This window comes from Pseudophryne corroboree, unplaced genomic scaffold (genome assembly GCF_028390025.1).
Source record: "Pseudophryne corroboree isolate aPseCor3 unplaced genomic scaffold, aPseCor3.hap2 scaffold_650, whole genome shotgun sequence".
NCBI classification, from domain to species: Eukaryota; Metazoa; Chordata; class Amphibia; order Anura; family Myobatrachidae; genus Pseudophryne; species Pseudophryne corroboree.
In genome coordinates this window covers 176154-246249 of record NW_026970239.1, presented here as the reverse complement: position 1 = coordinate 246249, position 70096 = coordinate 176154, and the positions used below count along the sequence as shown (strand labels likewise).

General features: G+C 45.7%; 23 non-coding genes and 2 pseudogenes across 23 annotated transcripts; all 25 read right to left on the bottom strand.

Moving 5' to 3' along the window:
• Window positions 1-19405: 19405 nt before the first annotated feature.
• TRNAS-ACU (transfer RNA serine (anticodon ACU)) lies at window positions 19406-19479 on the bottom strand. Its single transcript has one exon. It is a non-coding gene; the product is annotated as a tRNA-Ser (tRNA).
• Window positions 19480-23557: 4078 nt separating this feature from the next.
• LOC135036567 (U1 spliceosomal RNA) lies at window positions 23558-23721 on the bottom strand. Its single transcript, XR_010231282.1, has one exon. It is a non-coding gene; the product is annotated as a U1 spliceosomal RNA (small nuclear RNA).
• Window positions 23722-24392: 671 nt separating this feature from the next.
• On the bottom strand, window positions 24393-24555 carry LOC135036579 (U1 spliceosomal RNA). The gene has a single exon (XR_010231295.1). It is a non-coding gene; the product is annotated as a U1 spliceosomal RNA (small nuclear RNA).
• A 152-nt stretch (window positions 24556-24707) lies between these two features.
• LOC135036570 (U1 spliceosomal RNA) lies at window positions 24708-24871 on the bottom strand. The gene has a single exon (XR_010231285.1). It is a non-coding gene; the product is annotated as a U1 spliceosomal RNA (small nuclear RNA).
• Window positions 24872-25542: 671 nt separating this feature from the next.
• Window positions 25543-25705, bottom strand: LOC135036575 (U1 spliceosomal RNA). The gene has a single exon (XR_010231290.1). It is a non-coding gene; the product is annotated as a U1 spliceosomal RNA (small nuclear RNA).
• Window positions 25706-25857: 152 nt separating this feature from the next.
• LOC135036572 (U1 spliceosomal RNA) lies at window positions 25858-26021 on the bottom strand. Its single transcript, XR_010231287.1, has one exon. It is a non-coding gene; the product is annotated as a U1 spliceosomal RNA (small nuclear RNA).
• Window positions 26022-26692: 671 nt separating this feature from the next.
• Window positions 26693-26855, bottom strand: LOC135036578 (U1 spliceosomal RNA). The gene has a single exon (XR_010231293.1). It is a non-coding gene; the product is annotated as a U1 spliceosomal RNA (small nuclear RNA).
• Window positions 26856-27007: 152 nt separating this feature from the next.
• Window positions 27008-27171, bottom strand: LOC135036569 (U1 spliceosomal RNA). Its single transcript, XR_010231284.1, has one exon. It is a non-coding gene; the product is annotated as a U1 spliceosomal RNA (small nuclear RNA).
• A 671-nt stretch (window positions 27172-27842) lies between these two features.
• LOC135036574 (U1 spliceosomal RNA) lies at window positions 27843-28005 on the bottom strand. Its single transcript, XR_010231289.1, has one exon. It is a non-coding gene; the product is annotated as a U1 spliceosomal RNA (small nuclear RNA).
• Window positions 28006-28157: 152 nt separating this feature from the next.
• Window positions 28158-28321, bottom strand: LOC135036571 (U1 spliceosomal RNA). The gene has a single exon (XR_010231286.1). It is a non-coding gene; the product is annotated as a U1 spliceosomal RNA (small nuclear RNA).
• Window positions 28322-28992: 671 nt separating this feature from the next.
• LOC135036577 (U1 spliceosomal RNA) lies at window positions 28993-29155 on the bottom strand. Its single transcript, XR_010231292.1, has one exon. It is a non-coding gene; the product is annotated as a U1 spliceosomal RNA (small nuclear RNA).
• Window positions 29156-29307: 152 nt separating this feature from the next.
• On the bottom strand, window positions 29308-29471 carry LOC135036568 (U1 spliceosomal RNA). The gene has a single exon (XR_010231283.1). It is a non-coding gene; the product is annotated as a U1 spliceosomal RNA (small nuclear RNA).
• A 671-nt stretch (window positions 29472-30142) lies between these two features.
• LOC135036582 (U1 spliceosomal RNA) lies at window positions 30143-30305 on the bottom strand. The gene has a single exon (XR_010231298.1). It is a non-coding gene; the product is annotated as a U1 spliceosomal RNA (small nuclear RNA).
• Window positions 30306-30457: 152 nt separating this feature from the next.
• On the bottom strand, window positions 30458-30621 carry LOC135036566 (U1 spliceosomal RNA). Its single transcript, XR_010231281.1, has one exon. It is a non-coding gene; the product is annotated as a U1 spliceosomal RNA (small nuclear RNA).
• A 671-nt stretch (window positions 30622-31292) lies between these two features.
• Window positions 31293-31455, bottom strand: LOC135036583 (U1 spliceosomal RNA). The gene has a single exon (XR_010231299.1). It is a non-coding gene; the product is annotated as a U1 spliceosomal RNA (small nuclear RNA).
• A 152-nt stretch (window positions 31456-31607) lies between these two features.
• On the bottom strand, window positions 31608-31771 carry LOC135036576 (U1 spliceosomal RNA). Its single transcript, XR_010231291.1, has one exon. It is a non-coding gene; the product is annotated as a U1 spliceosomal RNA (small nuclear RNA).
• Window positions 31772-32442: 671 nt separating this feature from the next.
• On the bottom strand, window positions 32443-32605 carry LOC135036581 (U1 spliceosomal RNA). The gene has a single exon (XR_010231297.1). It is a non-coding gene; the product is annotated as a U1 spliceosomal RNA (small nuclear RNA).
• Window positions 32606-32757: 152 nt separating this feature from the next.
• On the bottom strand, window positions 32758-32921 carry LOC135036588 (U1 spliceosomal RNA). Its single transcript, XR_010231301.1, has one exon. It is a non-coding gene; the product is annotated as a U1 spliceosomal RNA (small nuclear RNA).
• A 672-nt stretch (window positions 32922-33593) lies between these two features.
• On the bottom strand, window positions 33594-33756 carry LOC135036580 (U1 spliceosomal RNA). Its single transcript, XR_010231296.1, has one exon. It is a non-coding gene; the product is annotated as a U1 spliceosomal RNA (small nuclear RNA).
• Window positions 33757-33908: 152 nt separating this feature from the next.
• On the bottom strand, window positions 33909-34072 carry LOC135036565 (U1 spliceosomal RNA). The gene has a single exon (XR_010231280.1). It is a non-coding gene; the product is annotated as a U1 spliceosomal RNA (small nuclear RNA).
• Window positions 34073-34743: 671 nt separating this feature from the next.
• On the bottom strand, window positions 34744-34906 carry LOC135036573 (U1 spliceosomal RNA). Its single transcript, XR_010231288.1, has one exon. It is a non-coding gene; the product is annotated as a U1 spliceosomal RNA (small nuclear RNA).
• Window positions 34907-35058: 152 nt separating this feature from the next.
• Window positions 35059-35222, bottom strand: LOC135036587 (U1 spliceosomal RNA). Its single transcript, XR_010231300.1, has one exon. It is a non-coding gene; the product is annotated as a U1 spliceosomal RNA (small nuclear RNA).
• Window positions 35223-35919: 697 nt separating this feature from the next.
• On the bottom strand, window positions 35920-36055 carry LOC135036584 (U1 spliceosomal RNA; annotated as a pseudogene).
• Window positions 36056-36207: 152 nt separating this feature from the next.
• On the bottom strand, window positions 36208-36371 carry LOC135036589 (U1 spliceosomal RNA). Its single transcript, XR_010231302.1, has one exon. It is a non-coding gene; the product is annotated as a U1 spliceosomal RNA (small nuclear RNA).
• A 692-nt stretch (window positions 36372-37063) lies between these two features.
• Window positions 37064-37206, bottom strand: LOC135036586 (U1 spliceosomal RNA; annotated as a pseudogene).
• Window positions 37207-70096: the final 32890 nt, after the last annotated feature.

Below are 70096 nucleotides of genomic sequence, written 5' to 3'. Positions count from 1 at the left end.
TAGAGTGACTAGAGTACTAGAGAGAGACACAAATTTTGGGGAGCATATAGGAGGAGTACTACTTGCTGCTGATAGTGTGACCAGTGACACCAGTGCCACCAGTTTAATTAATCCGTTCTCTGCCTGAAAAAAAACGATACACAGTGTGACACAGTCACACATACCATATCTGTGCTCAGCCCAGTGTGCTGCATCATATGTAATACTGTATATCATTATCTGACTGCTGAGTGCTCACTGCAGTGCTCACACAGCTTAATTGTGGGGGAGACTGGGGAGCAGTTATAGCAGGAGTACATATTTTAAGTACAGTGCACACTTTTGCTGCCAGAGTGCCACTGCCAGTGTGACTGACCAGTGACCACTGACCACCAGTATTGTGATTGTCTGCTGACCACCAGTATATTGTGATTGTCTGCCTGAAAAAGTTAAACACTCGTCGTGTGGTGTTTTTATAAACGCATTCTGCAGACAGTGTCCAGCAGGTCCGTAATTACATAATATATACCTGTCCGGCTGCAGTACTAGTGTGATATATATATATATATATATATATTTTAATTTTATCTCATTATCATCCAGTCTATATTAGCAGCAGACACAGTACGGTAGTCCACGGCTGTAGCTACCTCTGTGTCGGCAGTCGCTCGTCCATCCATAATTGTATACCACCTACCCGTGGTTTTTTTTTTCTATCTTCTTGATACTAGTAGCTTACTTTAGGAGTCTGCAGTGCTGAGTCTGACAGACAGTGTCCAGCAGGTCCGTCATTACATAATATATACCTGTCCGGCTGCAGTACTAGTGTGATATATATATATATTTTAATTTTATCTCATTATCATCCAGTCTATATTAGCAGCAGACACAGTACGGTAGTCCACGGCTGTAGCTACCTCTGTGTCGGCAGTCGCTCGTCCATCCATAATTGTATACCACCTACCCGTGTTTTTTTTTTTTCTATCTTCTTGATACTAGTAGCTTACTTTAGGAGTCTGCAGTGCTGACAGACAGTGTCCAGCAGGTCCGTCATTACATAATATATACCTGTCCGGCTGCAGTACTAGTGTGATATATATATATTTTAATTTTATCTCATTATCATCCAGTCTATATTAGCAGCAGACACAGTACGGTAGTCCACGGCTGTAGCTACCTCTGTGTCGGCAGTCGCTCGTCCATCCATAATTGTATACCACCTACCCGTGTTTTTTTTTTTTTCTATCTTCTTGATACTAGTAGCTTACTTTAGGAGTCTGCAGTGCTGACAGACAGTGTCCAGCAGGTCCGTCATTACATATATATACCTGTCCGGCTGCAGTACTAGTGTGATATATATATATATTTTAATTTTATCTCATTATCATCCAGTCTATATTAGCAGCAGACACAGTACGGTAGTCCACGGCTGTAGCTACCTCTGTGTCGGCAGTCGCTCGTCCATCCATAATTGTATACCACCTACCCGTGTTTTTTTTTTCTATCTTCTTGATACTAGTAGCTTACTTTAGGAGTCTGCAGTGCTGACAGACAGTGTCCAGCAGGTCCGTCATTACATAATATATACCTGTCCGGCTGCAGTACTAGTGTGATATATATATATATTTTAATTTTATCTCATTATCATCCAGTCTATATTAGCAGCAGACACAGTTTGGTAGTCCACGAATGTAGCTACCTCTGTGTCGGCAGTCGCTCGTCCATCCATAATTGTATACCACCTACCCGTGTTTTTTTTTTTTTCTATCTTCTTGATACTAGTAGCTTACTTTAGGAGTCTGCAGTGCTGACAGACAGTGTCCAGCAGGTCCGTCATTACATAATATATACCTGTCCGGCTGCAGTACTAGTGTGATATATATATATATTTTAATTTTATCTCATTATCATCCAGTCTATATTAGCAGCAGACACAGTACGGTAGTCCACGGCTGTAGCTACCTCTGTGTCGGCAGTCGCTCGTCCATCCATAAGTATACTAGTATCCATCCATCTCCATTGTTTACCTGAGGTGCCTTTTAGTTGTGCCTATTAAAATATGGAGAACAAAAATGTTGAGGTTCCAAAAATAGGGAAAGATCAAGATCGACTTCCACCTCGTGCTGAAGCTGCTGCCACTAGTCATGGCCGAGACGATGAAATGCCAGCAACGTCGTCTGCCAAGGCCGATGCCCAATGTCATAGTACAGAGCATGTAAAATCCAAAACACCAAATATCAGTAAAAAAAGGACTCAAAAATCTAAAATAAAATTGTCGGAGGAGAAGCGTAAACTTGCCAATATGCCATTTACCACACGGAGTGGCAAGGAACGGCTGAGGCCCTGGCCTATGTTCATGGCTAGTGGTTCAGCTTCACATGAGGATGGAAGCACTCAGCCTCTCGCTAGAAAAATGAAAAGACTCAAGCTGGCAAAAGCCCAGCAAAGAACTGTGCGTTCTTCGAAATCCCAAATCCACAAGGAGAGTCCAATTGTGTCGGTTGCGATGCCTGACCTTCCCAACACTGGACATGAAGAGCATGCGCCTTCCACCATTTGCACGCCCCCTGCAAGTGCTGGAAGGAGCACCCGCAGTCCAGTTCCTGATAGTCAGATTGAAGATGTCAGTGTTGAAGTACACCAGGATGAGGAGGATATGGGTGTTGCTGGCGCTGGGGAGGAAATTGACAAGGAGGATTCTGATGGTGAGGTGGTTTGTTTAAGTCAGGCACCCGGGGAGACACCTGTTGTCCGTAGGAGGAATATGGCCATTGACATGCCTGGTGAAAATACCAAAAAAATCAGCTCTTTGGTGTGGAAGTATTTCAACAGAAATGCGGACAACATTTGTCAAGCCGTGTGTTGCCTTTGTCAAGCTGTAATAAGTAGGGGTAAGGACGTTAACCACCTCGGAACATCCTCCCTTATACGTCACCTGCAGCGCATTCATAATAAGTCAGTGACAAGTTCAAAAACTTTGGGCGACAGCGGAAGCAGTCCACTGACCAGTAAATCCCTTCCTCTTGTAACCAAGCTCACGCAAACCACCCCACCAACTCCCTCAGTGTCAATTTCCTCCTTCCCCAGGAATCCAAGATAAAAAGTAGATCCAAAGTGCGCAATAAATGTTACAGTGGGCAGCCGTCACACAGAAAAAGGGAACACCAAATCCCTGTAGTACAATGCAAACAGAAAGGATTTATGTGTGCATAGGCGCCTTAGTAACAAAGATGAGAGGATAATGTAAAACAATATTTATTTACACAATAAAAACATAGAAGTATAGACAGTGTAACAAAATACAATGAACATATATATTGCACTTGTCCCAAAAAGATTTCTCACCCTTTAAAAAGCGATCAATTCCCAGTGTGGTTCAGATGGCACCACCGCCATCTGAACCACACTGGGAATTGATCGCTTTTTGCTGAGAAAGCCATCTGCCCACCGCAAATCCATTAAAGGGTGAGAAATCTATTGTTTTACATTATCCTCTCATCTTTGTTACTAAGGCGCCTATGCACACATAAATCCTTTCTGTTTCCTTCCCCAGGAATGCCAATAGTCCTGCAGGCCTAGTCACTGGCAATTCTGACGAGTCCTCTCCTGCCTGGGATTCCTCCGATGCATCCTTGCGTGTAACGCCTACTGCTGCTGGCGCTGCTGTTGTTGCTGCTGGGAGTCGATGGTCATCCCAGAGGGGAAGTCGTAAGCCCACTTTTACTACTTCCACCAAGCAATTGACTGTCCAACAGTCCTTTGCGAGGAAGATGAAATATCACAGCAGTCATCCTGTTGCAAAGCGGATAACTGAGGCCTTGACAACTATGTTGGTGTTAGACGTGCGTCCGGTATCCGCCGTTAGTTCACAGGGAACTAGACAATTTCTTGAGGTAGTGTGCCCCCGTTACCAAATACCATCTAGGTTCCACTTCTCTAGGCAGGCGATACCGAGAATGTACACGGACGTCAGAAAAAGACTCACCAGTGTCCAAAAAAATGCAGTTGTACCCAATGTCCACTTAACCACGGACATGTGGACAAGTGGAGCAGGGCAGGGTCAGGACTATATGACTGTGACAGCCCACTGGGTAGATGTATGGACTCCCGCCGCAAGAACAGCAGCGGCGGCACCAGTAGCAGCATCTCGCAAACGCCAACTCTTTCCTAGGCAGGCTACGCTTTGTATCACCGGTTTCCAGAATACGCACCCAGCTGAAAACCTCTTTCGGCAACTGAGGAAGATCATCGCGGAATGGCTAACCCCAATTGGACTCTCCTGTGGATTTGTGGCATCGGACAACGCCAGCAATATTGTGTGTGCATTAAATATGGGCAAATTCCAGCACGTCCCATGTTTTGCACATACCTTGAATTTGGTGGTGCAGAATTTTTTAAAAAACGACAGGGGCGTGCAAGAGATGCTGTCGGTGGCCAGAAGAATTGCGGGACACTTTCGGCGTACAGGCACCACGTACAGAAGACTGGAGCAACACCAAAAACGCCTGAACCTGCCCTGCCATCATCTGAAGCAAGAAGTGGTAACGAGGTGGAATTCAACCCTATATATGCTTCAGAGGTTGGAGGAGCAGCAAAAGGCCATTCAAGCCTATACAATTGAGCACGATATAGGAGGTGGAATGCACCTGTCTCAAGCGCAGTGGAGAATGATTTCAACGTTGTGCAAGGTTCTGCTGCCCTTTGAACTTGCCACACGTGAAGTCAGTTCAGACACTGCCAGCCTGAGTCAGGTCATTCCCCTCATCAGGCTTTTGCAGAAGAAGCTGGAGACATTGAAGGAGGAGCTAACACAGAGCGATTCCGCTAGGCATGTGGGACTTGTGGATGGAGCCCTTAATTCGCTTAACAAGGATTCACGGGTGGTCAATCTGTTGAAATCAGAGCACTACATTTTGGCCACCGTGCTCGATCCTAGATTTAAAACCTACCTTGGATCTCTCTTTCCGGCACACACAAGTCTGCTGGGGTTCAAAGACCTGCTGGTGAGAAAATTGTCAAGTCAAGCGGAACGCGACCTGTCAACATCTCCTCCTTCACATTCTCCCGCAACTGGGGGTGCGAGGAAAAGGCTCAGAATTCCGAGCCCACCCGCTGGCGGTGATGCAGGGCAGTCTGGAGCGACTGCTGATGCTGACATCTGGTCCGGACTGAAGGACCTGACAACGATTACGGACATGTCGTCTACTGTCACTGCATATGATTCTCTCCCCATTGAAAGAATGGTGGAGGATTATATGAGTGACCGCATCCAAGTAGGCACGTCAGACAGTCCGTCTGGCAGGAAAAAGAGGCAATTTGGAGGCCCTTGCACAAACTGGCTTTATTCTACCTAAGTTGCCCTCCCACAAGTGTGTACTCCGAAAGAGTGTTTAGTGCCGCCGCTCACCTTGTCAGCAATCGGCGTACGAGGTTACTTCCAGAAAATGTGGAGAAGATGATGTTCATTAAAATGAATTATAATCAATTCCTCCGTGGAGACATTGACCAGCAGCAATTGCCTCCACAAAGTACACAGGGAGCTGAGATGGTGGATTCCAGTGGGGACGAATTGATAATCTGTGAGGAGGGGGATGTACACGGTGATATATCGGAGGATGATGATGAGGTGGACATCTTGCCTCTGTAGAGCCAGTTTGTGCAAGGAGAGATTAATTGCTTCTTTTTTGGTGGGGGTCCAAACCAACCCGTCATTTCAGTCACAGTCGTGTGACAGACCCTGTCACTGAAATGATGGGTTGGTTAAAGTGTGCATGTCCTGTTTATACAACATAAGGGTGGGTGGGAGGGCCCAAGGACAATTCCATCTTGCACCTCTTTTTTCTTTAATTTTTCTTTGCGTCATGTGCTGTTTGGGGAGTATTTTTTTGAAGGGCCATCCTGCGTGACACTGCAGTGCCACTCCTAGATGGGCCAGGTGTTTGTGTCGGCCACTAGGGTCGCTTATCTTACTCACACAGCTACCTCATTGCGCCTCTTTTTTTCTTTGCGTCATGTGCTGTTTGGGGAGTGTTTTTTGGAAGGGCCATCCTGCGTGACACTGCAGTGCCACTCCTAGATGGGCCAGGTGTTTGTGTCGGCCACTAGGGTCGCTTATCTTACTCACACAGCTACCTCATTGCGCCTCTTTTTTTCTTTGCGTCATGTGCTGTTTGGGGAGTGTTTTTTGGAAGGGCCATCCTGCGTGACACTGCAGTGCCACTCCTAGATGGGCCAGGTGTTTGTGTCGGCCACTAGGGTCGCTTATCTTACTCACACAGCTACCTCATTGCGCCTCTTTTTTTTCTTTGCGTCATGTGCTGTTTGGGGAGTGTTTTTTGGAAGGGCCATCCTGCGTGACACTGCAGTGCTACTCCTAGATGGGCCAGGTGTTTGTGTCGGCCACTAGGGTCGCTTATCTTACTCACACAGCTACCTCATTGCGCCTCTTTTTTTCTTTGCGTCATGTGCTGTTTGGGGAGTGTTTTTTGGAAGGGCCATCCTGCGTGACACTGCAGTGCCACTCCTAGATGGGCCAGGTGTTTGTGTCGGCCACTAGGGTCGCTTATCTTACTCACACAGCTACCTCATTGCGCCTCTTTTTTTCTTTGCGTCATGTGCTGTTTGGGGAGTGTTTTTTGGAAGGGCCATCCTGCGTGACACTGCAGTGCTACTCCTAGATGGGCCAGGTGTTTGTGTCGGCCACTAGGGTCGCTTATCTTACTCACACAGCTACCTCATTGCGCCTCTTTTTTTCTTTGCGTCATGTGCTGTTTGGGGAGTGTTTTTTGGAAGGGCCATCCTGCGTGACACTGCAGTGCCACTCCTAGATGGGCCAGGTGTTTGTGTCGGCCACTAGGGTCGCTTATCTTACTCACACAGCTACCTCATTGCGCCTCTTTTTTTCTTTGCGTCATGTGCTGTTTGGGGAGTGTTTTTTTGAAGGGCCATCCTGCGTGACACTGCAGTGCCACTCCTAGATGGGCCAGGTGTTTGTGTCGGCCACTAGGGTCGCTTAGCTTAGTCATCCAGCGACCTCGGTGCAAATTTTAGGACTAAAAATAATATTGTGAGGTGTGAGGTGTTCAGAATAGACTGAAAATGAGTGGAAATTATAGTTTTTGAGGTTAATAATACTTTGGGATCAAAATGACCCCCAAATTCTATGATTTAAGCTGTTTTTTAGTGTTTTTTGAAAAAAAAACACCCGAATCCAAAACACACCCGAATCCGACAAAAAAAATTCGGTGAGGTTTTGCCAAAACGCGGTCGAACCCAAAACACGGCCGCGGAACCGAACCCAAAACCAAAACACAAAACCCGAAAAATTTCAAGTGCACATTTCTAGTAAAAGGGTCTCTACCTGGTGTAGTGGTTCTACTGTGCGGCGTAATTTGAATAATGGAGACTACTGTGCACCGTTTTATGAATTGGTATTATTTTGTGGCCACACCCCTTAACCACGAAGCCACGCCACTATGTATTTTTGCGCGCGCCTAAGGCGCGCACTGCCCCTGTTTTGCATGCAGGGGTGGGGCTCCAATGCCGTTTCTTGCACACACTGCTAAAATGTCTAGTTACGGCACTGTTGCTAGGTATCCACTTCCCTGAGCAGGACCCCCTCACCAGATCCTCTCCAGGGGTGAGGGGGTGGACTTGGATGGGATGGGGGGGGGGGGGCCCAAGCCATTTTGTCGCACATGGGCCCCCTGCTCGCTAGTTCCGCCACTGGGGGGCACGTCTAAAACTCTTCAGTCAGTTCTGGATTCATTCGGACCTGGACTCGTGGGTTTTACAAATAGTGTCCCAAGGGTACAAACTGGGGTTTCAATACGTTCCCCCTCACCGATTGTTCAAATCAGCCTTAGTCAGCAGGGAGAAGGTTTTTATTCAAGCCTCTTCGTGGTCCCGAAGCTGGACGGCTCAGTCAGACCAATCTTAAATCTGAAATCCCTTATTTTCTACCTAAAGAAATTCAATTTCAAGATGGAATCTCTCAGGGTAGTGATCTCCAGTCCAGGGGATAAAGGAGATTTCATGGTTTTGGTAGACATAAAGGATGCCTACTTACATGTTCCCATTTAGCCACTGCATCAAGCTACCTGAGGTTTGCAATTCAGGATTGTCATTACCAATTTCAGACGTTGCCGTTTGGTCTGTCCACGGCTCCGAGGATTTTCACCAGGGTGATGGCGGAAATGATGGTTCTCCTTCGCAAGCAAGGAGTCAGAATTATCCCGTACTTGGATGATCTCCTTATAAAGGCGAGATCCAGGTACCAGTTGGTGCAAAACATCTACTCTCCCTGACAGTTCTTTAACAACATGGTTGGCTCCTAAACTTGCCAAAATCGCAGTTGGTCCTAATGACGCGGTTGTTGTTTTTGGGAGTGATACTGGACACAGAAGAGGTTTTCTTCTAGTGGAATGGCTCTGGAGATCCAGAGTCTGGTCAAACAAATTCTGAAACCAGCAAGAGTGTTAATCCATCAATGCATTCGGTTGTTGGGGAAGATGGTTGCGGCCTACGAGGCCATTCAGTTTGGCAGGTTCCATGCCAGAGTGTTCCAGTGGGACCTGTTGGACAAGTGGTCCGGATCCCACCTACACATGCACCGGAGGATAATCCTGTCTTCCAAGACCAGAATCTCACTCCATTGGTGGCTGCACAGTTCTCACCACCTAGAGGGGCGATGGTTTGGGATCCAGGACGGGATCCTAGGGACCACGGATGCAACCCTCCGAGGCTGGGGAGCAGTCACACAGGGGGAAAACATCCATGGAAGATGGTCAAGTCAGGAAAGTTGTCTCCACATAAATGTTCTGGAGATAAGGGCCATTTAATAACTGCAGACACAGTACGCACTGGGACGGGTGCCCAGCATCCTCTACGGACTAAGAGAAAAGGATTTACCAGTAGGTATTAAAATCCTATTTTCTCTAATGTCCTAGAGGATGCTGGGGACTCCGTAAGGACCATGGGGATAGACGGGCTCCGCAGGAGACATGGGCACTTTAAGAAAGACTTTAGTTCTGGGTGTGCACTGGCTCCTCCCTCTATGCCCCTCCTCCAGACCTCAGTTTGATACTGTGCCCAGTGGAGACTGGGTGCTTTTCAGGAGCTCTCCTGAGCTTTCTGACAGAAAGTATTTTGTTAGGTTTTTAATTTTCAGGGAGCACTGCTGGCAACAGACTCCCTCATCGAGGGACTGAGGGGAGAGAAGCAGCCCTACTCTCTGAGTTGCAAGGTCCTGCTTTTTAGGCTACTGGACACCATTAGCTCCAGAGGGATTGGTACGCAGGGTCTCACCCTCGCCGTCCATCCCAGAGCCGCCGTCCCCCTCGCAGAGCCGGAAGATAGAAGCCGGGTGAGTATGAGAAGAAAAGAAGACTTCAGAGGCGGCAGAAGACTTCATGATCTTCACTGAGGTAACGCACAGCACTGCAGCTGTGCGCCTTTGCTCCCATACACCTCACATACTCCGGTCACTGTAAGGGTGCAGGGCGCAGGGGGGGCGCCCTGGGCAGCAATATAAACCTCTTTCGCAAAAATATAACATATATACAGCTGGGCACTGTATATATGTATGAGCCCCCACCAATTTTACAGTTTAAGCGGGACAGAAGCCCGCCTCCGAGGGGGCGGGGCTTCTCCCTCAGCACTCACCAGCGCCATTTTTTCTCCACAGCACCGCTGAGAGGAAGCTCCCCGGACTCTACCCTGCTTATACCACGTTAGACAAGAGGGTTGAAAAGAGGGGGGGGGGGGCACATAATTCGCAAATTACATACAGCAGCACTACTGGGCAAACATTAATACCCCTTTCACATCGCACAAATAACCCGGTACCGACACGGCATATTGCCGTGTCGAACCGGGTCAGTGTGCGATGTGAAAGCACACTGGGCGATTTAGCGGGTCGCCTGACCCGGTAAATCAACCCGGTAAAAAAGAAGGGTTTTACCCGGGTTGATTACCGGGTCAGGTGCGGTGTGAATGGGAGCCGTGTCGATGCGACACGGTTCCCATTCACAAGATAGGGAGAGGCGGCGCTGGAGATGAGCTCATCTCCCGACGCCGCCTTCACCCCCGCCCCTGCTGCTGCTGCGGCCTCCGTTGTCATGGCAACCGACCCGGTATATTGCCGGGTCGGGAAGCCTGCAACGGAGCGCAAATGCCGGATCCCACCCGGTAAGTACACGTTTGTCTTACCGGGTAGGACCCGGCATTTGCGGTGTGAATGCAGCATAAGTTACTGTTTTATTCCTGGGTTATATAGCGCTGGGGTATGTGCTGGCATACTCTCTCTCTGTCTCTCCAAAGGGCCTTGTGGGGAAACTGTCTTCAGAAAAAGCATTCCCTGTGTGTGTGGTGTGTCGGTACACGTGTGTTGACATGTCTGAGGAAGAAGGCTATATTAGAGAGGAGCGGGAGCAAATGAATGTGGTGTCTCCGCCGACAGCTGATTGGATGGATATGTGGAATGTTTTAAATGCTAGTGTAAACTCATTGCACAAAAGATTAGACAAGGGAGAAGCTTTGGGACAGTCAGGGTCTCAACCCATGCCTGATCCTATGTTGCAGGGACTGTCAGGGTCTCATAAGCGCCCACTATCCCAGATTGTTGACACAGATACCCACACGGATTCTGACTCCAGTGTCGATTACGATGATGCAAAGTTACAGCCAAAATTGGCAAAATCCATTCGATTTATGATTATGGCAATAAAATATGTTTTGCACATCACAGAGTAACCCCCTGTCGCTGACAAGAGGGTACATATGTACAAGGGAAAGAAGCCTGAGGTAACCTTTCCCCCCTCACACGAGCTGAACGAGTTATGTGAAAAAGCTTAGGAATCTCCAGATAAAAGACTGCAGATTTCCAAAAGGATTCTTATGGCGTATCCTTTCCCATCAACGGATAGGTTACGATGGGAATCCTCCCCTAGGGTGGACAAAGCATTAACACGCTTATCCAAGAAGGTAGCCTTCCCGTCCCAGGATACGGCTACCCTCAAAGAGTGTGCTGACCGCAAACAGGAGATTACCCTGAAGTCGATTTATACACATTCAGGTACCTTACTCAGACCGGCAATTGCGTCGACCTGGGTGTGTAGTGCTGTAGCGGCATGGACAAATGCCTTATCTGAGGGGATGGATAGCCTAGACAAGGATACTATTTTATTGACCCTGGGGCATATAAGAGATGCTGTCCTATATATGTGTGTATGCAAACTACCGGTGGTGCTGCAGGGCCCACACCCTTTTACTTGTCTTGTAGAGCAGCTCTGAAGCTGTTACAGTGCCCAGCTGCTGCAAGAAATCAGCTTGAATGCTTCAGGGGCTTGGGCATGGCCAACATGAGCCCCACACCGAAGGAGGGTGGGGGTGTTTAATGCAAACTTGGGGTTATCCAAGCGCCGCAAAAGGCCGCCATGCCCCGCATGCCCCTTTTCTCTTTTCATATACAGATGAGGGTTCCAGCCAACTTTGGCCCACTGCTTGGATGACATCACCGTATGCAAATCCGTCTGCTGCAGACCTTCCCCCAGGAATGCTTGCAATAGTTGTTGCATATGGTTTAATGTCTGAGGGTGCTTCAGTATTAGGCAGCCTTCCGCCCTCCCATGTTCATCTGAAAAGATGTGGTCTCCCTGCAGTTGTTGTCCCCAGACGAGAGTTCCCTTGTGCTTCCTCAGTTAAATCTCCTTAACTTGACGAGGGTGTGCCCGAGCAGCCGCCCTCCCCAGCCCTATCCCAACACATACTTATCTTGCATATGAGATCTCTTGATCATGAAGATAGTGCTCACAGGTTGAGGTTCATCCTGGCCCTGCTCCCCGCTGGAGAGCGCTGATGGGGACAGCAGCGGGGCTTCAGCAGCAGGGTGAGTTTGTGTGGCCAGAGACCTCCCTTCCCATGTGCAGGCCTGCAGAGTGTGCCGCGCTGGATGGGGCATGTGGAACGTGGCACTCTCTCTCCCTCCCTGGGGCTCTTCCAGATGTAGCTCCTCAGCAGTATTTTTCCCGGGCTGCGTGGCGCTCTCCCCGACTGGCATCCGCCCTGGAACACTGCCTTCCTCAACGCAACATCAGCAGGGGGCCCGGGCCTCATCACCATCCCAGGTCTTTCTCATGTATGTATCATGTGTGTGTGATATATGTATGAATCATATATGTTTGTGATCTATCTATCTATCTATCGTATGTGTGTGTATATATGTATCTATCATGTATGTATGTATGTATCTATCTTGTATGTATGTGTTCTATCTATCTATCTATCTATCTATCTATCGTGTGTGTGATATATGTATGTATCTATCATGTATGTGTTATATGTATGTATCACACCTTCCTCTATACATATACATACATACATACATACATACATACATACACACACCTATATCTGTACGTACACTGACATACACACACCAACATCATAAACACGCTGACCCCTAAACGTACACCAACGTACCCACACCTGCATCTATACCTACACATGCTGACACGTGGACGTACACCGGCTTACTCACATGTGAATCTATACATACATGTGCTGACACCTGGACATACACTGATGTACCCACACCTAACATCTATACATACGCATGCTAACACCTGGACGTATACAGACGTACCCACATTTGCATCCATGCATATATAGATGTAGGTGTGTGTACGTCAGTGTACGTCCAGGTGTCAACGCGTGTATGTATAGATGCAGGTGTGGGTACGTCTGTGTATGTCCAGGTGTCAGAATGTGTATGTATAGATGCAGGTGTGGGAACGTCAGTGTAGGTTCAGGTGTCAGCGCGTGTATGTATAGATACAGGTGCTTGCATGTCCAGATGTCAGTGCATGTATGTATAGATGCAAGTGTGGGTACGTCGGTGTATGTCCATTTGTCAGCGCGTGTATATATAGATGCAGGTGCTTGTATGTTGGTGTATGTCCAGGTGTCAGCATGTGTATGTATAGATGCAGGTGTGGGAATGTTGGTGTATGTCCAGGTGTCAGGGCGTGTATGTATGGATATTAGGTGTGGGTACATCAGTGTATGTCCAGGTGTTAGCGCATGTATGTATAGATGCAGGATAATAATCGCACAGCGTGCCCCCCACCAACCACAAACCTCCCCCACCCCCCTGTATGACATAAACACCGCTAATTCCACTTACACACAATAATTTCAGTTTGCGACCAGGAGCCGGCAATGTATGTGCACCCAAATGAAGCCACTGTACATGCCCTGCAGGCTGCTATGTACTGCACAGGTGCAACAAATTTAAATGTCCTATCTTTAAAATGGGGCATATTTTACTAAATTAAAAAAACCTGTAACTTTCTGTAAAACCTTAACCCCAAAAGGCACTACACTAACATCGGGGTGTAGAGTTGGATGTTGATCCAAGGCACCAACAGGCTAAAGCTTTGACTGTTCCCAGGATGCCTTGCACCGCCTCCTCTATAACCCTGCCCAGTGGCGTAACTAGACCTTTGTGGGCCCCATAGCAAAATTCTGAATGGGCCCACCAGCACTCAACAAGAATGAGTGGCGTTTGGGGTCAGAAAAGTAGAGGGGAAGGGGTCTGACAGAGTAGGGGGCAGGACATGAATGAATAGAAACTGAGGTGTCCATTATATAAAGAAATACAGTATGTGTGTCTGTGTGTATATCACACACACACATATAAGGGAAATTCAAATGCCCTCAATTATTGCGCCCATTACACTCTGGTTTAGGTGCACAAAGCACCTAAACCTGAATAAAGTAATGGGCGCGATCGTGAAAAGACACCGTTTGGTTGCCCAAATGGGTCTCTTTGCACACATTTCAGCTTGTTTCCCCTGGGGGTAGCGAGCTGAAATAAACATGTCGCACCCGTTGGCAGCAACATTAGAATAACTGCTGACGGGCACGATTGAGGGAGGAAAGGGACATTTGAATCCAGCCCATAGATGCAATGTGAATATGTAATTTGTACCTTCCTATCTTAAAATGTATATAGTAGTGTATACACTAGAGGTCTTTCCGAACCCCCTAATCCTAACATTGTAATTTGCTTTAGGGCGCACCTCCAATTAGTCTAGTGTTTCGTATTTTCACATTAAATACTTTCTTGCATTGGTTGGTTAAAGATTAGATCGTATATTTTTCTAGATATAGCTGTGCATAGTCTACAAGGCTACATGCTTCTCCCCTAACTAGAGATGTGCAGCGGGCATTTTTCGTGTTTCATGTTTTGGTTTTGGTTTCGGATCCGCAGTTGTGTTTTGGATACGGACGCGTTTTGGCAAAACCACCCTTTCGGGTTTTGGATTTGGGTGATTTTTTTTTAAAACCTCAAACAGCTAAAATCATAGAATTTGGGGGTAATTTTGATCCTATAGTATTAAGCTCAATAACCATAATTTCTACTCCTTTCCAGTCTATTCTGAACACCTCACACCTCCCAATATTATTTTTAGTCCTAAAATTTGCACCAAGGTCCCTGGATGACTAAGCTAAGCGACCCAAGGGGGCAGCACAAACACCTGGCTTATCTAGGAGTGGCACTGTAGTGTCAGACAGGATGGCACTTAAAAAAATAGCCCCAAACAGCACATGATGCAAAGATAAATAAAAAAAGAGGCGCAAGATGAAATTGTAGTGTGTCTCTCCTGCTCAGTGTCAGTTCTCAGTAGTATCCTCATCAGTGCTCAGTATCACTGCTCATTGTCTTGTGCTGCATTGTGGTGCTCAGTATACTAGAGTACATTACTAATAGTCCAGTGCTGCATCTTGCTGCTCAGTGTCAGTTCTAGTATCCTCATCAGTGCTCAGTATCACTGCTCATTGTCTTGTGCTGCATTGTGGTGCTCAGTATACTACAGAACATTACTAATAGTCCAGTGCTGCATCTGGCTGCTCAGTGTCAGTTCTAGTAATCTCATCAGTGCTCCGTATCACTGCTCATTGTCTTGTGGTGCTCAGTATACTACAGTACATTACTAATACTCCAGTGTCTTGTGCCGCATATGGCTGCTGTAGGGTGCTGTGGTAGTGTCCTGTCACTGTGCATATGTCATCATTCCAGTCACAGTGATATCTGGTATCTATCTAGTGGTATCTAATTCCAGACATTACCACCGTCTAATTCCAGATATATTACTGGCATATAATTCCACACATTAAAAAATGGAGAACAAAAAGGTGGAGGGTAAAATAGGGAAAGATCAAGATCCACTTCCACCAAGTGCTGAAGCTGCTGCCACTAGTCAAGGCAGAGACAATTCAATGCCATCAACATTATGTAATGATTATACGATACATTATATATCATATCATTGTATGGTTGTAAAATACAACTTAAAAACTTTAATGAATAAATACATAAAGTAGCTTTTATGTAACCTTTTTAAACCTATTAGCATAGACAGAATCTCATCGTGTGTATAGGCCTTTAGTTCAACAACAGCATGGGACCAGTTAGTGTGTTTTGACCACTGCACAGCACCTGGTGTTATATAGTAAGCACCACTATGGCAGTAGTGAGCACCACTATGGCAATACAGCATTATGGGCCTGATATGAGTGTGACCAGCGGTGATGTGGAATGCAGTAGGAGGTGCTGTTTAGTAAGCACCACTTATATATTCACCATGCAGTATATTGTGTGAATATAGAAGTGTTGGCTGTGTTATGTATTAGAGTAATTATTGCAGCTCCCAGCTAAAATTGCAACAATGTAATTTAGTAACAAGCTGCAGAGATTAACCCTTTCTGTGGCTGCTGCACAACCTCTATTCATATCGCTGAATTCAATTAGGGAGATGTCCTCACCCCGCGAGCAAGCGCAGGTATATGCCACACTTATAAGAGGGGGTTTGAAATTTTGACTTGTCTACTTAAAGATCACCAAAACCTGATCACAAGGTCAATTACATCCCTGGGTGGGATTGAACCACCAACCTTTGGGTTAGTAGCCAAACACACTAACTGATTGCGCCACAGAGACACTTTGCAAAAAGTACATACTGACAAAGGCTAATAAGCATTCATCTAGAACGTTTCCTAGAAAAACTTTAAAAAGTCAATAATCTGGAGAGTTTTTGTAAGATGTTTCTTAAATCAACCAACGAAGAAACACATTGGTACTTTCCCATGATGAGTGAGTGCTTCAGGATCTCTTGCACTTACATGTGCAGCAGAGTACTGCAATGGAAGCATGCTGGGCCCATAACCCAGAGGTAGGCAGATTGAAACTATCCTCTGCTATATGCATTTTTTTAAATTAAAGTAATCCAAAACTGGGATTGATATTTTGGCTCTTTTATTTTTACTTAAAGTACAATAACTTTTACCATTTTAATTTGTTTTAATAGTATATTGACAGTATTGTTTTCTTTCAAAAATCCACTTAATTTTCTTTACCCTATTATTAAAATGGTAATTGACAAAAACAAACTACATTGTCACTAGAAGAGCAATACAAAATGTACAAGTGATATATTAAAATCATCTTTCCAGCTTGAATTTCAATGATGCATTGGGGCAACGATTTTGTGAGAAACATCTTCACCCTTAAATAAAGATTTTCGTAATTCCTTACCTGTGTGCTAATTAGATATCACCTTGTTTTCACATTAAACAGACTTCCACATGAGAAAGCAGCAAGGATGCAGTGGCGTTAATGTTTCCAGGTGTCAACCTGTATTATTTCAGTAGACATTGAAATGAGGATGCATCTTACTGCCTTTCCAATGAAGCAAGTTTAATTTAGTAATAGGTGAAAAACCATCCCTACAAAGGTGTTAATCAGAGACTTGGCTTTGTGGACACTTTTCAGAGAACAAATTTGTTAGCATAAACATAAAGCCAGAAAATGAAAAGCTGTTTAATCACTCAATTGGATTTTTCTGCCAGCATTTTTCTTTTTCTCTGCAACCCACTGCTAAATTGTACTTCCTATCTGTTTTTTTATAAAATCACTTAATCAAATCTAACTACATCAGAGAAGGCCAGGTACCCTACACCATAAGAGGGGGTTTGAAATTTTGACTTGTCTACTTAAAGATCACCAAAATCTGATAACAAGGTCAATTACGTCCCTTGGTGGGATTGAACCACCAACCTTTTGGTTAATAGCCGAACACACTAACCTATTGCGCCACAGAGACACTTTGCGAAAAGTACATACTGACAAAGGCTAATAAGCATTCATCTAGAACGTTTCCTAGAAAAACTTTAAAAAGTCAATAATCTGGAGAGTTTTTGTAAGAATTTTCTTAAATCAACCAACGAAGAAACACATTGGTACTTTCCCATGATGAGTGAGTGCTTCAGGATCTCTTGCACTTACATGTGCAGCAGAGTACTGCAATGGAAGCATGCTGGGCCCATTACCAGAGGTAGGCAGATTGAAACTATCATCTGCTATATGCATTTTTTTTGTTAATTAAAGTAATCCAAAACTGGGACTGATATGTTAGCTCTTTTATTTTTACTTAAAGTACAATAACTTTTACCATTTTAATTTGTTTTAATAGTATATTGACAGTATTGTTTTCTTTCAAAAATCCACTTAATTTTCTTTACCCTATTATTAAAATGGTAATTGACAAAAACAAACTACATTGTCACCAGAAGAGCAATACAAAATGTACAAGTGATATATAAAAATCATCTTTCCAGCTTGAATTTCAATGATGCATTGGGGCAACGATTTTGTGAGAAACATCTTCACCCTTAAATAAAGATTTTCTTAATTCCTTACCTGTGTGCTAATTAGATATCACCTTGTTTTCACATTAAACAGACTTCCACATGAGAAAGCAGCAAGGATGCATTGGCGTTAATGTTTCCTGGTGTCAACCCGTATTATTTCAGTAGACATTGAAATGAGGATGCATCTTGCTGCCTTTCCAATGAAGCAAGTTTAATTTAGTAATAGGTAAAAAACCATCCTTACAAAGGTGTTCATCAGAGACTTGGCTTTGTGGACACTTTTCAGAGAACAAATTTGTTAGCATAAAAATAAAGCCAGCAAATGAAGAGCTGTTTAATCACTCAATTGGATTTTTCTGCCAGCATATTTTTTTTCTCTGCAACCCACTGCTAAATTGTGCCTCCTAGCAATTTTTTTATAAAATCACTTAATCAAATCTAACTCTGATTACATCAGAGAAGGCCAGGTACCCTACACCATAATATGGGGGTTTGAAATTTTGACTTGACTACTTAAAAATCACCAAAATCTGATCACAAAGTCAATTACGTCCCTGGGTGGGATTGAACCACCAAACTTCTGGTTAGTAGCCAAACACACTAACTGATTGAGCCACAGAGACACTTTTCAAAAGTGCATACTGACAAAGGCTAATAAGCATTCATCTAGAACGTTTCCTAGAAAAACTTTAAAAAGTCAATAATCTGGAGAGTTTTTGTAAGATGTTTCTTAAATCAACCAACGAAGAAACACATTGGTACTTTCCCATGATGAGTGATTGCTTCAGGATCTCTTGCACTTACATGTGCAGCAGAGTACTGCAATGGAAGCATGCTGGGCCCATAACCCAGAGGTAGGCAGATTGAAACTATCCTCTGCTATATGCATTTTTTTAAATTAAAGTAATCCAAAACTGGGATTGATATTTTAGCTCTTTTAATTTTACTTAAAGTACAATAACTTTTACCATTTTAATTTGTTTTAATAGTATATTGACAGTATTGTTTTCTTTCAAAAATCCACTTAATTTTCTTTACCCTATTATTAAAGTGATAATTGACAAAAACAAACTACATTGTCACCAGAAGAGCAATACAAAATGTACAAGTGATATATTAAAATCATCTTTCCAGCTTGAATTTCAATGATGCATTGGGGCAACGATTTTGTGAGAAACATCTTCACCCTTAAATATTTTCTTAATTCCTTACCTGTGTGCTAATTAGATATCACCTTGTTTTCACATTAAACAGACTTCCACATGAGAAAGCAGCAAGGATGCAGTGGCGTTAATGTTTCCTGGTGTCAACCTGTATTATTTCAGTAGACATTGAAATGAGGATGCATCTTGCTGCCTTTCCAATGAAGCAAGTTTAATTTAGTAATAGGTGAAAAACCATCCCTACAAAGGTGTTAATCAGAGACTTGGCTTTGTGGACACTTTTCAGAGAACAAATTTGTTAGCATAAACATAAAGCCAGAAAATGAAGAGCTGTTTAATCACTCAATAGGATTTTTCTGCCAGCATTTTTCTTTTTCTCTGCAACCCACTGCTAAATTGTACTTCCTATCTGTTTTTTTTTATAAAATCACTTAATCAAATCTAACTCTGATTACATCAGAGAAGGCCAGGTACCCTACACCATAAGAGGGGGTTTGAAATTTTGACTTGACTACTTAAAGATCACCAAAATATGATCACAAGATCAATTACGTCCCTGGGTGGGATTGAACCACCAACCTTCTGGTTAGTAGCCAAACACACTAACTGATTGCGCCACAGAGACACTTTGCTAAAGTGCATACTGACAAAGGCTAATAAGCATTCATCTAGAACGTTTCCTAGAAAAACTTTAAAAAGTCAATAATCTGGAGAGTTTTTGTAAGATGTTTCTTAAATCAACCAACGAAGAAACACATTGGTACTTTCCCATGATGAGTGAGTGCTTCAGGATCTCTTGCACTTACATGTGCAGCAGAGTACTGCAATGGAAGCATGCTGGGCCCATAACCCAGAGGTAGGCAGACTGAAACTATCCTCTGCTATATGCATTTTTTTAATTAAGTAATCCAAAACTGTGATTGATATTTTAGCTCTTTTAATTTTACTTAAAGTACAATAACTTTTACCATTTTAATTTGTTTTAATAGTATATTGACAGTATTGTTTTCTTTCAAAAATCCACTTAATTTTCTTTACCCTGTTATTAAAGTGGTAATTGACAAAAACAAACTACATTGTCACCAGAAGAGCAATACAAAATGTACAAGTGATATATTAAAATCATCTTTCCAGCTTGAATTTCAATGATGCATTGGGGCAACGATTTTGTGAGAAACATCTTCACCCTTAAATATTTTCTTAATTCCTTACCTGTGCGCTAATTAGATATCACCTTGTTTTCACATTAAACAGACTTTCACATGAGAAAGCAGCAAGGATGCAGTGGCGTTAATGTTTCCTGGTGTCAACCTGTATTATTTCAGTAGACATTGAAATGAGGATGCATCTTGCTGCCTTTCCAATGAAGCAAGTTTAATTTAGTAATAGGTGAAAAACCATCCCTACAAAGGTGTTAATCAGAGACTTGGCTTTGTGGACCCTTTTCAGAGAACAAATTTGTTAGCATAAAAATAAAGCCAGAAAATGAAGAGCTGTTTAATCACTCAATTGGATTTTTCTGCCAGCATTTTTCTTTTTCTCTGCAACCCACTGCTAAATTGTACTTCCTATCTGTTGTTTTATAAAATCACTTAATCAAATCTAACTCTGATTACATCAGAGAAGGCCAGGTACCCTACACCATAAGAGGGGGTTTGAAATTTTGACTTGTCTACTTAAAGATCACCAAAATCTGATAACAAGGTCAATTACGTCCCTGGGTGGGATTGAACCACCAACCTATTGGTTAATAGCCGAACACACTAACCGATTGTGCCACAGAGACACTTTGCAAAAAGTACATACTGACAAAGGCTAATAAGCATTCATCTAGAACGTTTCCTAGAAAAACTTTAAAAAGTCAATAATCTGGAGAGTTTTTGTAAGATGTTTCTTAAATCAACCAACGAAGAAACACATTGGTACTTTCCCATGATGAGTGAGTGCTTCAGGATCTCTTGCACTTACATGTGCAGCAGAGTACTGCAATGGAAGCATGCTGGGCCCATAACCCAGAGGTAGGCAGATTGAAACTATCCTCTGCTATATGCATTTTTTTAATTAAGTAATCCAAAACTGTGATTGATATTTTAGCTCTTTTAATTTTACTTAAAGTACAATAACTTTTACCATTTTAATTTGTTTTAATAGTATATTGACAGTATTGTTTTCTTTCAAAAATCCACTTAATTTTCTTTACCCTGTTATTAAAGTGGTAATTGACAAAAACAAACTACATTGTCACCAGAAGAGCAATACAAAATGTACAAGTGATATATTAAAATCATCTTTCCAGCTTGAATTTCAATGATGCATTGGGGCAACGATTTTGTGAGAAACATCTTCACCCTTAAATATTTTCTTAATTCCTTACCTGTGCGCTAATTAGATATCACCTTGTTTTCACATTAAACAGACTTCCACATGAGAAAGCAGCAAGGATGCAGTGGCGTTAATGTTTCCTGGTGTCAACCTGTATTATTTCAGTAGACATTGAAATGAGGATGCATCTTGCTGCCTTTCCAATGAAGCAAGTTTAATTTAGTAATAGGTGAAAAACCATCCCTACAAAGGTGTTAATCAGAGACTTGGCTTTGTGGACCCTTTTCAGAGACCAAATTTGTTAGCATAAAAATAAAGCCAGAAAATGAAGAGCTGTTTAATCACTCAATTGGATTTTTCTGCCAGCATTTTTCTTTTTCTCTGCAACCCACTGCTAAATTGTACTTCCTATCTGTTGTTTTATAAAATCACTTAATCAAATCTAACTCTGATTACATCAGAGAAGGCCAGGTACCCTACACCATAAGAGGGGGTTTGAAATTTTGACTTGTCTACTTAAAGATCACCAAAATCTGATAACAAGGTCAATTACGTCCCTGGGTGGGATTGAATCACCAACCTATTGGTTAATAGCCGAACACACTAACCGATTGTGCCACAGAGACACTTTGCAAAAAGTGCATACTGACAAAGGCTAATAAGCATTCATCTAGAACGTTTCCTAGAAAAACTTTAAAAAGTCAATAATCTGGAGAGTTTTTGTAAGATGTTTCTTAAATCAACCAACGAAGAAACACATTGGTACTTTCCCATGATGAGTGAGTGCTTCAGGATCTCTTGCACTTACATGTGCAGCAGAGTACTGCAATGGAAGCATGCTGGGCCCATAACCCAGAGGTAGGCAGATTGAAACTATCTTCTGCTATATGCATTTTTTTTTGTTAATTAAAGTAATCCAAAACTGGGATTGATATTTTGGCTCTTTTATTTTTACTTAAAGTACAATGACTTTTACCATTTTAATTTGTTTTAATAGTATATTGACAGTATTGTTTTCTTTCAAAAATCCACTTAATTTTCTTTACCCTATTATTAAAGTGGTAATTGACAAAAACAAACTACGTTGTCACCAGAAGAGCAATACAAAATGTACAAGTGATATATTAAAATCATCTTTCCAGCTTGAATTTCAATGATGCATTGGGGCAACGATTTTGAGAGAAACATCTTCACCCTTAAATAAAGATTTTCTTAATTCCTTACCTGTGTGCTAATTAGATATCACCTTGTTTTCACATTAAACAGACTTCCACATGAGAAAGCAGCAAGGATGCATTGGCGTTAATGTTTCCTGGTGTCAACCCGTATTATTTCAGTAGACATTGAAATGAGGATGCATCTTGCTGCCTTTCCAATGAAGCAAGTTTAATTTAGTAATAGGTAAAAAACCATCCTTACAAAGGTGTTCATCAGAGACTTGGCTTTGTGGACACTTTTCAGAGAACAAATTTGTTAGCATAAAAATAAAGCCAGAAAATGAAGAGCTATTTAATCACTCAATTGGATTTTTCTGCCAGCATATTTTTTTCTCTGCAACCCACTGCTAAATTGTGCTTCCTAGCTATTTTTTATAAAATCACTTAATCAAATCTAACTCTGATTACATCAGAGAAGGCCAGGTACCCTACATCATAAGAGGGGGTTTGAAATTTTGACTTGTCTACTTAAAGATTACCAAAACCTGATCACAAAGTCAATTACATCCCTGGGTGGGATTGAACCACCAACATTTTGGTTAGTAGCCAAACACACTAACTGATTGCGCCACAGAGACACTTTGCAAAAGTGCATACTGACAAAGGCTAATAAGCATTCATCTAGAACGATTCCTAGAAAAACTTTAAAAAGTCAATAATCTGGAGAGTTTTTGTAAGATGTTTCTTAGATCAACCAACGAAGAAACACATTGGTACTTTCCCATGATGAGTGAGTGCTTCAGGATCTCTTGCACTTACATGTGCAGCAGAGTACTGCAATGGAAGCATGCTGGGCCCATAACCCAGAGGTAGGCAGATTGAAACTATCCTCTGCTATATGCATTTTTTTTGTTAATTAAAGTAATCCAAAACTGGGATTGATATTTTAGCTCTTTTATTTTTACTTAAAGTACAATAACTTTTACCATTTTAATTTGTTTTAATAGTATATTGACAGTATTGTTTTCTTTCAAAAATCAACTTAATAGTATCTCACCTGGCAGGTAAGTAGAAGTTGGGCTAGAGCTGGGGAGGGTTGCTGCTCGGACACCCCCCTGTCAAGTGAAGGAGATCCAACTGAGGCAGCACAAGGGAACTCTCGAAAGAAGAACAAGGCTAGAGGAAGATCTGAGACAAAGAAATCTGACTTTTACCAGAGCTGACCAGAAGAAAGCACAAACACAGTCCCCCACTACCACAAATAATGCAGTCGAGTTTCCCACATTTGCGGAAATCACAGGGGTCAGCATACCCAGAATGCAATGAATGAACCTCACCCTGGGAGAACAATCTTCATGACCATGGTATCTCCTATGCAAAATAAGTATGATTTGGGATAGGGCTGGGGAGGGCCACTTCTCAGGCACATCTCTGTCAAGTAAAGGAGATTCAACTGAGGCAGCACAAGGGAACTCTCATCTGGGGACAACAACTGCAGAGAGAACACATATTTTTAGATGAACATGGGAGGGCAGAAGGCTGCCTAATACTGAAGCACCCCCAAACAACAAACCAAATGCAACAACTAGTGCAAGCATTCCTGGGGGAAGGCCTGCAGCAGATGGATTTGCATATGGTGATGTCATCCAAGCAGTGGGTCAAAGTTGGCTTCAACCCTCGTCTGCATATGAAAAGAGAAAAGGGGCGTGCAGGGCATGGCGGCCTTTTGCGGCGCTTGGATGACCCCTAGTTCGCATTAAACACCTCCACCCTCCTTCGGTGTGGGGCTCATGTTGGCTATGCCCCAGCCCCTGAAGCATTCAAGCTGATTTCTTGCAGCAGTTGGGCACTGTAACAGCTCCAGAGCTGCTCTGTAAGGCAAGTAAAAGGGTGTGGGCCCTGCAGCACTACCTGTAGTTCGCATTGTGCGTTGGAAGGTACAAAGTAAGCAGACGGGAGAAGTCAGGATAGTGCGCAAGGGCATAGAAGGGAGCGGCTCAAGAAAAGAGAAGTGGAAACAGACAGCAAACTAGGCTGGAGAGAGACCTGAGACAAAGAGATCTGAATTATACGAGAGCCGACCAGGGGAAACACAAAATATGCAGTCAAGTTTCCCACATTTGGGGAAATCACAGGAGCAGCACACCCAGAGTGCAATGGGTGAGCCTTGCCCTGGGAGAAGCACCTTCATGATCATAGTATCTCACCTGGCAGGTAAGTAGGAGTTGGGCTAGAGCTGGGGAGGGTCGCTGCTCGGGCACCCACCTGTCAAGTGAAGGAGATCCAACTGAGGCAGCACAAGGAAACTCTCGAAAGAAGAACAAGGCTAGAGGAAGATCTGAGACAAATAAATCTGACTTTTACCAGAGCTGACCAGAGGAAAGAACAAACACAGTCCCCCACTACCACAAATAATGCAGTCGAGTTTCCCACATTTGGGGAAATCATACGGGTCAGCATACCCAGAATGCAATGAATGAACCTCACCCTGGGAGAACAATCTTCATGACCATGGTATCTCCTATGCAAAATAAGTATGATTTGGGATAGGGCTGGGGAGGGCCGCTGCTCAGGCACATCTCTGTCAAGTAAAGGAGATTCAACTGAGGCAGCACAAGGGAACTCTCATCTGGGGACAACAACTGCAGGGAGAACACATATTTTCAGATGAACATGGGAGGGCAGAAGGCTGCCTAATACTGAAGCACCCCCAAACAACAAACCAAATGCAACAACTAGTGCAAGCATTCCTGGGGGAAGGCCTGCAGCAGATGGATTTGCATATGGTGATGTCATCCAAGCAGTGGGTCAAAGTTGGCTTCAACCCTCGTCTGCATATGAAAAGAAAAAAGGGATGTGCAGGGCATGGCGGCCTTTTGTGGCGCTTGGATGACCCCTAATTCGCATTAAACATCTCCACCCTCCTTCGGTGTGGGGCTCATGTTGGCTATGCCCCAGCCCCTGAAGCATTCAAGCTGATTTCTTGCAGCAGCTGGGCACTGTAACAGCTCCAGAGCTGCTCTGTAAAGCATGTAAAAGGGTGTGGGTCCTGCAGCACTACCTGTAGTTCGCATTGTGTGTTGGAAGGCACAAAGTAAGCAGACGGGAGAGGTCAGGATAGTGCGCAAGGGCATAGAAGGGAGCGGCTCATGAAAAGAGAAGTGGAAACAGACAGCAAACTAGGCTGGAGAGAGACCTGAGACAAAGAGATCTGAATTATACGAGAGCCGACCAGGGGAAACACAAATTATGCAGTCAAGTTTCCCACATTTGGGGAAATCACAGGGGCAGCACACCCAGAGTGCAATGGGTGAGCCTTGCCCTGGGAGAAGCACCTTCATGATCATAGTATCTCACCTGGCAGGTAAGTAGGAGTTGGGCTAGAGCTGGGGAGGGTCGCTGCTCGGGCACCCCCCTGTCAAGTGAAGGAGATCCAACTGAGGCAGCACAAGGGAACTCTCAAAAGAAGAACAAGGCTAGAGTAAGATCTGAGACAAAGAAATCTGACTTTTACCAGAGCTGACCAGAGAAAAGCACAAACACAGTCCTCCACTACCACAAATAATGCAGTCGAGTTTCACACATTTGGGGAAATCATAGGGGTCAGCATACCCAGAATGCAATGAATGAACCTCACCCTGGGAGATCAATCTTCATGACCATGGTATCTCCTATGCAAAATAAGTATGATTTGGGATAGGGCTGGGGAGGGCCGCTGCTCAGGCACATCTCTGTCAAGTAAAGGAGATTCAACTGAGGCAGCACAATGGAACTCTCATCTGGGGTCAACAACTGCAGGGAGAACACATATTTTCAGATGAACATGGGAGGGCAGAAGGCTGCCTAATACTGAAGCACCCCCAAACAACAAACCAAATGCAACAACTAGTACAAGCATTCCTGGGGGAAGGTCTGCAGAAGACGGATTTGCATACGGTGATGTCATCCAAGCAGTGGGCCAAAGTTGGCTGGAACCCTCATCTGCATATGAAAAGAGAAAAGGGGTATGCAGGGCATGGCGGCCTTTTGCGGCGCTTGGATGACCCCTAGTTCGCATTAAACACCTCCACCCTCCTTCGCTGTGGGGCTCATGTTGGCTATACCCCAGCCCCTGAAGCATTCAAGCTGATTTCTTGCAGCAGCTGGGCACTGTAACAGCTCCAGAGCTGCTCTGTAAGGCAAGTAAAAGGGTGTGGGCCCTGCAGCACTACCTGTAGTTCGCATTGTGCGTTGGAAGGCACAAATTAAGCAGACGGGAGAAGTCAGGATAGTGCGCAAGGGCATAGAAGGGAGCGGCTCAAGAAAAGAGAAGTGGAAACAGACAGCAAACTAGGCTGGAGAGAGACCTGAGACAAAGAGATCTGAATTATACGAGAGCCGACCAGGGGAAACACAAAATATGCAGTCAAGTTTCCCACATTTGGGGAAATCACAGGAGCAGCACACCCAGAGTGCAATGGGTGAGCCTTGCCCTGGGAGAAGCACCTTCATGATCATAGTATCTCACCTGGCAGGTAAGTAGGAGTTGGGCTAGAGCTGGGGAGGGTCGCTGCTCGGGCACCCCCCTGTCAAGTGAAGGAGATCCAACTGAGGCAGCACAAGGAAACTCTCGAAAGAAGAACAAGGCTAGAGGAAGATCTGAGACAAATAAATCTGACTTTTACCAGAGCTGACCAGAGGAAAGAACAAACACAGTCCCCCACTACCACAAATAATGCAGTCGAGTTTCCCACATTTGGGGAAATCATACGGGTCAGCATACCCAGAATGCAATGAATGAACCTCACCCTGGGAGAACAATCTTCATGACCATGGTATCTCCTATGCAAAATAAGTATGATTTGGGATAGGGCTGGGGAGGGCCACTTCTCAGGCACATCTCTGTCAAGTAAAGGAGATTCAACTGAGGCAGCACAAGGGAACTCTCATCTGGGGACAACAACTGCAGAGAGAACACATATTTTTAGATGAACATGGGAGGGCAGAAGGCTGCCTAATACTGAAGCACCCCCAAACAACAAACCAAATGCAACAACTAGTGCAAGCATTCCTGGGGGAAGGCCTGCAGCAGATGGATTTGCATATGGTGATGTCATCCAAGCAGTGGGTCAAAGTTGGCTTCAACCCTCGTCTGCATATGAAAAGAAAAAAGGGATGTGCAGGGCATGGCGGCCTTTTGTGGCGCTTGGATGACCCCTAATTCGCATTAAACATCTCCACCCTCCTTCGGTGTGGGGCTCATGTTGGCTATGCCCCAGCCCCTGAAGCATTCAAGCTGATTTCTTGCAGCAGCTGGGCACTGTAACAGCTCCAGAGCTGCTCTGTAAAGCATGTAAAAGGGTGTGGGTCCTGCAGCACTACCTGTAGTTCGCATTGTGTGTTGGAAGGCACAAAGTAAGCAGACGGGAGAGGTCAGGATAGTGCGCAAGGGCATAGAAGGGAGCGGCTCATGAAAAGAGAAGTGGAAACAGACAGCAAACTAGGCTGGAGAGAGACCTGAGACAAAGAGATCTGAATTATACGAGAGCCGACCAGGGGAAACACAAATTATGCAGTCAAGTTTCCCACATTTGGGGAAATCACAGGGGCAGCACACCCAGAGTGCAATGGGTGAGCCTTGCCCTGGGAGAAGCACCTTCATGATCATAGTATCTCACCTGGCAGGTAAGTAGGAGTTGGGCTAGAGCTGGGGAGGGTCGCTGCTCGGGCACCCCCCTGTCAAGTGAAGGAGATCCAACTGAGGCAGCACAAGGGAACTCTCAAAAGAAGAACAAGGCTAGAGTAAGATCTGAGACAAAGAAATCTGACTTTTACCAGAGCTGACCAGAGAAAAGCACAAACACAGTCCTCCACTACCACAAATAATGCAGTCGAGTTTCACACATTTGGGGAAATCATAGGGGTCAGCATACCCAGAATGCAATGAATGAACCTCACCCTGGGAGATCAATCTTCATGACCATGGTATCTCCTATGCAAAATAAGTATGATTTGGGATAGGGCTGGGGAGGGCCGCTGCTCAGGCACATCTCTGTCAAGTAAAGGAGATTCAACTGAGGCAGCACAATGGAACTCTCATCTGGGGTCAACAACTGCAGGGAGAACACATATTTTCAGATGAACATGGGAGGGCAGAAGGCTGCCTAATACTGAAGCACCCCCAAACAACAAACCAAATGCAACAACTAGTACAAGCATTCCTGGGGGAAGGTCTGCAGAAGACGGATTTGCATACGGTGATGTCATCCAAGCAGTGGGCCAAAGTTGGCTGGAACCCTCATCTGCATATGAAAAGAGAAAAGGGGTATGCAGGGCATGGCGGCCTTTTGCGGCGCTTGGATGACCCCTAGTTCGCATTAAACACCTCCACCCTCCTTCGCTGTGGGGCTCATGTTGGCTATACCCCAGCCCCTGAAGCATTCAAGCTGATTTCTTGCAGCAGCTGGGCACTGTAACAGCTCCAGAGCTGCTCTGTAAGGCAAGTAAAAGGGTGTGGGCCCTGCAGCACTACCTGTAGTTCGCATTGTGCGTTGGAAGGCACAAATTAAGCAGACGGGAGAAGTCAGGATAGTGCGCAAGGGCATAGAAGGGAGCGGCTCAAGAAAAGAGAAGTGGAAACAGACAGCAAACTAGGCTGGAGAGAGACCTGAGACAAAGAGATCTGAATTATACGAGAGCCGACCAGGGGAAACACAAAATATGCAGTCAAGTTTCCCACATTTGGGGAAATCACAGGAGCAGCACACCCAGAGTGCAATGGGTGAGCCTTGCCCTGGGAGAAGCACCTTCATGATCATAGTATCTCACCTGGCAGGTAAGTAGGAGTTGGGCTAGAGCTGGGGAGGGTCGCTGCTCGGGCACCCCCCTGTCAAGTGAAGGAGATCCAACTGAGGCAGCACAAGGAAACTCTCGAAAGAAGAACAAGGCTAGAGGAAGATCTGAGACAAATAAATCTGACTTTTACCAGAGCTGACCAGAGGAAAGAACAAACACAGTCCCCCACTACCACAAATAATGCAGTCGAGTTTCCCACATTTGGGGAAATCATACGGGTCAGCATACCCAGAATGCAATGAATGAACCTCACCCTGGGAGAACAATCTTCATGACCATGGTATCTCCTATGCAAAATAAGTATGATTTGGGATAGGGCTGGGGAGGGCCGCTGCTCAGGCACATCTCTGTCAAGTAAAGGAGATTAAACTGAGGCAGCACAAGGGAACTCTCATCTGGGGACAACAACTGCAGGTAGAACACATATTTTCAGATGAACATGGGAGGGCAGAAGGCTGCCTAATACTGAAGCACCCCCAAACAACAAACCAAATGCAACAACTAGTGCAAGCATTCCTGGGGGAAGGCCTGCAGCAGATGGATTTGCATATGGTGATGTCATCCAAGCAGTGGGTCAAAGTTGGCTTCAACCCTCGTCTGCATATGAAAAGAGAAAAGGGGCGTACAGGGCATGGCAGCCTTTTGCGGCGCTTGGATGACCCCTAGTTCGCATTAAACACCTCCACCCTCCTTCGGTGTGGGGCTCATGTTGGCTATGCCCCAGCCCCTGAAGCATTCAAGCTGATTTCTTGCAGCAGCTGGGCACTGTAACAGCTCCAGAGCTGCTCTGTAAAGCAAATAAAAGGGTGTGGGACCTGCAGCACTACCTGTAGTTCGCATTGTGCGTTGGAAGGCACAAAGTAAGCAGACGGGAGAAGTCAGGATAGTGCGCAAGGGCATAGAAGGGAGCGGCTCAAGAAAAGAGAAGTGGAAACAGACAGCAAACTAGGCTGGAGAGAGAACTGAGACAAAGAGATCTGAATTATACGAGAGCCGACCAGGGGAAACACAAATTATGCAGTCAAGTTTCCCACATTTGGGGAAATCACAGGAGCAGCACACCCAGACTGCAATGGGTGAGCCTTGCCCTGGGAGAAGCACCTTCATGATCATAGTATCTCACCTGGCAGGTAAGTAGGAGTTGGGCTAGAGCTGGGGAGGGTCGCTGCTCGGGCACCCCCCTGTCAAGTGAAGGAGATCCAACTGAGGCAGCACAAGGGAACTCTCGAAAGAAGAACAAGGCTAGAGGAAAATCTGAGACAAATAAATCTGACTTTTACCAGAGCTGACCAGAGGAAAGCACAAACACAGTCCCCCACTACCACAAATAATGCAGTCGAGTTTCCCACATTTGGGGAAATCATACGGGTCAGCATACCCAGAATGCAATGAATGAACCTCACCCTGGGAGAACAATCTTCATGACCATGGTATCTCCTATGCAAAATAAGTATGATTTGGGATAGGGCTGGGGAGAGCCGCTGCTCAGGCACATCTCTGTCAAGTAAAGGAGATTCAACTGAGGCAGCACAAGGGAACTCTCATCTGGGGACAACAACTCCAGGGAGAACACATATTTTCAGATGAACATGGGAGGGCAGAAGGCTGCCTAATACTGAAGCACCCCCAAACAACAAACCAAATGCAACAACTAGTGCAAGCATTCCTGGGGGAAGGCCTGCAGCAGATGGATTTGCATATGGTGATGTCATCCAAGCAGTGAGTCAAAGTTGGCTTCAACCCTCGTCTGCATATGAAAAGAGAAAAGGGGCGTGCAGGGCATGGCAGCCTTTTGCGGCGCTTGGATGACCCCTAGTTCGCATAAAACACCTCCACCCTCCTTCGGTGTGGGGCTCATGTTGGCTATGCCCCAGCCCCTGAAGCATTCAAGCTGATTTCTTGCAGCAGCTGGGCACTGTAACAGCTCCAGAGCTGATCTGTAAGGCAAGTAAAAGGGTGTGGGCCCTGCAGCACTACCTGTAGTTCGCATTGTGCGTTGGAAGGCACAAATTAAGCAGACGGGAGAAGTCAGGATAGTGCGCAAGGGCATAGAAGGGAGCGGCTCAAGAAAAGAGAAGTGGAAACAGACAGCAAACTAGGCTGGAGAGAGACCTGAGACAAAGAGATCTGAATTATACGAGAGCCGACCAGAGGAAACACAAATTATGCAGTCAAGTGTCACACATTTGGGGAAATCACAGGAGCAGCACACCCAGAGTGCAATGGGTGAGCCTTGCCCTGGGAGAAGCACCTTCCTGATCATAGTATCTCACCTGGCAGGTAAGTAGGAGTGGGACTAGAGCTGGGGAGGGTCGCTGTTCGGGCACCTCCCTGTCAAGTGAAGGAGATCCAACTGAGGCAGCACAAGGGAACTCTCGAAAGAAGAACAAGGCTAAAGGAAGATCTGAGACAAAGAAATCTGACTTTTACCAGAGCTGACCAGAGGAAAGCACAAACACAGTCCCCCACTACCACAAATAATGCAGTCGAGTTTCCCACATTTGGGGAAATCACAGGGGTCAGCATACCCAGAATGCAATGACTGAACCTCACCCTGGGAGAACAATCTTCATGACCATGGTATCTCCTATGCAAAATAAGTATGATTTGGGATAGGGCTGGGGAGGGCCGCTGCTCAGGCACATCTCTGTCAAGTAAAGGAGATTCAACTGAGGCAGCACAAGGGAACTCACATCTGGGGACAACAACTCCAGGGAGAACACATATTTTCAGATGAACATGGGAGGGCAGAAGGCTGCCTAATACTGAAGCACCCCCAAACAACAAACCAAATGCAACAACTAGTGCAAGCATTCCTGGGGGAAGGCCTGCAGCAGATGGATTTGCATATGGTGATGTCATCCAAGCAGTGAGTCAAAGTTGGCTTCAACCCTCGTCTGCATATGAAAAGAGAAAAGGGGCGTGCAGGGCATGGCGGCCTTTTGCGGCGCTTGGATGACCCCTAGTTCGCATTAAACACCTCCACCCTCCTTCGGTGTGGGGCTCATGTTGGCTATGCCCCAGCCCCTGAAGCATTCAAGCTGATTTCTTGCAGCAGCTGGGCACTGTAACAGCTCCAGAGCTGCTCTGTAAGGCAAGTAAAAGGGTGTGGGTCCTGCAGCACTACCTGTAGTTCGCATTGTGCGTTGGAAGGCACAAATTAAGCAGACGGGAGAAGTCAGGATAGTGCGCAAGGGCATAGAAGGGAGCGGCTCAAGAAAAGAGAAGTGGAAACAGACAGCAAACTAGGCTGGAGAGAGACCTGAGACAAAGAGATCTGAATTATACGAGAGCCGACCAGGGGAAACACAAATTATGCAGTCAAGTTTCCCACATTTGGGGAAATCACAGGAGCAGCACACCCAGACTGCAATGGGTGAGCCTTGCCCTGGGAGAAGCACCTTCATGATCATAGTATCTCACCTGGCAGGTAAGTAGGAGTTGGGCTAGAGCTGGGGAGGGTCGCTGCTCGGGCACCCCCCTGTCAAGTTAAGGAGATCCAACTGAGGCAGCACAAGGAAACTCTCGAAAGAAGAACAAGGCTAGAGGAAGATCTGAGACAAATAAATCTGACTTTTACCAGAGCTGACCAGAGGAAAGAACAAACACAGTCCCCCACTACCACAAATAATGCAGTCGAGTTTCCCACATTTGGGGAAATCGTACGGGTCAGCATACCCAGAATGCAATGAATGAACCTCACCCTGGGAGAACAATCTTCATGACCATGGTATCTCCTATGCAAAATAAGTATGATTTGGGATAGGGCTGGGGAGGGCCGCTGCTCAGGCACATCTCTGTCAAGTAAAGGAGATTCAACTGAGGCAGCACAAGGGAACTCTCATCTGGGGACAACAACTGCAGGGAGAACACATATTTTCAGATGAACATGGGAGGGCAGAAGGCTACCTAATACTGAAGCACCCCCCAAACAACAAACCAAATGCAACAACTAGTGCAAGCATTCCTGGGGGAAGGCCTGCAGCAGATGGATTTGCATATGGTGATGTCATCCAAGCAGTGGGTCAAAGTTGGCTTCAACCCTCGTCTGCATATGAAAAGAGAAAAGAAGCGTGCAGGGCATGGCAGCCTTTTGCGGTGCTTGGATGACCCCTAGTTCGCATTAAACACCTCCACCCTCCTTCGGTGTGGGGCTCATGTTGGCTATGCCCCAGTCCCTGAAGCATTCAAGCTGATTTCTTGCAGCAGCTGGGCACTGTAACAGCTCCAGAGCTGCTCTGTAAGGCAAATAAAAGGGTGTGGGACCTGCAGCACTACCTGTAGTTCGCATTGTGCGTTGGAAGGCACAAAGTAAGCAGACGGGAGAAGTCAGGATAGTGCGCAAGGGCATAGAAGGGAGCGGCTCAAAAAAAGAGAAGTGGAAACAGACAGCAAACTAGGCTGGAGAGAGACCTGAGACAAAGAGATCTGAATTATACGAGAGCCGACCAGAGGAAACACAAATTATGCAGTCAAGTGTCCCACATTTGGGGAAATCACAGGAGCAGCACACCCAGAGTGCAATGGGTGAGCCTTGCCCTGGGAGAAGCACCTTCCTGAACATAGTATCTCACCTGGCAGGTAAGTAGGAGTGGGGCTAGAGCTGGGGAGGGTCGCTGCTCGGGCACCCCCCTGTCAAGTGAAGGAGATCCAACTGAGGCAGCACAAGGGAACTCTCGAAAGAAGAACAAGGCTAGAGGAAGATCTGAGACAAAGAAATCTGACTTTTACCAGAGCTGACCAGAGGAAAGCACAAACACAGTCCCCCACTACCACAAATAATGCAGTCGAGTTTCCCACATTTGGGGAAATCACAGGGGTCAGCATACCCAGAATGCAATGACTGAACCTCACCCTGGGAGAACAATCTTCATGACCATGGTATCTCCTATGCAAAATAAGTATGATTTGGGATAGGGCTGGGGAGGGCCGCTGCTCAGACACATCTCTGTCAAGTAAAGGAGATTCAACTGAGGCAGCACAAGGGAACTCTCATCTGGGGACAACAACTCCAGGGAAAACACATATTTTCAGATGAACATGGGAGGGCAGAAGGTTGCCTAATACTGAAGCACCCCCAAACAACAAACCAAATGCAACAACTTGTGCAAGCATTCCTGGGGGAAGGCCTGCAGCAGATGGATTTGCATATGGTGATGTCATCCAAGCAATGGGTCAAAGATGGCTTCAACACAGGTCTGCATATGAAAAGAGAAAAGGGGCGTGCAGGGCATGGCAGCCTTTTGCGGCGCTTGGATGACCCCTAGTTCGCATAAAACACCTCCACCCTCCTTCGGTGTGGGGCTCATGTTGGCTATGCCCCAGCCCCTGAAGCATTCAAGCTGATTTCTTGCAGCAGCTGGGCACTGTAACAGCTCCAGAGCTGATATGTAAGGCAAGTAAAAGGGTGTGGGCCCTGCAGCACTACCTGTAGTTCGCATTGTGCGTTGGAAGGCACAAATTAAGCAGACGGGAGAAGTCAGGATAGTGCGCAAGGGCATAGAAGGGAGCGGCTCAAGAAAAGAGAAGTGGAAACAGACAGCAAACTAGGCTGGAGAGAGACCTGAGACAAAGAGATCTGAATTATACGAGAGCCGACCAGGGGAAACACAAATTATGCAGTCAAGTTTCCCACATTTGGGGAAATCGCAGGCGCAGCACACCCAGAGTGCAATGGGTGAGCCTTGCCCTGGGAGAAGCACCTTCATGATCATAGTATCTCACCTGGCAGGTAAGTAAGATTTGGAATAGAGCTGGGGAGGGTCGCTGCTCGGGCGCCCCCCTGTCAAGTGAAGGAGATCCAACTGAGGCAGCACAAGGAAACTCACGAAAGAAGAACAAGGCTAGAGGAAGATCTGAGACAAATAAATCTGACTTTTACCAGAGCTGACCAGAGGAAAGAACAAACACAGTCCCCCACTACCACAAATAATGCAGTCGAGTTTCCCACATTTGGGGAAATCATAGGGGTCAGCATACCCAGAATGCAATGAATGAACCTCACCCTGGGAGAACAATCTTCATGACCATGGTATCTCCTATGCAAAATAAGTATGATTTGGGATAGGGCTGGGGAGGGCCGCTGCTCAGGCACATCTCTGTCAAGTAAAGGAGATTCAACTGAGGCAGCACAAGGGAACTCTCATCTGGGGACAACAACTGCAGGGAGAACACATATTTTCAGATGAACATGGTAGGGCAGAAGGCTGCCTAATACTGAAGCACCCCCAAACAACAAACCAAATGCAACAACTAGTGCAAGCATTCCTGGGGGAAGGCCTGCAGCAGATGGATTTGCATATGGTGATGTCATCCAAGCAGTGGGTCAAAGTTGGCTTCAACCCTCGTCTGCATATGAAAAGAGAAAAGGGGTGTGCAGGGCATGGCGGCCTTTTGCGGCGCTTGGATGACCCCTAGTTCGCATTAAACACCTCCACCCTCCTTCGGTGTGGGGCTCATGTTGGCTATGCCCCAGCCCCTGAAGCATTCAAGCTGATTTCTTGCAGCAGCTGGGCACTGTAACAGCTCCAGAGCTGCTCTGTAAGGCAAGTAAAAGGGCGTGGGCCCTGCAGCACTACCTGTAGTTTGCATTGTGCGTTGGAAGGCACAAAGTAAGCAGACGGGAGAAGTCAGGATAGTGCGCAAGGGCATAGAAGGGAGCGGCTCAAGAAAAGAGAAGTGGAAACAGACAGCAAACTAGGCTGGAGAGAGACCTGAGACAAAGAGATCTGAATTATACGAGAGCCGACAAGGGAAACACAAATTATGCAGTCAAGTTTCCCACATTTGGGGAAATCACAGGAGCAGCACACCCAGACTGCAATGGGTGAGCCTTGCCCTGGGAGAAGCACCTTCATGATCATAGTATCTCACCTGGCAGGTAAGTAGGAGTTGGGCTAGAGCTGGGGAGGGTCGCTGCTCGGGCACCCCCCTGTCAAGTGAAGGAGATCCAACTGAGGCAGCACAAGGGAACTCTCGAAAGAAGAACAAGGCTAGAGGAAAATCTGAGACAAATAAATCTGACTTTTACCAGAGCTGACCAGAGGAAAGCACAAACACAGTCCCCCACTACCACAAATAATGCAGTCGAGTTTCCCACATTTGGGGAAATCATACGGGTCAGCATACCCAGAATGCAATGAATGAACCTCACCCTGGGAGAACAATCTTCATGACCATGGTATCTCCTATGCAAAATAAGTATGATTTGGGATAGGGCTGGGGAGGGCCGCTGCTCAGGCACATCTCTGTCAAGTAAAGGAGATTCAACTGAGGCAGCACAAGGGAACTCTCATCTGGGGACAACAACTCCAGGGAGAACACATATTTTCAGATGAACATGGGAGGGCAGAAGGCTGCCTAATACTGAAGCACCCCCAAACAACAAACCAAATGCAACAACTAGTGCAAGCATTCCTGGGGGAAGGCCTGCAGCAGATGGATTTGCATATGGTGATGTCATCCAAGCAGTGAGTCAAAGTTGGCTTCAACCCTCGTCTGCATATGAAAAGAGAAAAGGGGCGTGCAGGGCATGGCGGCCTTTTGCGGCGCTTGGATGACCCCTAGTTCGCATTAAACACCTCCACCCTCCTTCGGTGTGGGGCTCATGTTGGCTATGCCCCAGCCCCTGAAGCATTCAAGCTGATTTCTTGCAGCAGCTGGGCACTGTAACAGCTCCAGAGCTGCTCTGTAAGGCAAGTAAAAGGGTGTGGGTCCTGCAGCACTACCTGTAGTTCGCATTGTGCGATGGAAGGCACAAATTAAGCAGACGGGAGAAGTCAGGATAGTGCGCAAGGGCATAGAAGGGAGCGGCTCAAGAAAAGAGAAGTGGAAACAGACAGCAAACTAGGCTGGAGAGAGACCTGAGACAAAGAGATCTGAATTATAAGAGAGCCGACCAGGGGAAACACAAATTATGCAGTCAAGTTTCCCACATTTGGGGAAATCACAGGAGCAGCACACCCAGAGTGCAATGGGTGAGCCTTGCCCTGGGAGAAGCACCTTCATGATCATAGTATCTCACCTGGCAGGTGAAGTTTTCCGGCTTTTCTGGGCATGATACTACCACATGACCTTTATTCCCACAGTACAAACACAACCCCTGCTGTCTCCTCCGCGTCTTCTCACGCGAGGAGAGGCGGGTAGCCCCAATCTGCATAGGCTCCTCGGAAAATTCCTCAGAGTCTGAGGTTCCCTTGGGAAAGAAGGAAACCTCAGTCTCCCTTTCAAGCCTACGCTCTCTCAGCCGTCTATCCACCCGGATGGATAACTGCATGAGCTGATCCAAGCTATCAGGCAAGGGATATTGTACCAGTTGGTCTTTTATCTGGTTAGAAAGACCTCTTCGGTACTTGTGTCTCAGGGCTGGGTCATTCCACTGGGTATCATGGGCCAACCTCCGAAACTCCGTACAGTAAACCTCAACTGGCCTTCGCCCTTGCTTAAGGATCGAAATCTGAGCCTCGGCTGAGGCCGTCTTGTCAGGGTCATCATACAACATGCCCAGTGCCGTAAAAAAAACATCAACACTTTTAAGCGACGGACAGTCAGGCTGCAACCCATATGCCCAGACCTGTGGGTCTCCTTGTAGCAAGGAAATCACTATGCCCACCCGCTGAATCTCCGACCCAGAAGACTGAGGCCTAAGCCGGAAGTATAGCTTGCAGCTCTCCTTGAAACAAAAGAACTGCAAGCGATCTCCAGAAAAACGATCCGGGAGATTTACTTTCGGCTCCTTAACCCCTGAAGGTGCTGCTGCTGCGGGAGCTCTGCCAACGGCCTGGGAGGTGTGCATTTTAATGGACAAATCATTAAATTGTCGAGTCAGGACCTGCACCTGATCGACCACCTGTTGCAACGTATTTTGAGGGGTATGCTCCATATTCCCACAAAATTTCAACAGGAGTATTTGGCTGCTGAATATGTTATGCACACCAGTGCCTGCAGGAATGTACTGGTGTTTGAATTGTTATGCACACCAGTGCCTGCAGGATTGTACTGGTGTTTGAACTGTTATGCACACCAGTGCCTGCAGGAATGTACTGTTGTCTGAACGGATAGGTATGCAAAACAAATGAACTCACAGACAGACTGGGGAATATGACATTACGTACACAGAAGGTGATAGGGTAACAAAATAACACAAAGTGAACAGAGAAGCCCAGAGGCTAAGAAACTGGGTGTCTCCCTAGTATTAGTAATGCTCAGATGGGAAAAGCAAGATGTTGTGTTTTAATACGTAGAGAACCCGAAATGCTGTTGCTATGGGCAACAGCAAAACCCTAAAGGGTTACCAACGGGTGTGGCAGTAAACTCCTTGGTCAGAGATGGAATGATAGACACAAGGAGAGTCTCCACAATCCTAATCCTCACTTGCAGTGCACAGGTTCATCTTACTGCCACTAAACTGACACCTGACACCTTGCACAGTGAGACAGGATTTAGGCAGGCAAGTCTTAGAATACAGCCGCAAACTTGCTAAGTTCACAGAGTAGTAAAAGAACCCCAGCAAGCTAAACGACTGACTCCAGTCTTACTGCTAGGTCTGGATTGGCAGAGTGTAGTACCAAATCCCCAGGCCTATTTGCAGTAAGCAACAACAAATACAAAGCTACACAGTACTGGCTAACTTTCAGGAACTGACTAACCAACAAAGATTCAGCAGCATCTGCTTAACCTGAGAAGAGGCCTTATAAAGCAGGTGCTGTCCACGCCCCACTCAGACCTCACAGACTGTGAGCACAAAAACCAGCACCGGATCCCCTGCCGTGCACAGAGCCTGTAACCACTGCACAGCAAAAGACCCGAACCGGAGTATCAGCTGCGCTCAGGTTACTCCGCTAGCACTTGTCTCCCGGTTGCCATGACAACGTGGCAGCACAGGGCAGGAGACCCTAACAGGAGCAAAGATACGTGAGTCCTTAACGCATTTCCCCACCTCCCTCCGGGTTCAGCGGCTTCATCAGCTTCATGAGCATACACCTATTCTGTCTGGCCAGACGCTATAAAGAATTAATTCCTGCTACATTGTCAAAAGGACTGTTTAAATCATAGCAACTAAGACATACACTGTAGAGGATAATAATTGTTGAATGAATTTTTATTTAAAAAATTTTTTTGTGTCTATAAGTAGATGGGAGCATCTTTCCTGATTAGTCTATAGCAGTGTCCAGATAGAAAAGAGCATATTTTATGTTTTTAAAATAATATATTTCATGTGTTGGAATTACCGGCCGGTGGTTATGGATGTTTTGATTTATTGAATTTTAATATTGTTATTTTTATTGGAATGAAGTAATAAACTTTTGCTCAATCTATATGCGCTGCAGTATTTTTGTCTTATTTGATTTTTTTTCTCTGATAAGGTTGAGTAGCCTTATTTTGCTGGCAGCATATAGATTGGTGTGTATCGAGCGCTTGGCTATATTTTGTTTTTGTCCTTTTTACTTGTCTCACAAGAGCCCTTACTTGGTTTTCCATGAAGATAGGGCTGAGTTACGAACTCGTCAACAATTTCTTCCTTCCATATAAACCAACCTATTGTGGTGCCAGTGGCTACTGACACCTTCGCTGCTTCAAAGTCTCTGTATGTGGTCAGGGCTTTGAAAATCTATGTCGCAGGAAAGGCTCAGATAAGGAAAACAGAGGCCCTGTTTGTCCTGTATGCTCCCAACAAGATTGGGTGTCCTGCTTCTAAGCTGACTATTGCGCGCTGGATCAGAGGGACGATTCAGCACGCTCATTCTACGGCAGGATTGCCGATACCGAATTGGGTGACTGCCCATTCTACTAGAAAGGTGGGCTCATCCTGGGCGGCTGCCCGGGAGGTCTCGGCATTACAACTTTGCCGAGCAGCTACTTGGTCAGGGGCAAACACATTTGCTAAGTTTTATAAGTTTGACACCTTGGCCGATGAGGACCTACAGTTTGGTCAATCGGTGCTGCAGGGTCATCCGCACTCTCCCGCCCGTACTGGAGCTTTGGTATATCTCCATGGTACTGAAGTGGACCCCAGCATCCTCTAGGACGTATGAGAAAACAGGATTTTAATACCTACCGGTAAATCCTTTTCTCCTAGTCCGTAGAGGATGCTGGGCACCCAGCCCAGTGCATACTTTACCTGCAGTTGTTAATTTGTTCAAAATGTTTTTAGCACGGTTGCTGTAATGTTCATGCGCGTTGGCATGTATTTTGTTGAATGCCATGTGTGCGGCATGGTTGAAGTATGGCAAATACAAAGAATATTAGCGCTTAATGGTCACAAATGCAAAGGCGTGTCACAAATAAAATCACAATTTATTATAAAATTATATAATTTTGAGCATGATAAAAATTAAATGTAATGCACATAAGTGGTCAATGCCACATAAAAACACTGAAGAAAAATGAATAGTGTGACTCCCAATATTGAATAATCCTAATGGAAAACTGATGATGCAATGGGCCTGTTCCTATGAAAGTCCCCTTGATTTTTAGGGCTCAATGTCCTATCCGTGGATTATAGTTACCACCAACATCTCTCGAGGTAATTAGGTGAATCTGCGTCCGCAAGAGTGCTGTTCCTCGGCGGGTGGTGAATTGTAGCTTTCCACGGTGAAATAGGAATGTCCTTGTGTGGTCCAATTAGTGATGTGCACCGGAAATTTTTCGGGTTTTGTGTTTTGGTTTTGGGTTCTGTTCCGCGGCCGTGTTTTGGGTTCGAACGCGTTTTGGCAAAACCTCACCGAATTTTTTTTGTCGGATTCGGGTGTGTTTTGGATTCGGGTGTTTTTTTCAAAAAACCCTAAAAAAACAGCTTAAATCATTGAATTTGGGGGTCATTTTGATACCATAGTATTATTAACCTCAATAACCATAATTTACACTCATTTCCAGTCTATTCTGAACACCTCACACCTGACAATATTATTTTTAGTCCTAAAATTTGCACCGAGGTCGCTGGATGGCTAAGCTAAGCGACACAAGTGGCCGACACAAACACCTGGCCCATCTAGGAGTGGCACTGCAGTGTCAGGCAGGATGGCCCTTCCAAAAAATACTCCCTGAACAGCACATGACGCAAAGAAAAAAAGAGGCGCAATGAGGTAGCTGTGTGAGTAAGCTAAGCGACCCTAGTGGCCGACACAAACACCTGGCCCATCTAGGAGTGGCACTGCAGTGTCAGGCAGGAGGGCCCTTCCAAAAAATACTCCCCAAACAGCACATGACGCAAAGAAAAAAAGAGGCGCAATGAGGTAGCTGTGTGAGTAAGCTAAGCGACCCTAGTGGCCGACACAAACACCTGGCCCATCTAGGAGTGGCACTGCAGTGTCACGCAGGATGGCCCTTCCAAAAAATACTCCCCAAACAGCACATGACGCAAAGAAAAAAAGAGGCGCAATGAGGTAGCTGTGTGAGTAAGCTAAGCGACCCTAGTGGCCGACACAAACACCTGGCCCATCTAGGAGTGGCACTGCAGTGTCACGCAGGATGGCCCTTCCAAAAAATACTCCCCAAACAGCACATGACGCAAAGAAAAAAAGAGGCGCAATGAGGTAGCTGTGTGACGACTAAGCTAAGCGACCCTAGTGGCCGACACAAACACCTGGCCCATCTAGGAGTGGCACTGCAGTGTCACGCAGGATGGCCCTTCCAAAAAATACTCCCCAAACAGCACATGACGCAAAGAAAAATGAAAGAAAAAAGAGATGCAAGATGGAATTGTCCTTGGGCCCTCCCACCCACCCTTATGTTGTATAAACAGGACATGCACACTTTAACCAACCCATCATTTCAGCGACAGGGTCTGCCACACGACTGTGACTGAAATGACTGGTTGGTTTGGGCCCCCACCAAAAAAGAAGCAATCTCTCCTTGCACAAACTGGCTCTACAGAGGCAAGATGTCCACCTCATCATCATCGTCCGATTCATCACCCCTTTCACTGTGTACATCCCCCTCCTCACAGATTATTAATTCGTCCCCACTGGAATCCACCATCTCAGATCTCCGTGTACTTTCTGGAGGCAATTGCTGCTGGTGAATGTCTCCATGGAGGAATTGATTATAATTCATTTTAATGAACATCATCTTCTCCACATTTTCTGGAAGTAACCTCGTACGCCGATTGCTGACAAGGTGAGCGGCGGCACTAAACACTCTTTCGGAGTACACACTGGAGGGAGGGCAACTTAGGTAGAATAAAGCCAGTTTCTGCAAGGGCCTCCAAATTGCCTTTTTTTCCTGCCAGTATACGTACGGACTGTCTGACGTGCCTACTTGGATGCCGTCACTCACATAATCCTCCACCATTCTTTCAATGGTGAGAGAATCATATGCAGTGACAGTAGACGACATGTCAGTAATCGTTGGCAGGTCCTTCAGTCCGGACCAGATGTCAGCATCAGCAGTCGCTCCAGACTGCCCTGCATCACCGCCAGCGGGTGGGCTCGGAATTCGTAGCCTTTTCCTCGCACCCCCAGTTGCGGGAGAATGTGAAGGAGGAGATGTTGACGGGTCGCGTTCCGCTTGACTTGACAATTTTCTCACCAGCAGTTCTTTGAATCTCTGCAGACTTGTGTCTGCTGGAAAGAGAGATCCAACGTAGGTTTTAAATCTAGGATCGAGCACGGTGGCCAAAATGTAGTGCTCTGATTTCAACAGATTGACCACACGTGAATCCTGGTTAAGCGAATGAAGGGCTCCATCCACAAGTCCCACATGCATAGCGGAATCGCTCTGTTTCAGCTCCTCCTTCAATGCCTCCAGCTTCTTCTGCAAAAGCCTGATGAGGGGAATGACCTGACTCAGGCTGGCAGTGTCTGAACTGACTTCACGTGTGGCAAGTTCAAAGGGTTGCAGAACCTTGCACAACGTTGAAATCATTCTCCACTGCGCTTGAGACAGGTGCATTCCACCTCCTTTGCCTATATCGTGGGCGGATGTATAGGCTTGAATGGCCTTTTGCTGCTTCTCCATCCTCTGAAGCATATAGAGGGTTGAATTCCACCTCGTTACCACCTCTTGCTTCAGATGATGGCAGGGCAGGTTCAGGTTTTTTTGGTGGTGCTCCAGTCTTCTGTACGCGGTTCCTGTACGCCGAAAGTGTCCCGCAATTCTTCTGGCCACCGACAGCATTTCTTGCACGCCCCTGTCGTTTTTTAAATAATTCTGCACCACCAAATTCAAGGTATGTGCAAAACATGGGACGTGCTGGAATTTGCCCAGATGTAATGCACGCACAATATTGCTGGCGTTGTCCGATGACACAAATCCCCAGGAGAGTCCAATTGGGGTAAGCCATTCTGCGATGATCTTCCTCAGTTGCCGTAAGAGGTTTTCAGCTGTGTGCGTATTCTGGAAAGCGGTGATACAAAGCGTAGCCTGCCTAGGAACGAGTTGGCGTTTGCGAGATGTTGCTACTGGTGCCGCCGCTGCTGTTCTTGCAGCGGGAGGCAATACATCTACCCAGTGGGCTGTCACAGTCATGTAGTCCTGAGTCTGCCCTGCTCCATTTGTCCACATGTCCGTGGTTAAGTGGACATTGGGTACAACTGCATTTTTTAGGACACTGGTGAGTCTTTTTCTGACGTCTGTGTACATTCTCGGTATCGCCTGCCTAGAGAAATGGAACCTAGATGGTATTTGGTACCGGGGACACAGTACCTCAAACAAGTCTATAGTTGGCTCTGCAGTAATGATGGATACCGGAACCACGTTTCTCACCGCCCTGGATGCCAAGGCCTCAGTTATCCGCTTTGCAACAGGATGACTGCTGTGATATTTCATCTTCCTCGCAAAGGACTGTTGGACAGTCAATTGCTTACTGGAAGTAGTACAAGTGGTCTTCCGACTTCCCCTCTGGGATGACGATCGACTCCCAGCAGCAACAACAGCAGCGCCAGCAGCAGTAGGCATTACACTCAAGGATGCATCGGAGGAATCCCAGGCAGGAGAGGACTCGTCAGACTTGCCAGTGACATGGCCTGCAGGACTATTGGCTTTCCTGGGAAAGGATGAAATTGACACTGAGGGAGTTGGTGGTGTGGTTTGCGCGAGCTTGGTTACAAGAGGAAGGGATTTACTGGTCAGTGGACTGCTTCCGCTGTCGCCCAAAGTTTTTGAACTTGTCACTGACTTATTATGAATGCGCTGCAGGTGACGTATAAGGGAGGATGTTCCGAGGTGGTTAACGTCCTTACCCCTACTTATTACAGCTTGACAAAGGCAACACACGGCTTGACACCTGTTGTCCGCATTTCTGTTGAAATACTTCCACACTGAAGAGCTGATTTTTTTGGTATTTTCACCAGGCATGTCAATGGCCATATTCCTCCCACGGACAACAGGTGTCTCCCCAGGTGCCTGACTTAAACAAACCACCTCACCATCAGAATCCTCCTTGTCAATTTCCTCCCCAGCGCCAGCAACACCCATATCCTCATCCTGGTGTACTTCAACACTGACATCTTCAATTTCACTATCAGGAACTGGACTGCGGGTGCTCCTTTCAACACTTGCAGGGGGCGTGCAAATGGTGGAAGACGCAAGCTCTTCCCGTCCAGTGTTGGGAAGGTCAGGCATCGCAACTGACACAATGGGACTCTCCTTTGGGATTTGTGATTTCGAAGAACGCACAGTTCTTTGCTGTGCTTTTGCCGCAAGTCTTCTTTTTTTCTAGCAAGAGGATGAGTGCTTCCATCCTCATGTGAAGCTGAACCACTAGCCATGAACATAGGCCAGGGCCTCAGCCGTTTCTTGCCACTCCGTGTCGTAAATGGCATATTGGCAAGTTTACGCTTCTCCTCAGACGCTTTTAATTTTGATTTTTGGGTCATTTTTTTACTGATCTTTTGTGTTTTGGATTTTACATGCTCTGTACTATGACATTGGGCATCGGCCTTGACAGACGACGTTGATGGCATTTCATCGTCTCGGCCATGACTAGTGGCAGCAGCTTCAGCAGGAGGTGGAAGTGGATCTTGATCTTTCCCTATTTTTTTAACCTCCACATTTTTGTTCTCCATATTTTGCGCACAACTAAAAGCCGCCATAGGTATACAATGTAGATGGGTGGATAGTATACTATTATTACTTATACTTATGGACGACGAGTGACGACACAGAGGTAGGTACAGCCGTGGCCTACCGTACTGCTATATATATAATATATACAGAATAATAATAACGGACCTGGTGGACACTGTCAGCAGACTGCTAAACTAGTATGAAGAAAAAAAAAACACCACAGGTATACAATGTAGATGGATGGATAATATAGTATTATATTACTTATGGACGACGAGTGACGACACAGAGGTAGGTACAGCCGTGGCCTACCGTACTGCTGCTTATATATATAATATACTGTATAACGGACCTGGTGGACACTGTCAGCAGACTGCTAAACTAGGATGAAGAAAAAAAAAACCCACAGGTATACAATGTAGATGGATGGATAGTATAGTATTATATTACTTATGGACGACGAGTGACGACACAGAGGTAGGTACAGCTGTGGCCTACCGTACTGCTGCTTATATATATAATATACAGTATAACAGACCTGGTGGACACTGTCAGCAGACTGCTAAACTAGGATGAAGAAAAAAAAAACACCACAGGTATACAATGTAGATGGATGGATAGTATAGTATTATATTACTTATGGACGACGAGTGACGACACAGAGGTAGGTACAGCCGTGGCCTACCGTACTGCTGCTTATATATATAATATACTGTATAACAGACCTGGTGGACACTGTCAGCAGACTGCTAAACTAGTATGAAGAAAAAAAAAACACCACAGGTACACAATATAGATGGATGGATAGTATAGTATTATATTACTTATGGACGACGAGTGACGACACAGAGGTAGGTACAGCCGTGGCCTACCGTACTGCTGCTTATATATATAATATACTGTATAACGGACCTGGTGGACACTGTCAGCAGACTGCTAAACTAGGATGAAGAAAAAAAAAACACCACAGGTATACAATGTAGATGGATGGATAGTATAGTATTATATTACTTATGGACAACGAGTGCACTGACGACACAGAGGTAGGTACAGCCGTGGCCTACCGTACTGCTGCTTATATATATATAATATACTGTATAACGGACCTGGTGGACACTGTCAGCAGACTGCTAAACTAGTATGAAGAAAAAAAAACACCACAGGTATACAATGTAGATGGATGGATAGTATAGTATTATATTACTTATGGACGACGAGTGACGACACAGAGGTAGGTACAGCCATGGCCTACCGTACTGCTGCTTATATATATAATATACTGTATAACGGACCTGGTGGACACTGTCAGCAGACTGCTAAACTAGGATGAAGAAAAAAAAAACACCACAGGTATACAATGTAGATGGATGGATAGTATAGTATTATATTACTTATGGACGACGAGTGACGACACAGAGGTAGGTACAGCCGTGGCCTACCGTACTGCTGCTTATATATATAATATACTGTATAACGGACCTGGTGGACACTGTCAGCAGACTGCTAAACTAGTATGAAGAAAAAAAAAACACCACAGGTATACAATGTAGATGGATGGATAGTATAGTATTATATTACTTATGGACGACGAGTGACGACACAGAGGTAGGTACAGCCGTGGCCTACCGTACTGCTGCTTATATATATAATATACTGTATAACGGACCTGGCGGACACTGTCAGCAGACTGCTAAACTAGGATGAAGAAAAAAAAAAACACCACAAGTATACAATGTAGATGGATGGATAGTATAGTATTATATTACTTATGGACGACGAGTGCACTGATGACACAGAGGTAGGTACAGCCGTGGCCTACCGTACTGCTGCTTATATATATAATATACTGTATAACGGACCTGGTGGACACTGTCAGCAGACTGCTAAACTAGTATGAAGAAAAAAAAAAAACACCACAGGTATACAATGTAGATGGATGGATAGTATAGTATTATATTACTTATGGACGACGAGTGACGACACAGAGGTAGGTACAGCCATGGCCTACCGTACTGCTGCTTATATATATAATATACTGTATAACGGACCTGGTGGACACTGTCAGCAGACTGCTAAACTAGTATGAAGAAAAAAAAAACACCACAGGTATACAATGTAGGTGGATGGATAGTATAGTATTATATTACTTATGGACGACGAGTGACGACACAGAGGTAGGTACAGCCGTGGCCTACCGTACTGCTGCTTATATATATAATATACTGTATAACGGACCTGGTGGACACTGTCAGCAGACTGCTAAACTAGTATGAAAAAAAAAAAACACAGGTATACAATGTAGATGGATGGATAGTATAGTATTATATTACTTATGGACGACAAGTGCACTGACGACACAGAGGTAGGTACAGCCGTGGCCTACCGTACTGCTGCTTATATATATAATATACTGTATAACGGACCTGGTGGACACTGTCAGCAGACTGCTAAACTAGTATGAAGAAAAGAAAAAAAAAACACCACAGGTATACAATGTAGATGGATGGATAGTATAGTATTATATTACTTATGGACGACGAGTGCACTGATGACACAGAGGTAGGTACAGCCGTGGCCTACCGTACTGCTGCTTATATATATAATATGCTGTATAACGGACCTGGTGGACACTGTCAGCAGACTGCTAAACTAGTATGAAGAAAAAAAAAAACACAGGAGTGTTTTTCAGGCAGACAAACGTATACTGGACTGGTGGTCACTGTCAGCAAAACTGTGCACTGTACTCCTGCTATAACTGCTCCCCAGTCCCCACAATTAGGCAGTGTGAGCAGAGCAGTGCACTCTGCACAGATATATCATGCAGCAGTGCAGCACACTGAGTGAGCACAGATATGGTGGAGCGTTTTTTTCAGGCAGAGAAACAAAGGATTAAACTCACTGGTGGTATAATCAAAACCCTGCACTGTACTCCCTAACAGCTGCACCCCGTCCCCAATCCTCCCCACAATTATAACTAACTAAGTCACTCTGTGTTCTACTATAACGGAGAGGACGCCAGCCACGTCCTCTCCCTATCAATCTCAATGCACGTGTGAAAATGGCGGCGACGCGCGGCTCCTTATATAGAATCCGAGTCTCGCGAGAATCCGACAGCGGGATGATGACGTTCGGGCGCGCTCGGGTTAACCGAGCAAGGCGGGAGGATCCGAGTCGCTCGGACCCGTGTAAAAAAAAGGTGAAGTTCGGGCGGGTTCGGATTCCGAGGAACCGAACCCGCTCATCACTAGGTCCAATAGAGGATGTTCAACGGGGACTTTGTCCAGGTCCAATGTTTCCAGAAGGTAGGGAGTGAACACCTTCAGACAAGTCTCACCAACGCGTTTCGTTGCATACAAGCAACTTTTTCAAGGTGCTAGTAGTCCTGCTGGTGATGGTTTATATACCCTACCAATATGGTTGCTCATTAGCATATGTGATTAGTTGTGACCGCCTATTAACATTAAATGACCAAATAATGACAGACATTGGAGGTTAATCAATTAGTAATTTAAAAGTATAAAAATACATCTGCTATATGGATCGTTATTTATATAGCTTAAAAAACATCATTTAATAAAAACCGGCATGGTTGAAGTGTGAGCTGGTATGAATCTCACCATTAACTTAAAAGTAAATTCTATTCTCGAAATGTCAGTCTCCCTGGGCACAGTTCCTATACTGAGGTCTGGAGGAGGGGCATAGAGGGAGAAGCCAGTTCACACTCTGAAAAAGTCTTAAAGTGCTCATGGCTCCTGCGGAACCAGCTATAACCCATGGTACTGAAGTGGACCCCAGCATCCTCTACGGACTAGGAGAAAAGGATTTACCGGTAGGTATTAAAATCCTGTTTTTGGATATATATAATTATAGTTATTGTTACATTAAATATCAAGAACACCGTGTAAGAATACAGTGTGTGGGATCAAATTGTAATTCGGTAGTTGCGAGAATATGGTCAAATATTTCGGCAACAAGTTATTAGCAATACCGGATTCATGTATATTACTGTAAGATAATGTGGTGTGTTTGACTGGTCTTGGGGCAGGAACTTAGATGTAAACAAACAGTAATCACATCTCAGGACTTAGTCATCGCCCACCGGTTGAGCTGACCAATGATCCCCAGTGTACTGGATATGTCCCACCCCCGGACCAATGGAAGAAGAGCATACATTCCCTATTGTACTACCGTTTGAACTATTGTATAAAAGAGCACACTCCTGGCCCAGGTAGAGAACTCGCCTATCTCAGAACTATCACACACACACTTTCATACACACACACATTCACACAACCACACACACATACACTCACACACACACACTCTGCTCTGATGACTGGCTGCCTGCACCAGGGAAACTAGCGTATGTATGACGGTAACTGTTACTATTGTATTGGTATAGTTGTATTGCTAATTGTACTTGCATTTATTTCTCGTGTCTGTTGTATATTATTGTACATTTATTGTATCTTTGAATTGTATTGTGTTGCTACAGTGTAGCATTGTTATCCCCTTGTGTCCGCTAGGGACTAATATATATGGTTATTGGGTTGGACCTTTAATCCAAATTTACACCTCTGTCTCGACTAAGTTATTTTGTTAATCTGACGAAGTGTCAGGGACGCTTCCGATACTATACTAAGGTTTAAGTGTGTTATATTGCTGTAGCCATATATATATTCATCAAGGTATTAGGAGAGCGCCACAACGCTCAAAAGGTACGGTAAGTGGCGCTACGCATAGGTACGCCCGTAGCTAGGAATAAAGTGTAAACAGTTAGCGTAACATTGAGGAAACTGCGCAACTGACTTATTGTCCATCGGTTTACTTTAAAACAGTTTATAACAGTTGGGGGCTCTAGCCAGCCGTTACATACTTTAAAACAAGTACCATACGCAAGACTTAAGTTTATCAGCAAAGGGTGGGATTGACGTCATCAAACACGTGCTGGAAAAACCAAGTCTGCGTCGGTACAACGTTTGAAAGGTGCTAACGTGAACCTGCGGACAATAAGCTCAGTCTCTTGGTATATTGTAATAATCATATATTGTATTTTTCTGCTGCGGGGTACACTGGGCTCCACAAGGATTCACATCGGGGTGTGGAGTAGGATCTTGATCCGAGGCACCAACAGGCTCAAAGCTTTTGACTGTTCCCAAGATGCACAGCGCCGCCTCCATGCACAGGGAGCTCAGTTTGTAAGTTGGTGACATGCAGTATGCAGGCACTTGACAGGAGGCTGCCTATTCAGAGCTTCATTTTACAGAAAAAGAAGAAGATTCTTGTACAAGAATACTACAGGGCTGCTGCAGGCAAGGTCTCATGGACTTCCCTGCACGCAGCTCCATCACCTCCAGCGGCGCTGTATACTCCCGCGCCCTGGTTGCCGGGTCACTGCAGCGTAGGCGCCGGCTTCTTCTAAAAGTGAGTCACACACGCCGCCGTCTCCCGGATAGTGGGGCTGCAGACAAGGGGAAGATAAGGGGCTCCTGTGCCCGCTCTTTACCACGATCCAGCGCGGCCGTAGGAGGCGGGCCGCACGCTGGCGTGGACACTGAATACTGGGCAGCCGCTCCACTAGCCACCAGGGTCGACTCATGGGCACAGGTCAGGGGGACATTTTAATGTAAACCTCCATTTTTACACTGCCCGCAAGCACCCGGTGGGGATGCCAGCAGGGGGACCAGGTCGGACCTGAGGCCCCAGCCCCAGGGTGCCATTTCAGCAATGTTCCCGCCCTGGAGCTGCTTCCTTCTCCCTCACTCCCGGTCAGCAGCCATTACAGACAGAGCCTTGCTGTTCCTGGGACTGCTAGGGCAAATCCTCCTCTGTGGAACTGCCTAATTGCCAGTGCTGTGCTTCCTACAGGACACTTAAGTATTTTACCTGTCACTGGGACAGTGTTAGTTAAGAAAGAGTGCATACTGTCAGGGTTGTGTGGTACAAACACCCTGTGATATACATCCAGTGTTTACTGCGTTTGTTATATCTATTGTTATCACATATAGCCATACTGAGTATTACTTTGTATTGCTAGTCCAGTGCAGTTTTATGGTACATCATTTCTGCAAGGTACGCTTGTGACTATATACGTGTGTGTACATGTAGCTGCTGCGTGGTTGCCTTATTGCAGGGTATTTCACTCAGTGGGCTATTCCTATATTGCTATACCTGAGGAGGCCAAGTGTTTCGGGTTTTTCTTTATGTTAATATAGGATTGTATCACAAGATATACTGCCGGTGTATTTTTACTTGTGATTTATAGTCACCATGTAATCTAGATCTCTTGAACTCCCGGTTTGTGCTATCTTAGGCACCCTTTCTGAGAGTTCTTGCGAAGTATAGTGCTGCTACACGTACCAGGTTGCCCATTATTGTGCACATAGTTATGTCTGCTAAGTGTGGCAACAACGCTGGGGCTTCTCCCACACTGCGTGGTAGTGAGGCCGCGGGCGTAATGGAGGATAATATGGCAGCTGAGAGTTCAGGTTCAGGGGGGTTCCTTACCCGCCAGTGGGTCAGTAGCACCTGGGGCATTACAAGACCCACCTTGGGCTACATTTTCCACATTGTTAAACACGCTTGTGACTAAATTAACGCCACCTGTGGGACCACCTGTGCCACTGCAACAGATTATGGTCCCTGCTGTGAACCCGCCATGGGCGGATCATCTTTCCACTCAGTTACAGCATTTGAACCGATCTATGACTAAATCTAAGTGTCACTCTCGCCTGCCTAAGACTAAGTCATCTTCTAAATGGGCCATTACCTCCTCACAATCCACTGCTATTCCAGACACATCTTCTGACGAGGACGGTGCATATACTGACCCCACGGACACTGACACTGATGTTTCGGATGGGGAAGGCAAGTCATCGGTGGATGTCCCGGATTTGATTGAGGCGATACGGCTCATTCTTCAGGTGTCTGATGATTCTGAGCCTGAGACTGTCTCCAAGAAACCGGATAGGTTTAAACGTAAGAAGGTGGTAAAACAAGTTTTACCCCATTCTAAACATCTGGTTGACATACGTCAGGAATCCTGAGAAAATCTGGGGACCAAATTGACACCGAATAAGAGACTGTTGACTCGCTATCCTCTCACTGCGGAGGTGTGTAAAAATTGGGAAACCCCTTTGCCTGTAGATTCTCATGTGGCGCGTATGGTTGTTTCTCTGAAGGATCCGACGGATCGACGTGTGGAGGGCTGTTTAAAAGCGATATATACCCTAACGGGGGCTGTGCATAGGCCAACAATTGCAGCGACTTGGGCTGCTGAAGCTGTTGAGGCGTGGGCTCAGGAACTTGAGGTGGAACTGCCTTCCAATGCATCTGAGCATGCTCGACAATGTCTCTCATATATTGCCACGGCTTCTCTGTACCTTAAGGAGGTGGCCTCCGATGCCGGGGTGCTCGTGGCCAAGGCTGCTACTACGTCCGTCTTGGCCAGACGTATCCTTTGGTTGAGATCCTGGTCGGTGGATATGGATTCCAAGAAAACCCTGGAGGTACTTCATTTCAAGGGAGACATTCTCTTTGGAGAAGACCTCAATGAGATTGTGGCTGACCTGGCTACTGCTAAGACAGCTTGCCTACCTAGTACGGCACCTTCCACACAGAAGGCTAAAAGTACTTTCCCTCTGCCGTTTCGTCCTTCAGGAAAAGCAAAAGGTCAGGCGTACCTGGAGCAAGCTCGTGCTTCCAGACCTGCCAAGCCCAGACCGAAGCGTGCCCGTCAGCCAGCTTCCAAAACTGACAAGCCTGCCGCATGAAGGGGCGGGCCTCCCTCTGGGGGATCCCAGGGTGGGGGGCCGACTTCTAGGTTTTGCCCAGGAATGGTCGAAGACCACTTCAGATACCTGGGTGAGGGAAGTCATCGCTCAAGGTTACGCCATACCTTTCAAGAATCGTCCCCCTCATCGATTTTGCCTGACAGATGTGCCTCTGGATATGGCAAAAGCAAACACGTTGCACTCGGTGGTACATTCCCTCCTGACCACAGGAGTGGTAGTGAAAGTGCCTCTGGCTCAGAGGGGCATGGGGTTCTATTCACGGCTGTTTCTAGTCCCGAAACCGAACGGATCCTCGCAGCCCATTCTCAATCTGAAGTCCTTGAACAAGCATGTGTGGATCTCCAAATTTTGTATGGAAACGCTGCACTCTATTGTTCTGGCCATGGAGCCTGGGGACTATATGGTCTCCCTGGAAATACAGGATGCCTACTTACATATTCCTATTGAGGTGTATCAACAATTTCGGGCGTTACCCTTTGGTTTGACAACTGCTCCGCGAGTTTTGACCAAAGTAATGGCGGTCATGACAGCTACACTCCGCCGTCAAGGGGTCAGGATCCTACCGTACTTGGACGATTTGTTGATCCTGGCAATTTCCCCAGAACTTCTCCTGTGTCATCTCGATCTTACGGTCCAGTGCATGAAAGACCACGGGTGGCTAATCAACTGGAAGAAATCCTCCCTGGTTCCTGCTCGGAGCATTTTACATCTGAGAGCATTATTGGACACTCGCAACCAATGGTTGTTCCTGTCTCAGGAGAAATTCCTGAAGCTTCAGGACAGAATTCGATGGTTCCTATCTCGTCCGCAAGTGTCGATACATTCGGCAATGCAATTGCTGGGTCTCATGGTGTCGGCTTTCGACATGGTGGAGTATGCTCAATTCCACTCTTGCCCTCTGCAGAAGTTAATTCTGACCAAGTGGGATGGTCTGCCTCACCGGATCAGATCTCACATGATCTCCTTGTCTCCGGAGGTCCGCCTGTCACAGCTGGTGGCTTCAGGACCAACAATTGAGCAGGGGCCGTCCCTTCTGGATATCCGACTTGGTCCTTCTGACAACGGATGCCAGTCTGAGAGGTTTGGGCGCGGTGTTGGAACAACACTCTCTTCAGGGTCGATGGACCAAGGAGGAGTCTCTGCTCCCGATCAATATTCTGGAACTGCGGGCAGTGTTCAACGCGTTGACAATGGCCCAGTATCTGATACAGAACAGACCTGTTCAAGTACAGTCGGACAACGCCACCACGGTGGCGTACATAAATCATCAAGGCTGCACTCGAAGCCGCATGTCAATGAGGGAAGTGTCAAGGATTCGTCAGTGGGCGGAGTGCCATCTGCCGGCCATATCTGCTGTGTTCATTCCGGGCGTCCTAAACTGGGAAAAAGGATTATCTCAGTCGTCAGGACGTGCATGCATAAGAGTGGAGCCTCCATCCTGAGGTGTTTCAACTTCTCGTCGACACGTGGGGCCTTCCAGATGTGGATCTGATGGCGTTTTGACACAATCACAAGGTTCCGGTCTTCGGAGCAAGGGCAAGGGATCCCCAGGCTGCGTTCATGGACGCTATGGCAATTCCATGGAACTTTCATCTACCGTACGTGTTCCCTCCGGTGTCACTCCTGCCCAGAGTAATACGTAAGTTCAAGCAAAAAGGAGGAAACCTGCTTCTGGTTGCTCCAGCATGGCCCAGACGGCACTGGTTTTCCGATCTCCTGGGTCTCTCGTGGGATCGTCCCCTTCTACTTCCACAACATCCAGACCTCCCCGTTCAGGGCCCTTGTGTTTACCAGGATTTGGCCCGTCTGGCTTTGACGGCATGGCCCTTGAGGCTTCCGTCCTGGGGGCCAAGGGTTTTTCTGAGGCAGTCGTTCAAACTATGTTGAAGGCCCGTAAGCCGGCTTCTGCTCAGATCTACCATAGGGTCTGGAATACTTACTTTACTTGGTGTGCATCTCACAATCATGACCTTTTCAAGTTTAGTACGGCAAAACTATTGGCTTTTCTACAACAGGGCCTAGACTTGGGCTTGCGTCTGGCCTCCCTCAAGGTTCACATCTCTGCCTTGTCGGTTTGGTTTCAGAGAAAAATTGCTACCCTGCCTGATGTACATACATTCACTCAGGGTGTGTTGCGGATTCAGACTCCTTATGTGCCACCTGTGGCCCCTTTGGATCTGTCAGTGGTTTTGGAGGCCTTACAAGAGTCTCCATTTGAGCCTCTTACCTCTGCTGACCTTAAGTGGCTTTCCTTTATGTGTTGTTCTTGCTGGCTATTTCTTCAGCTAGAAGGGTCTCGGACTTAGGTGCCTTATCCTATAAGTCTACTTATTTGATTTTTCACTGTGACAGGGCGGTTCATAGAACACGGACAGTTTATTTACCCAAGGTGGTATCTTCCTTCCACCTTAACCAGGAGATTGTGGTTCCGGCCTTTAATTCTTCTGAGTTGTCTACCAAAGAGCGGACTTTGGATGTGGTACGGGTTCTCCGTATCTACGTGAAGAGAACTTCCTCAGTTAGGAAGTCTGATTCTCTTTTTGTGTTTGGTTTTCACAAACGTGGCTGGCCTGCTTCCAAGCATACTCTGGCCAGATGGTTTAGAATGGTGATTGCACATGCTTATGTACAGGCTGGTCGCCCAGCTCCTGCTACCATTAAGGCCCATTCTACCCGGTCGGTTGGACCTTCTTGGGCGGCCCACCTTGGTGCAACCCTTGAACAATTGTGCAAGGCGGCTACGTGGTCTTCCGGGAACACGTTTATTAGGTTCTATGCCTTCAATACCGCCGCTTCCCAGGATGCTTCCTTTGGGCGCCGGGTTCTTTTGCCCACTACAGTGCGTCCCCTCCCATAAGGAACTGCTTTAGGACATCCCGATGTGAATCCTTGTGAAGCCCAGTGTACCCCGCAGCAGAAAACGAGATTTATGGTAAGAACTTACCGTTGTTAAATCTTTCTGCGAGGTACACTGGGCTCCACAAGGCGCCCACCCTGACGCACTTAGCTTCTTTGGGTTGGTATTGGCATAGCCACTGACACCCTCTCCTGTGATGAGTGTGTGGTGTACTTGGCTACGAGCGGTTGTCGTCTCTGGTACCTGCTACTGCATTGGGCTGGTTAACAAAACAGCTCCCTGTGCATGGAGGCAGGGTTATAGAGGAGGCGGCGCTGTGCATCTTGGGAACAGTCAAAAGCTTGAGCCTGTTGGTGTCTCGGATCAAGATCCTACTCTACACCCCAATGTGAATCCTTGTGGAGCCCAGTGTACCTCGCAGAAAGAGATTTAATAACGGTAAGTTCTTACCATAAATCTCGTTATATTGGGTTTATTGTCATATTCTTGTTTGCCACAACTAAAAAGGGGGTTTGCTGTTTGAATTGCTTGAATCACGGTTAAGCTGTGCGAGCATTACATTCGCACAAGTGTAGGCACAGGCCCGTTCGTAAAAACAAACTCCGGTGACCATCGGAGAGTGATTTGCGTATAGTTTGGGTATAGTGCATAGATTGTTGAAAAAAGTTGTGTAATTGTACTGTTGTGTGCAGGGGCCAAGCCAGTACTTTGTGGGCCCCATAGCAAAATTTTGAAGGGGGCTTCTGTCCCAATGTTTCTACAAAGACACCTTTCTGCAGCAGTTGTTACTGTTATGCCTCATAACAGTGCCCTAGTTCATATTATGTCACATTGCAGGGCTGCCAGTATAAACTATGTAACACAGCTTTCCCAACTCACATTATGGCAGATAGTGTACCCATTTCACACTGTATTGTGCCACATTACAGTGTCCCTAGTCCATATTATGTAACATTATAATTAGTGATGAGCGGATTCGGTTTTACTCGGTTTTACTCGGTTCTCAAAACCGAATCTTATTGGCTATCCAAAACACGTGACATCAGTGAGCCAATAAGATTCGGTTTTGAGAACCGAGTAAAACCGAGTAAAACCGAATCCGCTCATCACTAATTATAATGCCCTCTAGTTCATTTTATACCACATTACAATGAGTAGGCCCAGGAGTATATTGTAGAAGCAAATGGATTTTATATAACAAGTATATAATTAACAGGCGCTGAAGTGAGTGATTTTTCTAAGCTGCTGTATATAGGAGAAAGTCACTCTCCTTAATGGGAAAAACAAACAATAGGTAAGGATACAGCGCTAAACAAAAGATACTGAAAATGGATACATTTAAATCTGAGCAATAAATGAGAGAAGATGGTGTTACTATCTCACTCCGTTAACCAAAGACCAGTTGTTGGACATACAATACACTCCTTAAGGCAACTTCATTTAAAAGCAATAAAGTCAATGTGATGGATAGGACACAGAGTCTATAGCCAAAAGTCAGGACTGGTATGACATTTTACCCAACCTGTGTTCCAATGCAGGGATCCAAAATGAAGGTCCTTAATAGGTTGACATAGGTGAAGTGGATTCTGGTTCACAGTCTGTAAAGATGGCACTTGATTATCCTGCACACTGTGTTCCAATGGTGAGAATCCTGTTAGATGATGTCTCATAGGACCATGAGAAAATGGAGGATCCTGGTTCACTTTATGCAAAATGGATGGGTCGTCCTGAAATTGAGTCCAGCAATGTGGTTGCCTTAGGAGGAGTCCAATGGTCTGGAGCAAAGTTCCCTGACGCGTTTCGCTGCTCCTGGCAGCTTTATCAAAGGGTACTGTATTGTTCAAATCATCCCCTTTTTATAGGGGAAATTATGTCATCAATTCATTTGCAGTAACAATTGATTAAGGATCAATCATCTTTAAATATCAAAATTTCTACAATCTGACCAAATAGAAACAGCAGAGACTTTAAAATAAAATTGTATAATAAAATGATATAATATAATTCCTAATAAATACCTTAAGATCAGTTAAATAGCTAGTGTTTTACTTTTGTAACTACTGGTCACGTGGTCGTAATGCCGATCACGTGACGCACACAGGCAGTGAGTTCCTATGCGGCTGTATCTACATTGGAGCAGCCGCCCGTCACTCATAATCACAAGACCCATATTCGTCATGTGACTGCACTCCCGAGTCACATGGGTGCAAGATCCCCGGAAGTGACCGGCTTCCGTAGCAACGGAGCAGTCACTTCCTGGTGAACGGAGTTGTTAGCAACCGCACATATTATGAGAGAGGGAGGGGGAAGGAGGATTCGATGAACTGCCTCTCATAGATTCCCAGTGAGGTAGCGGTCATGTGACATAAACAAAAGTCACATGATCGGGCACACAGTCATATATAGATCATATATTAACACAGACTAGCAATTATTAATTATATTTCCTTAATTAAAAACATACATTCAAAGCATTAGAGATATAAACCAGAAGTGAAAAACATTAAAACATATAATTAACCTCATGAGACCGGGACCAAAGTCACATGATCAGAGACGTTTTGTTTAAATACAGTGATCATATACTGACAACTAAATCCTCATATTTTTTTGGCTTTAGAAATAAATATAAAGAGGGAACACTAACACTGAAATATAACAACACATATATCTCCTCACTAAGGGGAAAATAAAGAGCAAGGAAGGGAGAAGAAAAGCGGGGGCTGGGGGAAGAAATCTTAACCCTTAGATGAAGTGGGGAAATTTAGACCACGTCCTCCATAAACGATATTCAGAGACAAATCTTAGTCATTTCTTGTAAGCAATTTCCATAGCGGTAATCCCGCTTGGGACTTGTTGATGTATTACAGATGGTAAACAAAACTAGACAGCTGATTTATACATTACTCAAGCACTGTGTTAAGCTCTAAAGCTTCGTTTAGACCTTGAGGATGTAATGAGTTTAAACGAAAGGTCCAATAGATCTCTTGCTTACAGAGTCTAGCAAATCTGTCTCCTCCCCGCTTGGTGATCGGAATGTGTTCCAACCCAATCATTTTGAGAGATGCTGGATTACCCTCATGACACTTATTGAAATGTCTTGGGACACTATGATTCATGACTTTATTGATTACGTTCCTCCTATGTTCCATGAATCTCATTTTATGGGGTCTAGTTGTCCTTCCCACGTATTTCATATTACAACCACATAAAAGTAGATAAATGACCCAACTCGAGTCACAAGTAATGAAACTCGTGATGGTGTACTCTTTCTCTACCAGATCTGGGGGCAAAGTAAGTGTTTTGTTCACTGTATGTCGACATGTGGTACATTTTGTTTTGCCGCATTTAAAGAAACCTTTTTGCTTTGTTGATAACCATATTAATGGTCTCGTTTTTTCCTGTTCTCTTACAGGTTTCATATAACTAGGGGCAAGAATAGTTTTCAATGCTTTATTTTTCTTAAAGGTGAATTTTGGATCGGTAGGAATGCAATCTCTTAATAATGTATCGTATCTCAATACATTATAATTTCTCTTTATTATACGTTTGATTTCCCCCGATTAGTTATTATAAGTAGATATAAATGATATATCCTTCTCATTACTTATTGATTCTTGTTTGGATTTCGAGCCCAATAACTCACATCGATCCATCAATAGAACCTCATCAAACGCCTTTTTTAGTAGTGATTCGGGGTAGCCTCTAGCCTCAGAGGTTTCCCACATGACCTTTGCTTGTGCCTCAAATAGACTATCAGACGAACAAATACGTCTAATACGCATAAATTGTCCTTTCGGGATGTTGGATTTCCATGGCATATGATGGGCACTTTTGTAATGTAAATAGGCTCCACTTCCTACATCATTAATATGATTAGAGGTTTGGATATGCTCTCCTATCACATTGAGGGTCACATCCAGAAAGGTAATTTTAGAAGGATGATAGGTGTGAGTAAAATTCAAATTAAACATGTTAGTGTTGAGATAAAAGACAAAATTCAAAGCTGTGGTTAGATCCCCATCCCAAATAAAAAATAGATTGTCTATGTAGCAGCCATAGAGGACCAGGTTCCCCGCGAACCCCCCCCCCCCCCCACACGAGCTGGTCCTCGACCATGCCCATGTAGAGGTTGGCGTAGCTCGTTGCGTACCTGGTCCCCATGGCCGTGCCCATGACTTGTAGATAAAATGTGTCCGAAAAAAGAAAAAAATTGTGCTGGAGAATGAACATGATAGAGTCCAACAGAAAGTCCCTGTGTCTCTCCGTGAGGTCACCATCTGCAATCAGCCGTTCTTTGACTGCATGCAGGCCCAATGAATGCGGAATATTTGTGTATAAGCTCTGTACATCTAATGTCAAAAAGGCATAAAATGGTTGCCAGATTATGAGTCGTAAAAAGTGTGTCGTGTCACGTATGTGAGACCTCAATGAAGAGACACGGGGCTGGAGGAAACTACATACGCAGAAAGATTGGAGGATAAAGAATTAACACCTGAAATAATGGGGGTAAATTTACTAAGATGGGAGTTCTATTTAAGATGGGATGTTGCCCATAGCAACCAATCAGATTCCAGGTATTATCTTCTAGAAGGTGCTAAATAAATGAGAAGTAGAATCTGATTGGTTGCTATGGGCAACATCCCATCTTAAATAGAGCTCCCATCTTAGTAAATTTACTAGAGATGAGCGGGTTCGGTTTCTCTGAATCCGAACCCGCCAGAACTTCATGTTTTTTTTCACGGGTCCGAGCGACTCGGATCTTCCCGCCTTGCTCGGTTAACCCGAGCGCGCCCGAACGTCATCATGACGCTGTCGGATTCTCGCGAGGCTCGGATTCTATCGCGAGACTCGGATTCTATATAAGGAGCCGCGCGTCGCCGCCATTTTCACACGTGCATTGAGATTGATAGGGAGAGGACGTGGCTGGCGTCCTCTCCGTTTAGAATTAGAATAGATTAGAGAGACACTTGATTTACTAATTTTGGGGAGCATTAGGAGTACTCAGTAGTGTACAGTGCAGAGTTTTGCTGATAGTGACCAGTGACCACCACTTTTATTTATAATCCGTTCTCTGCCTGAAAAAAGCGATACACAGCACACAGTGACTCAGTCACATACCATATCTGTGTGCACTGCTCAGGCTCAGGCCAGTGTGCTGCATCATCTATATATATTATATATCTGTCTGACTGCTCAGCTCACACAGCTTATAATTGTGGGGGAGACTGGGGAGCACTACTGCAGTGCCAGTTATAGGTTATAGCAGGAGCCAGGAGTACATAATATTATATTAAAATTAAACAGTGCACACTTTTGCTGCAGGAGTGCCACTGCCAGTGTGACTAGTGACCAGTGACCTGACCACCAGTATATAATATTAGTAGTATACTATCTCTTTATCAACCAGTCTATATTAGCAGCAGACACAGTACAGTGCGGTAGTTCACGGCTGTGGCTACCTCTGTGTCGGCACTCGGCAGCCCGTCCATAATTGTATATACCAGTGACCTAACCGTGGTTTTTTTTTCTTTCTTTATACATACATACTAGTTACGAGTATACTATCTCTTTATCAACCAGTCTATATATTAGCAGCAGACACAGTACAGTGCGGTAGTTCACGGCTGTGGCTACCTCTGTGTCGGCACTCGGCAGCCCGTCCATAATTGTATATACCACCTAACCGTGGTTTTTTTTTCTTTCTTTATACATACATACTAGTTACGAGTATACTATCTCTTTATCAACCAGTCTATATATTAGCAGCAGACACAGTACAGTGCGGTAGTTCACGGCTGTGGCTACCTCTGTGTCGGCACTCGGCAGCCCGTCCATAATTGTATATACCACCTAACCGTGGTTTTTTTTTCTTTCTTTATACATACATACTAGTTACGAGTATACTATCTCTTTATCAACCAGTCTATGTATTAGCAGCAGACACAGTACAGTGCGGTAGTTCACGGCTGTGGCTACCTCTGTGTCGGCACTCGGCAGCCCGTCCATAATTGTATATACCACCTAACCGTGGTTTTTTTTTCTTTCTTTATACATACATACTAGTTACGAGTATACTATCTCTTTATCAACCAGTCTATATATTAGCAGCAGACACAGTACAGTGCGGTAGTTCACGGCTGTGGCTACCTCTGTGTCGGCACTCGGCAGCCCGTCCATAATTGTATATACCACCTAACCGTGGTTTTTTTTTCTTTCTTTATACATACATACTAGTTACGAGTATACTATCTCTTTATCAACCAGTCTATATATTAGCAGCAGACACAGTACAGTGCGGTAGTTCACGGCTGTGGCTACCTCTGTGTCGGCACTCGGCAGCCCGTCCATAATTGTATATACCACCTAACCGTGGTTTTTTTTTCTTTCTTTATACATACATACTAGTTACGAGTATACTATCTCTTTATCAACCAGTCTATATATTAGCAGCAGACACAGTACAGTGCGGTAGTTCACGGCTGTGGCTACCTCTGTGTCGGCACTCGGCAGCCCGTCCATAATTGTATATACCACCTAACCGTGGTTTTTTTTTCTTTCTTTATACATACATACTAGTTACGAGTATACTATCTCTTTATCAACCAGTCTATATATTAGCAGCAGACACAGTACAGTGCGGTAGTTCACGGCTGTGGCTACCTCTGTGTCGGCACTCGGCAGCCCGTCCATAATTGTATATACCACCTAACCGTGGTTTTTTTTTCTTTCTTTATACATACATACTAGTTACGAGTATACTAACTCTTTATCAACCAGTCTATATATTAGCAGCAGACACAGTACAGTGCGGTAGTTCACGGCTGTGGCTACCTCTGTGTCGGCACTCGGCAGCCCGTCCATAATTGTATATACCACCTAACCGTGGTTTTTTTTTCTTTCTTTATACATACATACTAGTTACGAGTATACTATCTCTTTATCAACCAGTCTATATATTAGCAGCAGACACAGTACAGTGCGGTAGTTCACGGCTGTGGCTACCTCTGTGTCGGCACTCGGCAGCCCGTCCATAATTGTATATACCACCTAACCGTGTTTTTTTTCTTTTTCTTTATACATACATACTAGTTACGAGTATACTATCTCTTTATCAACCAGTCTATATATTAGCAGCAGACACAGTACAGTGCGGTAGTTCACGGCTGTGGCTACCTCTGTGTCGGCACTCGGCAGCCCGTCCATAATTGTATACTAGTATCCAATCCATCCATCTCCATTGTTTACCTGAGGTGCCTTTTAGTTGTGCCTATTAAAATATGGAGAACAAAAATGTTGAGGTTCCAAAATTAGGGAAAGATCAAGATCCACTTCCACCTCGTGCTGAAGCTGCTGCCACTAGTCATGGCCGAGACGATGAAATGCCAGCAACGTCGTCTGCCAAGGCCGATGCCCAATGGCATAGTACAGAGCATGTCAAAACCAAAACACCAAATATCAGTAAAAAAAGGACTCCAAAACCTAAAATAAAATTGTCGGAGGAGAAGCGTAAACTTGCCAATATGCCATTTACCACACGGAGTGGCAAGGAACGGCTGAGGCCCTGGCCTATGTTCATGGCTAGTGGTTCAGCTTCACATGAGGATGGAAGCACTCAGCCTCTCGCTAGAAAACTGAAAAGACTCAAGCTGGCAAAAGGCAAAGCACCGCAAAGAACTGTGCGTTCTTTGAAATCCCAAATCCACAAGGAGAGTCCAATTGTGTCGGTTGCGATGCCTGACCTTCCCAACACTGGACGTGAAGAGCATGCGCCTTCCACCATTTGCACGCCCCCTGCAAGTGCTGGAAGGAGCACCCGCAGTCCAGTTCCTGATAGTCAGATTGAAGATGTCAGTGTTGAAGTACACCAGGATGAGGAGGATATGGGTGTTGCTGGCGCTGGGGAGGAAATTGACCAGGAGGATTCTGATGGTGAGGTGGTTTGTTTAAGTCAGGCACCCGGGGAGACACCTGTTGTCCGTGGGAGGAATATGGCCGTTGACATGCCAGGTGAAAATACCAAAAAAATCAGCTCTTCGGTGTGGAGGTATTTCACCAGAAATGCGGACAACAGGTGTCAAGCCGTGTGTTCCCTTTGTCAAGCTGTAATAAGTAGGGGTAAGGACGTTAACCACCTCGGAACATCCTCCCTTATACGTCACCTGCAGCGCATTCATAATAAGTCAGTGACAAGTTCAAAAACTTTGGGTGACAGCGGAAGCAGTCCACTGACCAGTAAATCCCTTCCTCTTGTAACCAAGCTCACGCAAACCACCCCACCAACTCCCTCAGTGTCAATTTCCTCCTTCCCCAGGAATGCCAATAGTCCTGCAGGCCATGTCACTGGCAATTCTGACGAGTCCTCTCCTGCCTGGGATTCCTCCGATGCATCCTTGCGTGTAACGCCTACTGCTGCTGGCGCTGCTGTTGTTGCCGCTGGGAGTCGATGGTCATCCCAGAGGGGAAGTCGTAAGCCCACTTGTACTACTTCCAGTAAGCAATTGACTGTTCAACAGTCCTTTGCGAGGAAGATGAAATATCACAGCAGTCATCCTACTGCAAAGCGGATAACTGAGGCCTTGGCATCCTGGGTGGTGAGAAACGTGGTTCCGGTATCCATCATTACTGCAGAGCCAACTAGAGACTTGTTGGAGGTACTGTGTCCCCGGTACCAAATACCATCTAGGTTCCATTTCTCTAGGCAGGCGATACCGAAAATGTACACAGACCTCAGAAAAAGAGTCACCAGTGTCCTAAAAAATGCAGCTGTACCCAATGTCCACTTAACCACGGACATGTGGACAAGTGGAGCAGGGCAGGGTCAGGACTATATGACTGTGACAGCCCACTGGGTAGATGTATGGACTCCCGCCGCAAGAACAGCAGCGGCGGCACCAGTAGCAGCATCTCGCAAACGCCAACTCTTTCCTAGGCAGGCTACGCTTTGTATCACCGCTTTCCAGAATACGCACACAGCTGAAAACCTCTTACGGCAACTGAGGAAGATCATCGCGGAATGGCTTACCCCAATTGGACTCTCCTGTGGATTTGTGGCATCGGACAACGCCAGCAATATTGTGTGTGCATTAAATCTGGGCCAATTCCAGCACGTCCCATGTTTTGCACATACCTTGAATTTGGTGGTGCAGAATTTTTTAAAAAACGACAGGGGCGTGCAAGAGATGCTGTCGGTGGCCAGAAGAATTGCGGGACACTTTCGGCGTACAGGCACCACGTACAGAAAACTGGAGCACCACCAAAAACTACTGAACCTGCCCTGCCATCATCTGAAGCAAGAAGTGGTAACGAGGTGGAATTCAACCCTCTATATGCTTCAGAGGTTGGAGGAGCAGCAAAAGGCCATTCAAGCCTATACAATTGAGCACGATATAGTAGGTGGAATGCACCTGTCTCAAGTGCAGTGGAGAATGATTTCAACGTTGTGCAAGGTTCTGATGCCCTTTGAACTTGCCACACGTGAAGTCAGTTCAGACACTGCCAGCCTGAGTCAGGTCATTCCCCTCATCAGGCTTTTGCAGAAGAAGCTGGAGGCATTGAAGAAGGAGCTAAAAGGGAGCGATTCCGCTAGGCATGTGGGACTTGTGGATGCAGCCCTTAATTCGCTTAACAAGGATTCACGGGTGGTCAATCTGTTGAAATCAGAGCACTAAATTTTGGCCACCGTGCTCGATCCTAGATTTAAAGCCTACCTTGGATCTCTCTTTCCGGCAGACACAGGTCTGCTGGGGTTGAAAGACCTGCTGGTGACAAAATTGTCAAGTCAAGCGGAACGCGACCTGTCAACATCTCCTCCTTCACATTCTCCCGCAACTGGGGGTGCGAGGAAAAGGCTCAGAATTCCGAGCCCACCCGCTGGCGGTGATGCAGGGCAGTCTGGAGCGACTGCTGATGCTGACATCTGGTCCGGACTGAAGGACCTGACAACGATTACGGACATGTCGTCTACTGTCACTGCATATGATTCTCTCAACATTGATAGAATGGTGGAGGATTATATGAGTGACCGCATCCAAGTAGGCACGTCACACAGTCCGTACTTATACTGGCAGGAAAAAGAGGCAATTTGGAGGCACTTGCACAAACTGGCTTTATTCTACCTAAGTTGCCCTCCCACAAGTGTGTACTCCGAAAGAGTGTTTAGTGCCGCCGCTCACCTTGTCAGCAATCGGCGTACGAGGTTACATCCAGAAAATGTGGAGAAGATGATGTTCATTAAAATGAATTATAATCAATTCCTCCGCGGAGACATTGACCAGCAGCAATTGCCTCCACAAAGTACACAGGGAGCTGAGATGGTGGATTCCAGTGGGGACGAATTGATAATCTGTGAGGAGGGGGATGTACACGGTGATATATCGGAGGGTGAAGATGAGGTGGACATCTTGCCTCTGTAGAGCCAGTTTGTGCAAGGAGAGATTAATTGCTTCTTTTTTGGGGGGGGTCCAAACCAACCCGTCATATCAGTCACAGTCGTGTGGCAGACCCTGTCACTGAAATGATGGGTTGGTTAAAGTGTGCATGTCCTGTTTTGTTTATACAACATAAGGGTGGGTGGGAGGGCCCAAGGACAATTCCATCTTGCACCTCTTTTTTCTTTTCTTTTTCTTTGCATCATGTGCTGATTGGGGAGGGTTTTTTGGAAGGGACATCCTGCGTGACACTGCAGTGCCACTCCTAGATGGGCCCGGTGTTTGTGTCGGCCACTAGGGTCGCTAATCTTACTCACACAGTCAGCTACCTCATTGCGCCTCTTTTTTTCTTTGCGTCATGTGCTGTTTGGGGAGGGTTTTTTGGAAGGGACATCCTGCGTGACACTGCAGTGCCACTCCTAGATGTGCCCGGTGTTTGTGTCGGCCACTAGGGTCGCTAATCTTACTCACACAGCTACCTCATTGCGCCTCTTTTTTTCTTTGCGTCATGTGCTGTTTGGGGAGGGTTTTTTGGAAGGGCCATCCTGCGTGACACTGCAGTGCCACTCCTAGATGGGCCCGGTGTTTGTGTCGGCCACTAGGGTCGCTAATCTTACTCACACAGCTACCTCATTGCGCCTCTTTTTTTCTTTGCGTCATGTGCTGTTTGGGGAGGGTTTTTTGGAAGGGACATCCTGCGTGACACTGCAGTGCCACTCCTAGATGGGCCCGGTGTTTGTGTCGGCCACTAGGGTCGCTAATCTTACTCACACAGTCAGCTACCTCATTGCGCCTCTTTTTTTCTTTGCGTCATGTGCTGTTTGGGGAGGGTTTTTTGGAAGGGCCATCCTGCGTGACACTGCAGTGCCACTCCTAGATGGGCCCGGTGTTTGTGTCGGCCACTAGGGTCGCTAATCTTACTCACACAGCTACCTCATTGCGCCTCTTTTTTTCTTTGCGTCATGTGCTGTTTGGGGAGGGTTTTTTGGAAGGGCCATCCTGCGTGACACTGCAGTGCCACTCCTAGATGGGCCCGGTGTTTGTGTCGGCCACTAGGGTCGCTAATCTTACTCACACAGCTACCTCATTGCGCCTCTTTTTTTCTTTGCATCATGTGCTGTTTGGGGAGGGTTTTTTGGAAGGGACATCCTGCGTGACACTGCAGTGCCACTCCTAGATGGGCCCGGTGTTTGTGTCGGCCACTAGGGTCGCTTATCTTACTCACACAGCGACCTCGGTGCAAATTTTAGGACTAAAAATAATATTGTGAGGTGTGAGGTATTCAGAATAGACTGAAAATGAGTGTAAATTATGGTTTTTGAGGTTAATAATACTTTGGGATCAAAATGACCCCCAAATTCTATGATTTAAGCTGTTTTTTAGTGTTTTTGGAAAAAAACACCCGAATCCAAAACACACCCGAATCCGACAAAAAAAATTCGGTGAGGTTTTGCCAAAACGCGTTCGAACCCAAAACACGGCCGCGGAACCGAACCCAAAACCAAAACACAAAACCCGAAAAATTTCAGGCGCTCATCTCTAAAATTTACCCCAGGGTTCTAAAATTATCCAGTGTTACTCTATAAAAACACTCAATTCTACTACTTTTAGAGGTGATGGGAAAAAAATCCGATTTCAATTTGAAGGCTTTTCTATTTACATCAAATTATTTTTCCTGAGTGGGCATGATCTCATTCATAGGGCTCTCCTGTTGTAGCTCCTCTAACATTGACAATAGCGGTTCATCTGTTTCATCCAATAAAATGGGTGAGAGGTTGTCATCAATTTTGTTTAGTTTTCTCTGGGCGAAAAATCTCTTTCTACATAATGTTCTTATGAACCTGTTAAGGTCCACAAACAGTTCAAAAAGGTTAGGTTCTGCTGAAGGTATTTTAGTCCTTTAGTCAGGAGGGAAATTTCACTCTCATTAAGAATCTTATTAGAAAGATTAAATATACCAGTGGGGCCAGATGTGGTCTTTCTGTCCCTTATTAGTTTCTTGTATTTCTCCTTTTTCCCTCCTCTGCATCCTCTGCGCTTGGGTTTCTGTTTCTTTTGGGAGTTTGGGGTGGATATAGTCTGTTGTCCTGTCGATTCCTGCGGTGTCTTCTAAAAAAGATTCGCTGGAATAATGTGCCCCTTGTCTAACATCTGTTTTTGGACGGGCCCCTATTTGCCTCTCACCATTTTTATTTAGAGGAGACTGCTGACCATTCTTTCTTTTATCCCTACTGTTTTCCCTTTCTTTCTGTCTCCAGTGATCAGAGAGGACTCTCTGTCTCATCTGTGGACGTCTAGAGGGATATGGATGGTCACCTTTGTTTCTTAATCCTGACTCAGTGGGTTTTCTGGTGTCTAAATTGTTTGGGATGTATCTCTCTATGTGGTTTATCATTGGTTTTTTCCTATAAGTTCTAACTACCCATTTTGTGTAGTCTTCTAAATCCCTTTTAATTGTGTTGCATTTCAAATCAGTGATAGTCTGTTCAAATTTAATTATCTTATCAGTAATTGCTTGATCACATTCTTTAAACTCTTTTGATAAGCTATAGAGTTCAATTCTTTCTTTAATCCTATCTATTTCGCCTATTAAGGGGGGTACTCACGGAGCGATATTCTAAGCAATCTGACTAGATTGCTTAGAATTTCAGCATTATTGCTCCGTGTGTACCCCCTACAGCGATAGCGATGCGCAGCCCCGCGCATCGCTATCGCTGCTGCTAGATTGGCCAATCTAGCGGGTCGCTCACTTCACCCGCTGGGTGAAGTGAGCGCCCCCCCCCCCCCCCCGTCTCCCCCCGCACACTCAGCACACATTGCGCTGTGCTGAGCGCCGGGAGAGATGTGTGCTGAGCGGTTCGCTCAGCACACATCTCTCCTGCATCGGCCCGTCTATATGGGCCTTTACAGTTTTAACTTTCTCACTTCTAAATTTAATTACTACTTCCATTAAAGAAAAAGAACATTTGTCCAAAATGGCCTCCCAACTCTTTTGATATTCCTCATTCTCCCCAAAAATAGATGGCTTAAAGATTCGTAATCCCCTGGGGATCATCTTTTTATCAATATATTTTTGTAGGTTTACACTATCTAACCAATTTTTGGTCTCCTGTTTGAGCAAATCCTCTAATTTACAAAAATCATCCCTTAGGGATGTTTCCTCACAATCGGGATCAATAGAATCATTAGTCTCCCATTTGGACATATAATTTTGTCTTCTGCTGTTTCTATTATCGAAATTAGAAAAACAGCTAATTTCTGCTGCCTGATTTGACTATGTGTAGTAGCAAATGGATTTTATATAACAAGTATATAATTAACAGGCGCTGAAGTGAGTGGTTTTTCTAAGCTGCTGTATATAGGAGAAAGTCACTCTCCTTAATGGGAAAAACAAACAATAGGTAAGGATACAGCGCTAAACAAAAGATACTGAAAATGGATAAATTTAATAACTGTAAAAACATTTAAAAATCTGAGCAATAAATGAGAGAAGATGGTGTTACTATCTCACTCAGTTAACCAAAGACCAGTTGTTGGACATACAATACACTCCTTAAGGCAACTTCATTTAAAAGCAATAAAGTCCATGTGATGGATAGGACACAGAGTCTATAGCCAAAAATCAGGACTGGTATGACATTTTACCCAACCTGTGTTCCAATGCAGGGATCCAAAATGAAGGTCCTTAATAGGTTGAAATAGGTGAAGTGGATTCTGGTTCACAGTCTGTAAAGATGGCACTTGATTATCCTGCACACTGTGTTCCAATGGTGAGAAAACTTCCTCTTACTAGAGGGGTCAGGACACAGCTACACTGATTTGGTGGAGACTACAAGCAGTGTGT